This window comes from Vicia villosa, unplaced genomic scaffold (assembly GCF_029867415.1).
Source record: "Vicia villosa cultivar HV-30 ecotype Madison, WI unplaced genomic scaffold, Vvil1.0 ctg.000004F_1_1_1, whole genome shotgun sequence".
Lineage (NCBI taxonomy): Eukaryota > Viridiplantae > Streptophyta > Magnoliopsida > Fabales > Fabaceae > Vicia > Vicia villosa.
This window is the reverse complement of record NW_026704934.1, coordinates 1,239,571-1,311,659: the sequence shown is the minus strand read 5'-3', so window position 1 is coordinate 1,311,659 and position 72,089 is coordinate 1,239,571. Positions and strand designations below refer to the sequence as shown.

General features: G+C 30.5%; 5 protein-coding genes and 1 long non-coding RNA gene across 6 annotated transcripts; 3 read left to right on the top strand and 3 right to left on the bottom strand.

Moving 5' to 3' along the window:
- Window positions 1-1,429: 1,429 nt before the first annotated feature.
- LOC131621435 (protein GAMETOPHYTE DEFECTIVE 1) lies at window positions 1,430-6,141 on the bottom strand. Its single transcript, XM_058892481.1, has 5 exons — window positions 5,609-6,141; window positions 5,358-5,516; window positions 3,332-3,486; window positions 1,803-3,244; window positions 1,430-1,582 (listed from the first exon to the last, which is right to left on the bottom strand). The coding sequence occupies exons 1-5, from the start codon at window positions 6,035-6,037 to the stop codon at window positions 1,446-1,448; spliced, it is 2,322 nt and encodes a 773-aa protein (XP_058748464.1). The 5' UTR covers window positions 6,038-6,141; the 3' UTR covers window positions 1,430-1,445.
- A 15,028-nt stretch (window positions 6,142-21,169) lies between these two features.
- On the top strand, window positions 21,170-25,245 carry LOC131621341 (uncharacterized). The gene is made up of 4 exons (XM_058892383.1): window positions 21,170-21,396; window positions 21,569-23,449; window positions 23,567-24,048; window positions 24,121-25,245. The coding sequence occupies exons 2-4, from the start codon at window positions 21,581-21,583 to the stop codon at window positions 24,962-24,964; spliced, it is 3,195 nt and encodes a 1,064-aa protein (XP_058748366.1). The 5' UTR covers window positions 21,170-21,396; window positions 21,569-21,580; the 3' UTR covers window positions 24,965-25,245.
- Window positions 25,246-25,464: 219 nt separating this feature from the next.
- On the bottom strand, window positions 25,465-26,434 carry LOC131621342 (uncharacterized). Its single transcript, XM_058892384.1, has 2 exons — window positions 25,945-26,434; window positions 25,465-25,860 (listed from the first exon to the last, which is right to left on the bottom strand). The coding sequence occupies exons 1-2, from the start codon at window positions 26,125-26,127 to the stop codon at window positions 25,588-25,590; spliced, it is 456 nt and encodes a 151-aa protein (XP_058748367.1). The 5' UTR covers window positions 26,128-26,434; the 3' UTR covers window positions 25,465-25,587.
- A 9,427-nt stretch (window positions 26,435-35,861) lies between these two features.
- On the top strand, window positions 35,862-37,019 carry LOC131621340 (uncharacterized). The gene is made up of 4 exons (XR_009289554.1): window positions 35,862-36,152; window positions 36,367-36,503; window positions 36,748-36,847; window positions 36,921-37,019. It is a non-coding gene; the product is annotated as an uncharacterized LOC131621340 (long non-coding RNA).
- Window positions 37,020-45,156: 8,137 nt separating this feature from the next.
- LOC131621434 (histone H4) lies at window positions 45,157-45,948 on the top strand. The gene is made up of 2 exons (XM_058892480.1): window positions 45,157-45,293; window positions 45,389-45,948. Exon 2 carries the CDS (start codon window positions 45,411-45,413, stop codon window positions 45,720-45,722), a length of 312 nt encoding a protein of 103 aa, XP_058748463.1. The 5' UTR covers window positions 45,157-45,293; window positions 45,389-45,410; the 3' UTR covers window positions 45,723-45,948.
- Window positions 45,949-54,454: 8,506 nt separating this feature from the next.
- On the bottom strand, window positions 54,455-58,127 carry LOC131621432 (receptor-like protein kinase HERK 1). Its single transcript, XM_058892479.1, has 2 exons — window positions 57,746-58,127; window positions 54,455-57,646 (listed from the first exon to the last, which is right to left on the bottom strand). Exon 2 carries the CDS (start codon window positions 57,579-57,581, stop codon window positions 55,053-55,055), a length of 2,529 nt encoding a protein of 842 aa, XP_058748462.1. The 5' UTR covers window positions 57,582-57,646; window positions 57,746-58,127; the 3' UTR covers window positions 54,455-55,052.
- Window positions 58,128-72,089: the final 13,962 nt, after the last annotated feature.

The window sequence follows — 72,089 nt, the reverse complement described above, 5'->3', positions numbered from 1 at the left end:
AACATTGAAATGCTGAAAACACACTTCTCTAGTAAAATCTTCATCCTCCACTAATCAAATCAAACACGACATAAATGCTTAGTGCACACGATATACAGATGATGGAGGTCATTATAATGAGATATGAATGTTGTAAAAGACTTTACTATGATGATGACTCGAGTTGATTAAGTAAAAAGTTCATGTGGGGGGGCCATTCCAAACCAAAACTTATTCAACATCTTTAACACACAAGTCTTGCAGAAGAACAAAAGAGGTATGAAAGATATATAATATAGTAAAACAAAAAATATATATTAATAGCACATGGCAAGCAATATCGGTTTGTTTGTGCACTATGGCCTAGGCTGAAGAACCATTAGTAGGAAACTTTCTAGATCCTACCCATCTTGTAACTTGATCTATATATGTGATTTTGATCCCACTAGTTTTTCTCAAGCAATTTAATAAATGATTCATTCTTTGAAATTTATAAAGTATGATCCTACCTTTAATGCCATTGCCCGTGTTGATAGGACTTAAGAAATTTCTATTTACGCTTGAAGGATTTAAGAAATTTCTATTTACACTTGAAGGATTGTGTACATGTGTTTGAGAGGTTGTGTTTCATGGTTGGACTTAGAAAGCATTTCACCCTTGCACGGTTCATTCTTGAGGAGTTGTATACATGTCAGATTTCCTGGGTTGAGTCCTAAAACGGACAGGAGCGAACTCAGACACAATAGAGCTCACCCCAATTAAACGGTCCACCCAGAAGAGCGTGGTCAAGTTGAAATAGCTAATGGGGCTAGATTGGCTATGCCGATCCAAATCTGATACAGGACAAAATCTAACTGAAATATGATTGGGGGTGCATTTATGACTGATTGAAGGGTGTCATAATCAGGGATTAGAGACAATCAAGTCTGATTCTCAATCAACATTAAGAAGTTATAACAATCAAAATCAATCATATTATATAGCTTTTAATAGACCTTCATGTAAGGCAGATCATAATATAAGGAGGAGAGCACAAAAGAAAATATTCATTCCCTATTCACTAGGTATTTCGAATGCGACTTTACTGATCTTCATCGATCTCTCATCAATAGAGTTATCATTGGTGTATTTTTACAAATTCAACCATTAAGCTATCATTTCATTTAAAAATAATAGTACTTCTTAATAAGATACACTTTAGCTCAGAAAAATCTGAAATATAAATATTCAACATATAAATATTTGGTCACCCTGCTATCCACTATTCTGCTGCTACCATCCAAGACAGATAACTTATAGTCGCTGTGTTTGAGTGTGTTTCACCAATTTAGGACTGGAAAACTAAATCTCTATTCATCGGGTTTTCAGGGCCGAGGAAACCCGTATAAAAAAATTGATAGCCGCGATGGAGAATAATAAGCTCACGGCTGTGCAAGTAACAATAATCACCTGGAAAGAAAAACTACTTATTCTGGATTAGATTTCCTCTTGAGCTTTTTACATCTCTTCTTAAAAGACACTGTATTCAACAATCGCTTCAATGGAAATAAAAATGGAGGTGTCCTTTGCAGTGGAGGTGTCCTTCGCTTTACACGCAATCGACCTGGATATAATGCAAAATACACAATTATTATACTGATGTTAAAATACTAAAATGGAAGTAGATAACATGCTTCTATAGGGAAATTGTGAACTAGTGCAATCAAGTTATCGAACCTATCTGTTAATTATTGCGATGGAAGGGATTGAAACTATTAAAACGTGGAAACAAATAACATAGCTTTCAAAAACGAGATGAAGATGTTAGTGTATAGGTGGAAAACCTGAAACAGACGGAACAGAGGCTAATTGATCAGAATCAGTGTTCACTTCATCAAACTTTGTATCTTCCATCATAACTTCTGGTGATGAATGTATTGCAACTGTGGAATCATCTTCCGTATTCATTTTATCAGACAGTGTTTGGTGTGGCATCTCACCGACTTCAACTGCATCAGTTTGCAGTCTGTTAAATTGTCCATCCCCCACTGTTGTTTCAGAAGTAGATGTGTTCATATCCAGAACTGTGTTCTCTGCAGTTTCAAAATCTTCCTTTGGCAAATTTTCGTGCACTGTTGCAAAATGTGCATTTAAATTGACAGCAGTGTTATTTTCGTTGTCTTTTTCATGCACTTCTAATTTCTCGTCAATATTGTTAGGATCATCTGAAGATATGATTAGTTTCTCATTCTCGTGTGGTTTTACGGTATCCAACATATTACTTGAGATGCACAAGTCTGACTGTGAATCGCGTGCTTTTGCTTCAAATGGGGCGCAGTCAACAGATGAATCAATAAAATTTAGAAGTCCTGTCTTTGTGTCATTTGTCTGAGTGTCAATCTCTGCCTTGGAATTGAAAACTTCAATAGTTCTGTTATGTATATTTTTCTCAAAAACATCGTCACAGCCCACATTGTGATGTGCTTTTACAGTATCAAACAATGACCTTTCATCTTGCTCAGGAGAAACCTCAAGCCTGTCGGGCTGCTCGGTTGAGTTGTTAACTATAGGTTTTGACTGATCAACATTTTCAGCAACTGGAAGTAAATTTCCATTATTATAGCTGTCGACGGTTGCTTTTGCTATTGTTGACGCTTTACAAGGGGTTATAAGTGATTTTTCCATGTCATCCATATGTACATCTGAATTAATAGAATTTTGTAGTTCCAACTTTGCGCCATTTGTCTCGGTCTCTATCACTTCGGAACGACAAGCTTCAGTAGTTCCACTGTGTATATTTTCCTCAAAAATATTGCCACATCTCACAATCTGATGTTTTGTTATATCATTCAATGATGAGCTTTGGTCTTGCTTGGGAAAAACATCAGGCCTATTGGGCTCTTTGGTTGAGTTGTTAGGTACATGTGTTGACCGATTTACATTTTCGGCAACGGACACGAAGTTTGCCTTATTAGTTGAGAAGAGCGAGAAAGTATCATTTGCAGGTATGAAATCCTGGACTTTATAACCTGGAGACGGAAGGCTGTCTAGTATTGAAACAAAGTCAATGGCTTTTGGAGTCTTGGGTGCTTTAGAGGAGATTGAACGAGAATTTTCCATGTCATCCAACAAGATATCACCATCACCGCTGGAGAGCGGGTCCCACTTTAGTAACTCTTGATGTCGAGCTTCCTTAGATTGAGATGCTAAGTCGGATGATAAAACTTCTACTCTTATTGCCTCTTTGTGAAATCGCTTTCTCCTTAGAGCATTGGCTAAAAGAACCCTGAAAGCCATCCAAAATTATATTCATGATATGTTATACACTGGTCCGTAGAACCGAACATTATAAAGGATTTGAGCAAATTATTACCTACAGTTGTTAGATATAGATGCTTTGGCTTGCTCCTTGGAGAGCCCAAATAATAACAACAAATTTGCAACATCACAAGGCCCTCTAAGTTCATTCACTGAAGGAGCAGCGCTTGAAAATACAACGTCTCGTCCCCGAGTCCAGTCAATCAACAGCTACATGTTTAAACAGTATGCAAGATTGTAAATGTCGTAATAACTAGATAATAGCACGCATGTGTTGCTCGGGTGGAACTAAATATAAGTAAGCATGTGTATGCAATTTAATATGAATTCGAATAAGTTAATGAATTTTAATATGAACTCGAATATGTTAATGAAATTTAAAGTATTTATTTGAATCATTAGAACAAAGTATATAAAAACATTATTTTTTGGGTTACTGCATTAGTACAGTGGGAAGTAAAATACCAGACCTTTGGACTGAATACAGTCAAGGGAATGTTCAACGAGAAGTGACACTATGGAGAAGACTTCTTAATTCTGGATTCATAACAATGACAAATTGTCAATTACTATGAGAAGTGACACTATGGAGAAGACTTCTTAATTCTGGATTCATAACAATGACAAACTGTCAATTACTATCATAATTTAAAACATTACTCCCTCCACGGCTCCACCTTTTTATTTCTCAAATTATACCAATTGGTGTCTTTACACAGCTTACTGTGACACATCATAATTATGTTTGATGCGGCAAAATTTGAGCTATTTGGCAGAAAGGTAGATGAGGTGTCATGCTAATGATTTCATCTCAAATTTAATATATTATAGATTTGATATATTATAATAGATGTAACTGCAATTACATACAAGGTTGTCAAGAGCATAGATCCTATAAGGTCTAACTTGATTCCTCTTTTTCCTCTTTTATTTGTTTGGTTTTACATTCAATATATTTTTTATAGATTATTCATATAATTAGTCTAAAAAATAGCCAAATAGTGGTTATCCCTCTATTCACTATCCCATTTTTGGGGTCGGCCGCTCTGATCCGCTATGTGGGATTGATAACTCTGGATGGTGCTCCTGTTAAATCCAGAGAAACAGAGTAATGGAAACAATAGACAAATGGAAAACAAAAACAGTTTTTTGTGATGTCTCTTGTAACTTCACATTTTTTATATCATATAAAAAAACTTTCTACAGAAACTAGATAGTTTGTTCCAGTCCAAAAGGAATCTCTTTACCACCAAGATTATGCATACGAATAGCTTTAACACAACCAACTATAGATGTAAACAAAATGATGGCTCAGCAAAGCACATACCTAGCACCGGTTTGATAGATCCACTCTCATGCTTACAAAAATATCAATCAGCCTATAATCCATGCTTATAAACACAGAGGGTAGATCCTGTGCACGTCTACTTCTTTGGCCAGCATTCTTTAAAGTAGTCACTATTAGGAATAGAGATTGGGCTTTCCCTTGTTATAAATTATCTTACTTTCCTTTACCCATAGTTCTGTTAGGAGTTGGTTACTCCAACTGCCTACTTATTCTACAGTGCAAAGATTCCTAATTATACATTCTATGAGATTAAGATTAAACAGAATACTCTCTTTTTCTCTTTCTCAATCATGTTTTCATTCAATGCTTCCCTAACTCTAATACTCATCATCAATTCAAAATCCAACCTTTCTTAGTGATTAAAACACATAGGTAGTGTTAATTAAAATAACAAAGAAATATGTGCTAAAACTCGACATTTTTATTTCATCCAGTGCACTGTTATGCGAGCTTACTATACAATACACCATATGGGTTTGTAAATGAAACGAGTCATTGTTTTAAAATTTAACTTGCTTAACAAACAACTTATGGTTGAGTATAAAAGCAAGTCTGCGAAACTCATGCACTCAAACTCTAACAAAAACAAAAATCCATAAACAACATAGGAGTTCGCAGCAAAACAAAATAAAAGAGCTTCATTACGAGATTTGTAAAGTTAACAATCAAGCAACAAAAAATCTTCAATGTGAATTCATTTGATTATAAACTTATATAGAGAAGCAGCTATTACCTTGGCACCGGAAATCAACTGTCTCCTTAACTGTACATCAGCAATAAGACCAGCGTACGAAACTTCAAAAACAACACCACGCTGCGTAGCCATTTTAACCATAGACTGCTTCAACCTAAATGGCAACTTAGCCGAAAAATCAATCGAAATAATATCCACCTGCAACAACATTAACCAATTTTCAAAACATCAACATTTTGGAACAAACATATACAAACTTTTGATCATGATTAAACATTCAAACTACTAACCGCCATTCTCTCGCACGCAATATCAAAAGCAGTCTGATTCAACGGCTTAACAGCAACCAAATCATAAGTTTTCAAAATAGGATTCCCATCATTAAGAGCATTACCCTGCAACGGATTCTCAACACAAACCGTTAGCCGCGTGTACTGCCGAAACGGGGTGGAAGACTGAACACCAAGAAGATCACGGTGAAGCTTCGCCGACGAGGATAGAAAGGGAACGATGTTGAGGAGAGTTGTGAGGGAGAGTGGGGAGATGGAGCAACGGTGCTTATCGGACATTACGCCTTTCATTGTGCGGTTGTAAGCTATTCCTGTGTAACCTAGCTCCATGGCTTTCACGGCGAGTCTGGTTCGGGTGTTTTCGACGGTGGATTTCTCGGATTTGGTGGAGGTTTCTGGGTAGGGGATGTTGAGGTCGAAGAAACCCATGGTTGACGGCGGTGAAGGAGGTTTTTGGCGTTTGTTCCACCAGGTTTAAGGTTAACAGGTGAGGGTTTATGCTGGTCGGGTCTTTGGTTGTTACGTGGGTGAAAACAAAATTATGTCTACTTATTAAATAAAAATTTAATGTGTATATATATATATATATATATATATATATATATATATATATATATATATATATATATATATATATATATATATATATATATATATATGAGGAGGGATCAAATTACACCCGAAGAGTTACACCACGAGTTACACTCGTTCAATAACTATATCTCGAATTAATATTTTTTAAATTCAACCGTTGGATTGAAACATAATATCATATAGATCATACCTATAAAGTTTGAGCTTAATCTATAATGATTTACTATGTCATTGAATTACATCAAAATTAACGTTATATAAAAGCTCATTTTAACGTTAATCTTTGGATATCTTGATGATATAGTAAATCATTATAGATTAAACTCAAACTTTATAGGTATGATCTATATGATATTATGTTTCAATCCAACGGTTGAATTTAAAAAATATTAATTTGAGATGTAGTTATTAAACGAGTGTAACTCGTGGTGTAACTCTTCGGGTGTAATTTGATCCCTCCTCTATATATATATATATATATATATATATATATATATATATATATATATATATATATATATATATATATATATATATATATATATATATATATATATATATATATATATTGAAATTCAATAATTTTAACAAGAATAATTATTTTAAATAAATAATAAATTATTTTTGTGTTTGTCTATATTATATTGAAAATGTTTTTTCAAAAAAAAAATTAACAATAAAAAAAATTATAGAGAAAATAATCAAAAACAACTTTTAATTTGAATCAATTTTAGAAAGTTATCAATAAACTGTGAAGGTTTCGGTTTAAGGTTTAATTGATCTCAACCGATTAAATATACGATTGAATCGTTTATTAAATAAATAAATAATTTAAAATTAATTTTTTTAAGATATGTCACACATAATCATATATTCACAATTTAATAAAATAAATATTTCAAAAATTTATTACAAACTTAATATAACAATATGAATAGGACATATAATAATACAACATAATTGCATATTTCTTTTCAACCTTTATTTAAAAAAATACAATAAAATAAGTTAAACTAATTCAAATCAAAAGTAAAATAATAGAATATAATAATTAAAATAAATTTTAAATAATTAAGAGTATCTAAATTAAAAGATAGAATATAAAAAATAAACAATATAATATATTTAATTAAACAACAAAAATAAATTCGAGTTGAATTATGACATATATAAGATACTCCCTCCGTTTTTTATTATAAGTTGTTTTAGACTTTTCACACAGATTAAAAAAAATAATTGATGCATGAAAATGAGAAATTATGAAGGTTTTTACAAAATTATTCTTCATTAATGACATGTGAAAGATAAATTTATATAATTGAAAGGAGAGAGCATAATAAATATTTAAGGATATAATAGAAAAAATAGCATTAATTATTCATTGGAATTGTAAAGCGACTTATATTTAAATACATTTTTTTTTCAAAACGACTTATAATAAAAAACGGAGAGATAGAATGTGTAGCTGAAAGAAAAAATATAAAAAATTGGAGTGTTACGGTGCCTTAAATGCAACAAAATTCAACATAATGATGATGTTAAAGGACAAAATATGTATGGCCCTTCTCATTTTTAAATAAACAAAAAGTTAAATAATATAAAAAATAATAAGATTTTAAATATAATATATATATATATATATATATATATATATATATATATATATATAGGGAGCATATCAAGTGAGAGCATTTTATAATGAGAGATGAGAGGAATAAATAACTACCATTGGATTCATCAAGAGAGAGAATGTTAATGCATTAATGTGGCTATTAATTTCTCTCTCTTGATAAATCCAATGGTTGATATTTGTTTCTCTCATCTCTCATTATAAAATGCTCTCACTTGATATGCTCCCTATATATATATATATATATATATATATATATATATATATATATATATATATATATATATATATATATATATATATATATATATATATATATATATATTACAGATGGTTCTGAGATAGTTATTTATATTAAGAAGTTTTATTTAAAAAATAATCATTTTAATATTTTACTTATTTTACTGTTTATTTTGAACATAGTCTTGAACTTTGATTTTCTTTAAGGATATTTGCCGGTTGTGTGTAGTTTACGTCTTAATTCTAATAAGAGTGATAGTAAAATCGTTGGTTTAACACACTGTAGTGTCATTGAGAAAACAAACAATGAGGAGGAGGAGAGAGATAGAGAGTGAGTAAGAAAATTAAGAAATAATCAGTTTATGTAGAAACCGTTTAGTAATCATGTCTCAATTCATCAAAGCTTTGAGTGAGTTATAATAGTTTGTGTCTTAATATTAGTAACTGAACCTTAGTTTCTGCTACCTTAAATAATGATAAATTTGAATTAGATCAAGATGCTTTTCAAATTCCGGAATTAGATATTCAAAAAATGGAAAATAGATTAGTTAATTGGTATATGCCAGAAATGACATTGAAAGAAATTTATAAAATTATCACATTTGATTCTAAAAGTAAAAAAAAAAATTATTCATACTACAGAATTTGCTACATCTATATGTAATAAACATAAACTATTAATTTGTTAATCAGAAAGTTGTTAGAAAATTATGTTAGGGAAGTATATTGTGATATCCATTTAGGATTAATCCAAAAAGTTATAAAGCCTTTGCATAAACTACGACTAAACACTCCTACCTTCTAGTCATCGTATTAGGGCTGTTTGCGGTGTGGTCTGGGTGGTTTTGATGCTAAAAGTCATCTGAACCGCAAGAGAAAAAGAAGTGCAATTTGGTTTGATTCGGTTGGCTTTTAGAGAAAAAACCAAACCAAACCAATGCGGTTTGGTCTGGTTCGGTTCGGTAGGTTAGGTTTTTTACAAATATTTTATTGAGTCATGCATACACATATAGATGACAACGTAACTTTATATTTAGTCATTCATATACTACCAAATAATAACAAAACTCATCATATTTGGACAACAACTTCTCATTTAATATGTATAAATTAGATTACACAAAAGTGAGATAATAAACATAAAATAATAGCATAAAACAGTATCAAAAATATTATAATTAAACAAAAAAATGGATGAGATGAGAGATTAGCGAAGATGAAAAAGAAAAAACATAAGAGATGAGAGATTATAGAAGAAGATGTGCGGTAAAAACGAAATTGAAAGAGGGAACATTTGCATAAAAATGAAAAGGTGAAAAAGAAGGAATATAAGATGGTAAACATTAGAGAAGAAGAGGTAAGATGGCGCGATAATTCTAGGAGAGATTTGAGAAGACTAAAATTAAAACCATAAGTGTAAGGATGATAACGTTATTTGTAATCATAAGGCTAATGTATAATAGGTTTAGGTTTGGCTTGAATGTGAGTTAAGTAAAATTTAGGTTGTAACATAATACAGTTTGATTCGGTTTGGTTCCGTTTGCAAAATATAAACTGTAAACTGAACCATGTGGTTTTGTTAAAAGATGACTCAAACAAATCCGAACCAAATGTGGTTTTTTGCGATTTAGTTTGCGGTTTTCTATTGAGTTGGGTTGGTTTTGAACACCCCTAATTCGTAATACTCGTATTAAAGATTTTCATAGCTTAACTATTGTTATAGTTGAATCTAACATTAATGATGGTCCTGTTTATTTTAAATGCTATCCAGATTACTTTATGAGTTTATCTGGTGAATTCACTAAAAACTCATTAACTGGAAGCAATATAATTATGGTGCGTCTCTATGTTGATGACATATTTCTAACAAGGAGTTGTTTAGATGAAATAGTCAAGTTCAAGAAGGAGCTAATGAATGAGTATGAGATGACTGATATAGGAAACATGGTATATTTTTTAGTGATGGAGATTACGTACTTTGAGAAGGGCATAATTTCACATCATCTGAAGTATGAGAATGAGCTTCTGAAGATATTTGAGTTAACAAATTGCAAGTCTGCAATCACACATGTTGAAATAAATTACAAGTTGGATTCTGATGTTGAGGGTGATGACGTAGATGCTACAATTTTTAAATAATTGATTGCCACATTAAAATATCTCAGTAACACCAAACCCGATACCTGCCATGCAGTTGGAATGGTGAATAGGTTTATGAACAAATCAAAGTGGTCACATTATCAAGCTATTGTGAATATACTGAGGTATATTAAGGAGACTTTGAGGTATGAAATTTTATTCCCTTTTGATGCTAAATTTGATTCATAACTTATATGCTATACAAACTCTAATTGGTGTAGAGACAGAGTTGACAAAAGAAGTACTTCTGGATATTTCTTCAACTGTCTTGGAAGTCCCATTTCTTGGTGCTTCAAGAAGCAACATGTAAGTTAAGTACATTGTAGGTGCTTTGTTTGCGTGTCTGTTATACCCCAATTTTGACGCTAAGATTCCACTTCATTTGCATTGAATCTAAAAGAGAGTGTGATCATCATTATCATCATTCACTTCATATAAAATCATCCATACATCATTTGCTAACCTCAAATATATAAAAAATGTGTTTGATTATTTCACAAGATAGATGATTGATCAAGAAAGCTCAAGCAATTAGGGTTTTATGACTCACAGAGGACTCAAGATTCTCACGTGCTCAAGTGATTCCCATCATCAATATTCAAGCTCAAGAATGCTTCAAATCAAGATCATTAACTTTCAAATTCATTTGGTACACCTATTAGGATTTTGACCTAATTCTTTGGGAAAGTTGACTATTTGTCAAAGCATGGTCTTATGGCTCAAAACATGATTCAAGTATCTCAAATACTTCATTGTATCCCACTCTTAACATTCATTTGGATAGAAGAACTTGGTTCAATTGGTATTAGAGAAAATGCAATTCAATTAGCAAAAATCAACTATGCAGTGATCAACTTTGACTTTTGGTATTTTTGGTCAACTATGGACTTTTGAGGTCAAGGATCATGAAAATATATTTGATATAACAATCTGATCAATAAAAATTAAGAAGATTTAGGTTACGTTCAAAAGGGGCAAAAGTGAAGAAGTTGGAAAATTCACCAAGTCCACAAAATTTCATGTTCAAATGCTCAACTATGGAAAATTGTAACTTCTTCAGCAAGTCACCATTTTTTATGCTTTAAAGATCATATTGAAGATCTCATTTTATACAACAACTTTGTCCTTGAGGATGAATTCCCAAAAGATGCAAGAATTTTGATTTATAAGACCATGAAGTTGATGTCTCAAACAAAAAACACTTAGAGAAACTTTCAAGGCAGATTTGTTCCTAAAATGTGCATGACTTTGAAGTAATTTTCAACAATGATCTCTTATGAATTCAAGAAAATACCAAACATGAAAATTGTAGAGGATGTTTTAGGCTTTCCAAAAAGTACGAGAACTCATTCATAGCATGTGTGAGCTGGGATATTCGAATTTAAGAAGAAGGCACCATGAAAGTTGTTCTTAAGGTCATTTTCATGTTCTTACCAAGTTGCAAATCAAACCAGAGCCGCATAATCTTTGTTTACAGGTCCTATAACTTGCAAATTCTTCCTTAATAATAAGTTTACACAAGAATTTGATGCATTGTCCTAGTGTTTTGATCATTAACCAAAGAATCATTCCATATTGCACTAAAGGCTTGACTTCCATTCTTGTAAAGTAAATTTAATCATAAAACTTTAACCTTGAGTCTATACCTTGTTGATTATGAACATTAAGCTCCACAAAACCAACAAGCAACCATCTAAAGATCAAAAGAGCCACCTTATTGTCTTAATTGAAGCTTGCCAAGTTCATGAGAACCATAACTTTCAAGTTTGCTTCACCATGAAGCAAATCAAATTAACTTGAGCTTGAAAGCTTCAATTGATATGATTCCTTCACTCACAAACCATAAATTGTGCCTATAAATAGAGGTTCTTGCCTTTGAACTTAAACACACAGAAATTCTCAAAATCACTCTCTCACTCAAAAGCTCCAAAAAGATCGTGGGGACAAATAGCACATCAAAATCGGGTTCGTAAAATACGTCTTGCAGTAGTGAAAAAGTTGATGTACTATTGTACCATATTGCTTCTAGTGCACGTTATGTGATCATTCTTCTTTGAGATATACTTCTATTATGAGATAGAGAAAGCATGAAAGCAAAAGCTTATTTGAGCTTGAAATCTTGATTTATGATCATGAAGAGTAGCTTAGCGTTAGAAAAACATTTATAAATCCGTTATCTGATGAGTCATTTAACATTCTTTAAAACTGTTGATGTTGCTTCAGAAATGGACGAATAATTCATCTGATGTGTGTTACGCTGATTCTGATGATTTTTTAGACAGTAATCCTTAATGAATCAAAATAGTAAATTTGCACACTTAAGAACCTATTAGAGTACAAAATTGTTACATATTAAATATATGTATTGTTATCATCAAAATTAAAGATTGAATGCAGAACCAACTCTTGTTCTAACAAGATTAACCGATTAAATTATCAATCAAACATTCTAATGGAATCACCTAAATAACTGATTTCCAATGAATTCAATAGAAAAACTTAATGTATCAATTTATTGAACACTTGGCGTGCGATCATTTTTCCCCATATTTTCCTTTTGAGTTTGTTGATATCAAAATCCTTTTATAGTCTATTAGATTGCAAGACAATAAAAAAATCAATAATACTTTTAACAATTAATGAAAATCGTTACGAATCAATCTCTCAATCAATGTGTTTAAAAATTTGATAATGAAAATTTAAATGCAAGAGATAAATAAATAGAGAGAGAGAGAGAGGACACTAGGAGTTATTTAGGCAGTTCACTTATCGTCCTCGTTACGACTACGTTTGCCCCCAATTCCAATTTGAAATTGAGATATCAATCTTACTATGCAAAAAATATTTATAAGAGATATCAATCTTATGTTATATCTAACCTAAATTGAACGTTATCAACCAAGTTTAGATATCACCCAAACAATGAATGATTATGTGTATGTTGTTTGCGTGTATGCATAGATGCAAGGTTGAAGATGATGAGCAATATTAGTATGTGTTTATAGTTTCATCAAATTGCAAATGATGCATGTATGATGTATTTATAGTGCAAGTTGGAGGTAAAATGGAAACTTAAAATGTGAAAAAGGATGCAATTTTTTAGGAAAACGGCAACATGTGTTAACATATGTTAATGCATGTGTCGACTTGTATTAATTCATATGTCGACACATTCAAACAGGAGCTACATGCTTTAAAACTATAACACATGCGTCGACTTGAAAATCGTATGTGTCGACATATAGAAGCAATTTCTTCAGTATGTGTCAACCTAAGATGATGTATCTGTCGACACATTCAAACAAAATTTACAAGCTTTATTATTGCAGTACATGTGTCGATACATACACTTGCATTTTGAGCAAAACGTGATTTTTAAAGTTTGCAACTGATTTTTAATGCTATGTTATTCATTTTTTAAGCATGATACCTTTTCCAAACATCTTATAAGTGCATTCTAAGATCCCTAATACTAAGGTGCACATGATGACTCAGAGATACCGTTCAATGAACATAAATGCTAATATTTTTTTAGTTTGGACATCGTTCAGAATATCTAATGGGCAAGTGCACTCACACCAAAGTTATTTCATTAAGGAATGGTAAAAGGTATGAAGAGCCGAGACATTAAGGGAGGAAAGCTAAATAATTTTTTGGCGCGTGCGTCTCTCGCCTTACAGTTTATGTAAAATATCATTCAATTTAGCATGCCACAACTCGCCTCTAGTTGGTTGAAGACTACAAGGAGTAAGGTGACACTTTTAGGTTTAAACTTTTTTTTCTGGTTGTTTAGCTTGAAATATTGTATCGGTGTATTTTTTCAAACTCACTATGAACTAAAATGTGAAGTTTAATGAAAAGTAACTTATTTGTATCATGTAATGTAATTTTAGTGATTCATTTTTTTTCATAAATTTTAATTATATATGTTTATTAATTTGCCTAATCATCTTAATCTTAGTAATAGGCAAAAGTTAATCAATATTGCAACACTTGTTTTAACGTATTATAAATCACTCAAAAGACATGTATCTATCGACTACTAATATATTTATAAAATAATTATTAAATTATTAACAATTTGGATACAAGATAATCATGATAATAATTCAATAGATTGGTTAATCAAATTTTATTTTTACAAAGAATTAGGACTCAATTGATTTATTGTTTTATGTAAGTGTCTGAAATGACTTAGTGTGATTCAATTACAACCATTTGAACATAGTCACAATCTATATCTCAAGTTTCATAGCCTACAAATATTAATTAAGTCTCATATTTTTCCACAAAGTCACATGTGCATTGATAAAAAATAAAATATAATAGAATAATCATCCATGTATTCTAGTTTAATAAATTGAGACGTACATAGTGCGGAGATTAGGCATATGTTTTCTACATAATGGTAAAAAAGAATCACGAGAAAATTATTGTTTTTAATAGAAAAAAAGATAGAAAATACTTTATTTCTTATTTAAGCATTAATACTCCATTATATTACTTTTATCAATACTTTTATCACCTAATATCCATATTCAATAAATCAAAATTACTTGATCCATTGAACAATTTTCTATATGGTTGAACATTCTCTCATTTTAAATTAACTAAACCACCCCCTTTAAATATTGATAGGCTCTCTATTAATTTTATAAATTCAAAGAAATGAAAGTTAGTCAGACTACAAATTATGTTGTCAATCCTTTATAATTACTATTAAAAAATGCAAGCAATTGTCTTATTATAAATATTTTAATAATCTTTTAATTATTTATAAATAACCCTTTCATATCATTCGTAAATGTGAAATTTGAAAATTTATTTATGATAGAATTAAAGTAAATATATAAGAAAAATTTAATCGAAAACTGGGTGAACAATACTTAAAGCCAAAGGTGACATTGATGAATCACGAAAATAAGTATGTCACAAAAAAGTTATTTCAATGAAGAATTGTTAATATAAAATGTATAATTAAAATCATGTGTCACTCTTTTGGCTTTTACTTGTATATTATTAGCATCTCGATAATGTGACTATGTCTTCCATAATAAAAAACTTATAACTTTGCAAGCTCACCGTAAAAAAATCATTTAGATGATTCAATGCTAAAACGTATAACTTTGCAAGTTCACACTATAATAATTCGATACATTGATTGCTCAAATTTTATTTCTACAATGAATTATGACTCAATTGATTTATTGTTTTATATAAGTATCTCAAATGGCTTAGTTTGATTCAATTTCAACCATTTAAATATAGTCACAATCTATATCTTAATTTTCCTAGCCATCAAATATTAATAAAGTTTTATCTTTTTCCACGAGTTCCATGTACATTTATAAAAACAAAACAAAATATAATAGTACAATCATCCATGTATTCTAGTTTACTAAATCGAGATGCACATAGTGCAAAGTTTAGGCATGTGTTTTCTATCATAATAGTAAAAAAGAATCACGAGAAATTTATTGCTTTTTATGAAAAAAGGACAAGAAATACTTTATTTCCTATAGAAGCTTTAATACATTATTATATTACTTTAAAATATTTTTATCACCTAATCTTCATATTCGGTAAATCAAAATGACTTGATTCATTGAATAATTTTCTATATGGTTGAACATTCTCTCATTTTAAATTAACTAAACCACCACTTAAAATATTGATGGGCTCTCTGTTAATTTTATAAATTCAAAGAAATGAAAGTAAACCAGACTATAAATTATGCTGTTAATCCTTTTTAATTATTATTAAAAAATGCAAGTAATTATTTTATTATAAATATTTTAATTATTTATAAATAAGCTTAACTTTTATATGATTCTTAAATGTGAAATTTGAAATTTTATTTACGATAAAATTAAAGTAATTATACCAAAAAAAAGTTAAGAGAAAACTCGGTGAACAATATTTAAAGCCAAAGGTCATGTTGATGTGACACGAAAATAAGTTTATCCTAAAAAAGTTATTTCAATGAAGATTTGTTAATATAAGAAGTGTATAATTAAAATCATGTGTCACTCTTTTGGCTTTTACTTCTATAATATTAGCATCTCAATAATGTGTTATGTGAATATGTCTTCGGTAATAAAAAACTTATAACTTTGTAAGCTCACTTGAAAAAAAAACATTTGCATGATTTAATGCAAAAACGTATAACTTTACAAGTTTACTAGATAATAATTTGATAGATTGATTGATCAAATTTTGTTTCTACAAAGAATTATGACTCAATTGATTTATTGTTTTATGCAGGTGTCTCAAATGTCTTAGTTTGATTAAATTTCAACTATTTGAATATAGTCACAATCTATATCTCAGTTTTTCTAGCCATCAAATATTAATAAAGTCTAATCTTTTTCCACAACGTCTCATGTGCACTTATAAAAAAACAAAATATAATAATACAATAATCTATGTATTCTAGTTTAATAAATTGAGATGTACATAATGCAGAAGTTAGACGTATATTTTTTTTTATCATAATGGTAAAAAAGAATCACGAAAAAATTATCTGTTTTAAAGAAAAAAGGATAGTAAATACTTTATTTTCTATAGACGCTTTAATACACCATTATATTACTTTATAAATATTTTTATCACCTAATCTTCATATTCGGTAAATCATAATGACTTGATCCATTGAACAGTTTTCGATATGGTTGAACGTTCTCTCATTTTAAATTAACTAAACCATCATTTCAAATATTGATAGGTTCTCCATTAATTTTATAAATTCAAAGAAATGAAAGTTAACCAGACTACAAATTATATTGTTAATCCTTTATAATTACTATTAAAAAATGCAAGTAATTGTCTTATTATAAATATTTAAATAATCTTTTAATTATTTATAAATAAGCTTAACTTTCATATCATTTGTAAATGAGAAATTTGAAATTTTATTTATGATATAATTAAAGTAAATATATAAGAAAATGTTAATGGAAAACTGGGTGAACAATAATTAAAGCCAAAGGTGACGTTGATGATACACCAAAATAAGTCTGTCCCAAAAAAGTTATTTCAATGAAGATTTGTTAATATAAGAAATGTATAATTAAATTCACGTGTCACCCTTTTGGCTTTTACTTGTATAATATTAGCATCTCAATAATGTGATTATGTATTCGATAATAAAAAAACTTATAACTTTTAATGCTCACTGTAAAAGAAATCATTTACATGATTCAATGCAAAAACGTATAACTTTGCAAGTTCACTCTATAATAATTTGATAGATTAATTGATCAAATTTTATTTCTACAATGAATTAATACTCAATTGATTTATTATTTTAAGTAAGTGTCTCAAATGTCTTAGTTTGATTCAATTTCAACCATTTGAATATAGTTGTAACACCCCTTTTTACCCCAAAGAAATTATATTATATAAAACAGAGTAAGATAGCATGCATACCACAAAGGGTACCATATGTCGTTTCCAACACAATGAAAACCAATAAAACAGAATAATATACCCCCGATCATTATCATAACACATATTCAAACTTCATGTTTTAATAATTATGCATAACACAACAAAATGATTCTTTCTCAAAACATTTTCAATTTATATCTCATACTATAATCACCTACCAATTCATGATAACAATATCATATAATAAATAAGTCATAAGAATTCAAAACATCAAGCACAAAGGCCACTCAACAAATTATCTCCAAATACAATACCAAATAAGAGAATATAACAATATCTCATAAAACATAAGCATACAGAATCCTAATTCAAATAATCAAAAAACGCAAAATTTCAGAACAGGCCGCGTTACGCGCCCATTCCCGCGCTACGCGCACTCTTACAATCTCGTCCGCGATACGTGCCTTGTTTTTGCACGATGCGCCCTATGCCATTTTGGGAAAAATTCCCTTTTTGACTGCACTTCCAAAATCTCATTTTTAACCACAAAAACACATTCAAACAGTCATTAATCATACATAGATAAGTTCTTAATCATGGGTTATCAATAGGACAATAAAAACATGATTATTCATTCAATTCCATGGATTTTTACATAAACCCTAACATACAAAGTTATGGAAATTTGAAATTAAGAACACCTAACATGTATTCTACCCATTTTGTATCATAGACATCCATAATAACATAGATTCCCACTCTTACCTTAGGTTGAATCTTCTAGTTCTTCCTCTTCCTTCACTTTCTCCCTTCCTCATGTTCTCTTGGGTTCTTTCTCTTCTCTTTCATAAAATGAGATACTAACCTAATCTCTTCTCTTACTATCTCTAATTATTAGCCCAATAGCTTATTCTATCATTAATTCACCTAATAACTCAAATATCATAATTAACACATAATCACACAATTAAATTAATCATCACACCACATAATAATTAAATAAATAAACAACTAATAAAATAACTATTTAAATAAAAATCAGGATGTTACAATAGTCACAATCTATATCCCAATTTTTCTAGCCATCAAATATTAATAAAGTCTCATCTTTTTCCACAAAGTCCCATGTGTTTTTATAATTAAAAAAACAAAATATAGTAGTACAATCATACATGTATTCTAGTTTAATAAATTGAGATGTACACAGTGCAAAGGTTATGCATATGTTTTCTATCATAATGGTAAAAAAAAATCACGAAAATATTATTATTTTTAATGAAAAAAAAGAAGACAGGAAATACTTTATTTCCTATTGAAGCTTTAATACTCCATTATATTACTTTTATCAATATTTTTACAACCTAATCTTTATCTTCAATAAATCAAAATCACTTGATCCATTGAACAATTTTTTATATGGTTGAACATTCTCTCGTTTTAAATTAACTAAACCATCCATTCAAATATTGATATGCTCTCTATTAATTTTATAAATTCAAAGAAATGAAAGTTGAACATCCTTTATAATTATTATTAAAAAATGCAAGTAATTGTCTTATTATAAATATTTTAATAATAATTTAATATTTATAAATAAGCTTAACTTTCATATCATTCATAAATGTGAAATTTGACATTTTATTTACGATAGAATTAAAGTAAATATATAAGAAAAAATTAATGGAAAACGGGGTGAACAATAAAGCCAAAGGTGACATTGATGGTACACCAAAATAAGTCTATACTAAAAAAGTTATTTCAATGAAGATTTGTTAATATAAGAAATGTATAATTAAAATCATGTGTCACTCATCTAGCTTTTACTTGTATAATATTAGCATCTCAGTAATGTGACCATGTCTTCGGTAATAAAAAACTAATAACTTTGCAAGCTCACTGTAACCGATTTTAGGATAGAATTAAAGTAAATATATAAGAAAAAGTTAATGAAAAACTGGGTGAACAACACTTACAGTCAAGGGTGACGTTGATGATACACCAAAATAAGTTTGTCTCAAAAAAGTTATCTCAATGAAGATTTGTGAATATAAGAAATGTATAACTAAAATCATGTGTCACTCTTTTGACTTTTACTTGTATAATATTAGCATCTAAATAGTGTGACTATATCTTTGCTTTTGGTAATAAAAAAAACTTATAACTTTGCAAAGCTCATTGTAAAAAAAAATCATTTACATGATTCAATGCAAAAACAAATAACTTTGCAAGCTCACTTTATAAATACAAATTTTCCACTTTATTCCTCGCCATCCATATTACAACCACCCGACAACATTACCAAAACTTTATCAAAAAATGAAGAACATCGCTAAAGTTATGTTTGTTGTACTCACTCTTTCAGTGATCTTTGCTTCTCTTCAGGCTGAAGAGATTCATGGAGCAGCCAATAAAGGCAGTTGCAGTGGAAACTGTGGTTGCTCACATCCACCGACGGAATTGCCACTGCTCCTTCCACCGGAATCACCACCGCTGCTTCCACTACTCCTCCCACCGGAATCGCTATTGCTCCTCCCACTAATTAATTAATGTAATGAATGAACTATATACTAGTAATAAACTCGTGCATACGCACGCGCATTTGTATACATAATAAATTTATTTTAAATAGAAGATTAAAAAATATATTTAGAACAATAATTGATTTTTTTTTCAAATATAAAAATATTTAAATCAATAATAGATTTTTTTTCCGTATACCATTTTTTAATCATAAATATTTGGATCATAAATATCATTTTTCGTATATAAAAATATTTAGATCAATAATAGATTTTTCCCGTATACAAATATTATTTATGTTTATGTATCATTTACAAAAATATTTGGATCAATAGTATATTTTCGTTTATAAAAATATTTAGATCAATAATAGATCTTTTTTCACGTATACCATTTTTGAATCAAAAGTTTTTGAATCATGAATACAATTTTTCATATATAAAAATATTTAGATCCATAATAGATTTTTTCCTATATACAAATATTATTTATGTTTAGGTATCATTTATAAATATATATGGATCAATAGTAAATTTTCGTATATAAAAATATTTAAATTAATAATATATTTTTCCCCGTATATCATTTTTTAATAAAAAATGTTCGGATCATAAATATCGTTTTTCGTATAGAAAAATATTTAGATTAATAATAGATTTTTTTCCGTATATAAATATTATTTTTGTTTAGGTATCATTTATAAAAATATCTGGATCAATAGTAAATTTTCATAGATAAAAATATTTAGATCAATAATAAATATTTTCCCGTATACCACTTTTGAATAAATTTTTTGGGATCATAAATAGCATTTTTCGTATATAAAAATATTTATTTCAGCTAATTTAAGTCAATAACATAATTTATTTAAAATAAAATAAGTATAACAACCTTTAAATCTTTAAATTAAGGCTAAATTACCTCTAGGGTCCTTTAACTTATTTAAATGTAACAACGTGGTCCTTTATGTTATTTTTGCTCCACAATAGTCCTTTAAGTTACCTAACGTCCTCAACGTTGGACTTGGTCAAATGTCATGTTAAAAAAAGATGATGTGTCCATTAAGTTGTTGATGTGTCCAGTCCTATGTGTCCACTATTCTTTTATGTTTAAAATTAATTTTTTTACGTTGTAACTCTAAAATAGAAGGAAGGTGAAGATATTAGAAGGTCACGCAGAAGGTGAAGAAAGTAGAAGGTCAAGCAGAAGGCGAAGGTGCTCGTAGACGACGACGGAGCTGAAGGCGAAGGTGCTCGTACACAAGAGCATTGCTGAGGTATGTATCACATATTCTAAACTGATTGTTGCTGAATGTGTGTTTGTCGTTGATAATAACAATGTTAGGGTTTGATACTCATTAGGTTGTTGGGTGTGTGTGTTGTTGACGTTAGCAATGTTAGGGTTTGATAATCATTAGGTTGTTGGGTTTGTGTTGTTGATGTTCTTAGGTCAATCTGGACATGGATGAGTTTTATGTTGATTTCCATCATGGGGGATTTTTCGCCGGTGATAAGTATGAACAAGGGGAAGTGTCGAACTGGAAATGTGATGCTGATAAATGGAGTTACTTTGAGATTTTGGGGGTTGTTAATGAGATGGGATATCCAGGGGTGCTTGAAATTTGGTACGACTTTGCTGGGACATTGAAAGCGTTAGAAGATGACTATGGTGCTATAGAAGCACTGAACTGGTCTAAGACAAATGGAAAAGTTGATATATACATTGTTCACCCTATATCCCAACCTGACATAGTGGCCCAACCTGAAACAACTGAGGTCCCACCTGAAACTGAGGTCCCAGCTGAAACTGAGGTCCCACCTGAAACAACTGAGGTCCCACCTGAAACTGAGGTCCCACCTGAAACAACTGAGGTCCCACTTGAAACAACTGAGGCCCAACCTGAAACAAATGAGGCCCAATCTGAATCAAAAGAGGCCCAACCTGAAACAAATGAGGCCCACTCTGAAACTGAAGTAGGTGAAGTAACTGACAGGGACATAATAGAAGGGTTTTATGACTCAGCTGATGAGATTTTAAATGATGGATTTGGAGAATTGTTAGTTGGAGAAGGGTTCATAGCTGGCCAAAATGATCAACCTCTTGATGAACTACTGCCAGAGGAGACATCTAAAAAAAGGAAGAGGACTAATGGAAGACCAAAGAAAAAAAAAAGTGGTAGTGGAACTCCAAAAAAGGCAAGTTCAGGAAGCTTAAATAAGGGAAAAAAGGGAAGACCAAAGAAAAAACAAGTGGATGAAGGATTAAATGCAGATGGTGTAGAAACATCAAGTGAGGAAGATGTTCTTGATTTTGGATTTAAAAAAAGGAGCATAGGTAGGAAGGTATGTCATGGGTTGTCTGACTCTGACTATCAAACTGAAGAGCTAATAAGTGAGGATGACATGAGTAGTGATTATTCAGATGAGAGTGAGAAGGTAAAGTATCCATCATTTGTTCCTCCTAAGAAGTTCAATGACTATAAGTGGGTGTTAGGAAGCTTGTTTTCAACAAGGGAAGAGTTCAAGGAAGCTGTAGCAAGTTATGCTGTTCACAATGGTAGGGATTTAAGATACCTGAAGAATGATAAGACTAGAGTCAGAGTGGGTTGCAAGGAAGGTTGTGGATGGGTGGCTTTGTGTTCTAAATTGCCACATGAGGATACTTGGCAGTTAAGAACATTAAATGATAATCACACTTGTAGTAGAGAGTATAATGTTAGGATGTTTAATACAAACTGGCTAGGGAAGAAGTTGTATTCAACAGTTAGAATTAACCCCAGTGTCAAACTGACTGCTATTTGTGACAAAGTACATGAAAAATGGAATGCTGGAATGAATAGGATGAAAGCTTACAGGGCAAGAAAGGCAGCATTAGATATGGTTGAAGGGTCTTTCAAGGAACAATATAGAAGACTTTATGACTATACACATGAGCTACTAAGATCTAACCCAAACAGCACCATTAAGATCAATGTCCAAGCAACTGATGTGAATCCTACTGAATTTGAACAACAACCAGAAGATTATGTTAGCAGGCCATTACTACCAAGCTTCCATAGACTTTATATGTGCCTTGAAGCTTGCAAGAAAAGTTTCCAAGTTTGTAGACCAATAATAGGAATAGATGGATGTTTTCTCAAGGGCAACTATGGTGGGCAGATTCTTGCAGCAGTTGGGAGAGACCCAAATGATCAAATGTTGCCCATTGCAATGGCTGTAGTTGAAGCTGAGACAAAAGATTCTTGGGCATGGTTTTTTGACCTGCTAGTTAGAGACTTGGGAGGACCAGAAGTATGTAAGAAATTCACTTTCATTTCAGATCAGCAGAAGGTAACATTATTGTCTTAACTTTTTTTGTTTTGTAACAATTCAATCCTTTGTCTTTTAAAAATGTAACAAATTAAATCCTATCTACTATGTAACACTGTTTGTTCATTACATGATTAGGGACTGTTACCTGCAATAGAGGAGTTATTGCCTGGAGTTGACCAGAGATTCTGTGTTAGACATCTATATAGCAACTTTAGAAAAAGGTTTCCAGGCAAGCAATTGAAGGAATTAATGTGGAGGGCAGCAAAGGCAACCTATCCCCAAGCATGGGAAAGGGAAATGAGGGAGATGAGAAAGGTTAATGAGGAAGCATACAAGCATTTGTTGAAGATTCCTCCTAGATTTTGGAGTAAATCACAATTCAAATATGCAACAAAAAGTGATGTTTTGGTTAACAATATGTCTGAAACTTTTAATAGTGTTATTATTGGACCAAGACAAAAGCCAATTGTAACAATGATGGAGGAGATCAGAGGGTACCTCATGGATAGATGGGCAACTAATAGAGCCAAAATTGAAGAGTATGATGAGTCTGTACTACCAAGAATTAAGAAAGTTCTAGAAAGAAGGCAGGAATTCTCAAGGTTTTTTATAGCAAGGTAATTCAAATGACACATCATAAATGACATTAATTCTGAAACACTATACTCATATAATCCTCTTTTTTCCAGGTTATCAGGCAACATGATTTATGAAGTGAGGCATACTAGTGTGACTGGGGAAAAATTCACAGTTGACCTCAATAAGTTTGAGTGCTCTTGTAGGAGTTGGATGCTGACTGGGATTCCATGCCACCATGCATTGTCTTGTATCCTCAATAGATCTGAAGATCCTACTGAGTACATTCCTTCCTGGTTTAGGAAGGAGACATACCAAGCTTGCTATGCACCTCTGATATATCCAACAAATGGGGAGAACTTGTGGGAATTGACACCATATCCTGACATTCTTCCTCCCCCATCTAGAAGGGCACCTGGGAGGCCAAAAAAGAGAAGAAATAGAGATGCTGATGAAAAGAGGAAGGATAGTACTACTGTTTCCAGAAAGGGCTTGCCAAATAAATGCTCAGCATGTGGTCTATCTGGACATAACAAATCATCATGTCCATCTGCACCAAGACAGTCCAGCAATGCAACCACTGCACAATCTCAAAGTACCACCACTGTCCCCACCCAAACTCCCACAACTGCCCAATCTCAAACACCCACAACTGCCCAATCTCAAAGTACCACCACTGTCCCCACCCAAACTCCCACAACTGCCCAGTCTCAACCTACAAATAGAGTTCAAAAAAAGCAGTCTCAAAATGTTACCATCCAAAGCCAACCAACAAGTAGAGTTCAAACAAGGCAATCAGCAGTGACCCAAAAACAAGGAGTTCAAACACGCCACTCAATCACAGTTGCTCAACTACTTGCCATGAGGAGGGCTAGACAAGGACAAGGACCAACAGCAGCATTTCAGCCACCAACAAGTCAGAGACCCAAGATGCCTTATAAAAGAAAATCCAAATAGGATGTAACCTTGTTTGGTGCTTTTAGGGATCTAATGTTTTGATTATTTTGGGATCTAATGTTTTGACTGGTTTTTCTGTTATGAAGTGTTTAATACCAGCTATCTAGTTAAGTACTATCCTATCTACTATGTAACCTTGATGTAAACTGGTTGAATTTCTTTTTGGGATCTAGTTAAGTACTCAGCTATCTACTATGTAATTCTGTTATGAAGTGTTTAATACCAACTGACAATGTTTTGGTTGATTGAATATGCAATGTTTTGGTTATTTATTGATTTACTATCTAATTCTGGTTTGTGTATAACATTGTTATAAACTGGTTTCTGTGTAACAATGTATATCAGTCATGTGTTAAATTGTAACAAACTGATCATTTATGATTTTAAATTGTAACAAACAGATCCTTTAAGTTTTTAAATTGTAACAACTATGTCTTACTGATTCTTATATTGTAACAACCAGATCTTCATTTGTACATTGCACTAAGTAGTAAATTGCAGTATCAAAACTGGAATATGCAACACAGATCAAGAAGATAGCATTAAACTCCAATTGTCATAAAATATTACATCAAGGGGCCAAAAACTACTTGTTACAACCATAACATTAACATTAACTATGATCACCACTCCTTAAACAACATACAAATCAACACTACAACAATCAAAACTAAACAGATTATGACATAAAATAGCATCTTCATCATCTTCAAAATGTTCTTCATGATATCCTTGTTGTAGTTGTCATCCCTCCTAAGCATCTTGAGTTGTAAATCCTTTTCGTCACATTTAAAACACCTTGATAATGCAGCGTGTTGTATCTCTTGTTTGCTTTCATCACTGTGTTGATTTTCATACCACAGAAAAAAATTGCAACCAGGATTATCATCTTCACTCTGTTAACAAAATCAACAAGATTAAACCCAACTCAGACACATAAGAATTAAATATCATATCCAACCTAATCACAACATACATACCTTAAAGTATCTGCATCCCCAAAATAGCTTCCCCAAGTTTCTTCCTTTCTTCTTAACTGATCTTATCGCTGCTTTGGATCCACACAAACATAACGGTTCAATTCCAGATTGAGACGCACTCGATATTAACGAAATTGAGTTCTCAGCTCTACGATTTGTTGCGCTGCTACCGAGTTGGGCCATTGACGGAGAGGAGAAAAAAATTAGGGTTCACGGTTTTGGGAATGAGATGGAATTGTAAACCCAGAAAGCTTAGGGTTCACGATTTGTAGGAATTTTTTCCCCAAATTAAATAAACAATATGATATATTCACAGTCAGCATAACTTAACGGACAGCTCAGCACCGTTAGTGACAAATCATCATTTTTGGGACGGAACCTTTGACCAAGGGCAACGTTGATAGTGTTAGGTAACTTAAAGGACTATTGTGGAGCAAAAATAACATAAAGGACCAAGTTGTTACATTTAAATAAGTTAAAGTACCCTAGAGGTAATTTAGCCTTAAATTAAAGATAAAAAAACAGAAAAAATTTGAAATGGATTCATAAATTTCCATAAAAAAAGGAAATATGAAAGTTATTAAAATGTGAAAAATAAAATGAAACGAAAGACAACATTGTTTAAACAAAAAATATATATTATTTTTAATAGAAAAATGTATTTTTATTTATATTTTATCTTATATTTAAATATTATTTTTATTTTGACATGATATATAAAAATATTTGGATCAATAATAAACTTGTTCCTGTTTAAAAAAATTAAGATTCACTCGTTGATTGAAAAATATTTTAAACTAATTTATTAAAGGGTATAATGTGAAAAAAGGTATAATGTCATTTCTACATAGGGCATAATAAAACATTGGGAAGAAAAAAATGATAGGATATTGCAGGTTGATTTGACAAAAAGTTACTTTTAAACCAAATTTTTTGAACCAAAATATATTTTGTACTATAGTTTACACATGAAGTACTTTGTGCAAGTAGCGAATAATTTGCTTAGTACAAGAAAGTTGAATTTGTTGGAAAAAACATTAATTAGACATGACATACCCCAAAATCAAGATGTGTTAAAATTGTAAGCAGGGGTAGAGATGGTATTTCCAAAACCATTACTTTTTTTTATATTATAGATTACCCTTTTTGAGCTAGTCAAATAAAACATTAGACACAAATAATTGTTACTAATTATTTGATTTACATGAGATTATTAGCTCAACTATCTATACCATCATTTATACCATCATTTACTCCTTTAATGACTAATTAAAACTTCACTTTTCTAATATAATATACTCCATTATATTATTTAGTTATAATATAATCAGATAGCGGATACGCTAAGAGAAGAGAATAATATATGTTACAAAAAATGTAAGAGCATCTCCAATGGTGATACTCACTCTTGGTTCTTTCTGGGACTCATTAAACCACATCAATTTAAAGCAATTCATTCGATTTTTTTACTCCAATGATACAACTCTAAAGAAACGATATTGGACCCCGCAATTTTACCTTATATATTAATATCATATCATACTGGTAAGATATATGTGCGTCAGCACGGGTAAATTTGTTTGATATTGGATAAAATATATTTAAATGTAAATTTAAAATGAATTTTTTAATTGTAAAATAAACAATAATTCTATAAACTCAATTCTATTAAGAAGATACAAAAAGAAAAAGAGACTCTTAAGATAGCAAAAGAAAAAAAAATATTTAAAATTAAGAATTTTATCTCTCAACTAAAGACAATTATTAATAAAAAATAAGTATTGTGCTCATAGTGACCCGTGACATATAACAATTGGCATCTCCAACAAACTTGTCTAATTACACGAAATCCACATATCAAAAGTTAGTATCAATGTCTTAAATTACCATATATTCCAACTGCGAACAAAAATTATAGGAGTAATAGAATGTGTAATGGTAGTAATACTTGCATAAATGTATCACAATTATGTTATTATTGACATATTTAAAACATACAATATTTAAAACATACAATGTGTGGTTATATGATGAATTTTTATTTTGACAAAAGTTACATGATGATTTGAATGCCAACAAATTATGTTTATTGTATGCGAACTATATGTAACTTGCATTCGATTATAAAAAATGTGTGGTTATATGATGAATTTATCTAAACTTTCATTAGATTATGAAAAATGATTATGACACTCTCATTGAATTACAGTAGCAACTATTGTAACTGTCATTTTATGTTCTGTTGCAAAATATTCCAGCATAGTCATGAAACACATGCTTCCAATAACACTTAATCATTACATCGTATATGGATGTAAACAAAATCATAACATTGGTTAAGATCAACATTCTCTTCAATTATACAGTAAAAGAAAATGAGTGCATGAAAACAGTTGGGTAAAGAGAGATGGCAGAAAATGTACTCATTCTTATTTTCTAATTTCAATTACATCTCAAAGAATTAACAATTTATTTAGGCAAACTACCGTGTCAATTAGACAAATAGAAGTGTAATATATGTGACCTAATAACAATGAGGTCCATCTTAGAAAATTAACTATGCAACCTCTATAAATGGATTTGTTGTAGCCAAAGCACTGTCAAGAAAACATATTGTTTCATTCATTTCTCTTCTTTGAAATGTTCTATAAACCTAACTTCCAACTGAAAAGTGTGTTTAGTATAGAGACAAACATACAATGATATACAACATGGCAAAGCAAAAAATAATGAAAGTTTTAGTCTATAATAAAGACATTCTCAACCTGGATAGATGTGTCCCATAGACCTGTTTGTGGATGCTTATAAAAAAATCCTCCATGTGTTGTATGGCACATTAAATCAAATCAGTCTCTATTGTATTACAAAATCAACTCTCAGCATATCTATATGAAATTCAATATAGGGATGCTTTAATTACTATGTCAGTGTAAAATATCACATTCAAGTCTTAAACTTTTCGAACTTCATGTTTCAAACTGTTATTAATAGGTTAACAGCAGATTCTATGTTTGGCGGTACTTTCTACATTACCTAAAAATTAAGTTTTTTTGTTAAAAAGTTTACTTATATTCTAAAATTATTCAAACCATCTTTGACCAAATACTCTTTGTTAGTAGAAAAACATATGCAATTTATGTTACACTGCTATTTGTTGTATGACATTTGAATCATAATTTGATCATATAATTCACAAATGTATAAGTTGTAGATTCCACAGTTCTTCTGTCATATATCATTGTGTTTTCATAACAAGGCAGCAAAGAGTCTTTTTCTATACACATAACAAAGCTCAAACATATGCTTAAATAAATACTACAAGTTTAATTATTCCTTGATCTTCTGCTTCCTCCTAAGGTTGTGCACCAGCTATTGCACCTTAATCTTGTTTTGCCATTACTTATCCCATATATGGCATTCTATATATCCGAACATCCACTATCAACTACTGAGAGCTCAAGTCTTTTTTTAACTTCCCCAAATATAATGTAGATCTAAGACTTTGGACTCTTGAATACACTGGGTTTTGAGATGAAAAAAAAGAATTTGAGGAAGAAAATAGTTTTGTTAGAAGCCTAAAATTATATAAATCACCAGAGCAATATATGTAATAACTAACATTTTTTTGTTCTCTTGATTGTGACTCAACTAACACCAGTTACGGGTTTCAATCTGAGCATCAAAATTGCTTTTTTGACTATTTTTCTTGCTTATGCTTTGCTTTGAACCCTCAACACCACCTGTATCTCAAAGTCCAACAAAATAGATTATGAAATATATCAAGATATAACATGTCAATGCGAAACAAATTAAATACAACATAAATAGTAAACTGATTTTTTGTAATAATTATCATGACACGACACCGATATTAAAACTACTATAGTGCACATTGTTATTTTGGGAAAAATAAGGTTTAACAATCAAAATGTCATATATAATATCTATGACATTTCAACTACTCTAACAAATACCCTTGGATTTCTCTAAAATGACACTCACTAACTAATAAGCATATAGTATTAATAGGATTTGAAAATCTTAGATATACAATTCATATTTACAACTGGTCCTTCTCAAAATTTAAACTACAACTTTTCAAGCATCTCATGATTTGTTTTAAGTACTCCTATTTGTAAGATCATTGATTTCCTCCTTGCAACAATAACATCCTGAAAATTGTTCAATTATTAGAGTGAAACCAAATATGACAAGCATAAGAAGCAACAATTTCCTCGTGCATTAAAAAATAACACATATCAAGTTTTTTTTTTGTAAGCAAGAAACATATTAAAGAGAGTACTGGGAGTACCCTAAAAACCCTATTACAAAATCCAGACGAAAGTCAAAACAAAGAGAAATTACATACCAAATGAGACCTAACTTAAGTATTGCAACGACAATTGACAAAACTCAAAGTCAGGAAATTTGACAACTCCACCTTTAATTTGCTTTAAGTTATTGTCTTTCAAATTGTTCCACTACTTATATGTTCCAAACCCGTATTGAGAAACAAACAAAAGATAAAAATTAAAAATCCAAAACAAATTAGAAAAAATAAAACTATTTTTTTCCAACAATTGCATTTCTCTGAATGTGACTTGTCCGTTCTTGTCTTAGTTCATTTCTCTTGTGATAAAAATAAAACCAGAAGAAAAGAAAATTCGAAAAAGGTAGTATTGAGAAAACATGTGGTTAAGTTAATGAGAAAAATTCCTACTTCTTTATGTAAGCTCAATGTATAAGAAAAAACACCTACCTGGTAAATTATATTGGATGAAATTTGTTGATTTTGAATCAAGAGACCTTCCCCAATATAAGATTCAGAACCCTTGATAGAACATAATCAAAATAAATTTAATGAAAAAACACAGAAAGGTATATTATATGTTTTTAGTGAAAAGACCAAATAGAAAGGCGAAGGAGAAACGACAATTGTTCCCTACGAACCAGTCAGAGATGTAGAAATGGTTGTCGACATTGAGGTTGCTAAAAACAAAATTCCAACCGGTTCATTAGAAAGACAGTGAAATGAGGAGTATAAATATGACTTTGGTTTTTTCTTTGGAGTTGATGATGGTCGTAGATAGGGTGGTGAAAGGGAAATAATAGAAGAAGAAATAATTATCATTATAGTGACGGTTATATAACATTGAATGCAACAATAATAATCTTTTCAAATATGCATTGGATTGTGTTGTTGTCAAAGAAAATGAATAGTTTATTTTAAAAAGTTGCATTGGACTCTGTTATCTAAAAAATAAGTTTTTTAAAACATAATCAACATTAATGAGCCGTACACCAACTATAATTATAGAAAATGCATTTTTTGTTTGGAAAACATTTTTGTGGACTTGTTTTGCCTCAATATTAGGGAGAACGACCAATTAGAAAAAAACTTAAACAATCTAAAAATAATATTATAAATATTAAAAAATATATTGTTAATTATAGAAATCTTTTCACTAATAGCAAACATAAAAATAGCATGGACTCTATATGAATGACAAATGACAAACTTGTCAAAACACTCCTTTTGCTTTATTATATTTTATGATTCAATTATAATATTTCACTCATATTCAATTTTATCTCATACTGGGTCCCACAATATATATATATATATATATATATATATATATATATATATATATATATATATATATATATTAAGGTTAAATGATTCAATGCAACGTTGCTTGATGAAACAACAGTTCACGAGCTGGCAAGACTTTTTCCGTTTTCCAATGCTAAATCCACACTCCATGTCGGCGAACAATGTGAAAGAACCACATCTGGAGATGGTCTAAGTAATTGTCTGATTATAATTCAATTGAGTCGCGTTTTAGTTGCCCAATATATGAAAATTGACTGAACAATTACTATTATACACCAAAATGAAATCTGTCTCCAAAAGTTTAGCTCAACGTAGATTGGTTAAAATAGGAAATGAAAACATGTGACACGGCTGTACTCCATGAAAAATGCATAATATTATTTTGATTTTGCTTTAATGGTTGTTCTGGCACATTTGAAATCAATTATCAAGCTATTAACAAAAGATGCAACCATTCTACCAAAAGTGTCATTCACTTTTAAAACAATTATAAAGCAAAAAGGGCTAATTTGTCTCTTTAGAATCCAAACATTATATTCAACTTCCAAACAAACCAACATGCAACACGTGTATAAATTTTATCAACCTTTCAGTTCTCTCCCTCTGTTCTTCTTTATCTTTTTCTTTCTCTTACATTTCTCTCTCCCGTTTCGCCTCTCTCACCCCAAAACCCTAGATCGCCGCCATTTCCTTTCTCCATACTATCTACGGACATCACCACCTCCATTGGAGAAATTAAATCCATTTTCTTGCTCATCTCCTCATGCTCTATTTAGAGAACCAAGCATTCTTTAGATCAGAGAAATGTTATTGGAAAACCCTTTCTTATCTCCATCTCCGACCATTCAAATATGAAAGGTATCTCCTTTGATTTGTGGATTCTATGTTGCTCTATGACTTTATGATGATCTACTGCTCTTGATTTCTCATGTTTTGTTCACTTTTTTTCTTTTCATGTTTTCATGTCGATGAAAAGTCAAATACCTTCTCCTCTTGGCGAAAATCAAAGACCTGTTCATCTTCACTTTTTTTTCTGTTCTCAATTTTCTCTATGCTTGAAAAAACAAGGTCCAAAAGCTTTTCTGATACTGGGATTTGTTTATTAATGTTTTCCTAAGTTGTATATTCACATAATGTAGAAAATGTAAGTTTCTTTGCCTAATATGTTTAACATTCGTACATCATCAAACATCATTTTGTTGTGAGTTTTTGTTTGTAGTAGTCAAATTGACATTAAGTATGTTAATTTAACATGTGAATTTATTTTCTTAAAACACTATATAATCCTCAATCTTATATGCAAAACCAACTTAAAGCTTCCTTTGAGACCTCTTTGCTATTGATGGAAGAATTTCCTATGAATTGAATAAAGATTTTCAATATCATGATCATCCTTCAATTTAGACATACAACCATATTTTCTTTTTCTCTCTGATTCAGTGCTAGAGATGTACGACGTATTATCTACAGAAAGAGTGCAATGAGGTATGTATTTTCTTCGATTTGTTCTTCGATTTCAATTTTAATTTTTACTAAAAATAACTGGCTATGCAGTATATATACTAGACTTGTATTTACATGTATTGTATGACTTAATGGTGCTTGGCATTTGAACTGATTTTAGCTTTAAAAAACGATACCAACTCAATCAAATCCATGTTGTCGGCATCCTGAACTTTCTCTTTCCAATGATGGATTATATCAAATTTATACTCGATCATTGTATAATATCATAACAATGTTACTCTCTTCATAACAATTTTACTTTCTTATTTCTTTATGATTTCATGATTCACTTTCAAAATATTTGGTGACTTTGCTTTCCATTGTTTTGCTTTTTACATTGTTCAAAGACAACAAATTTCATACCATGGTTGGATTTATACAATTGCACCATACATTTCACTTAAGTTGTTAACTAAGTTTTTCCAATTATTCTGTTTAAAGTCTTTAAGTTTCAAAATTTTATACAAACCTGTAGCCCCTAATGTTAATGCAACATTGAGTCACATTCCTATATTGCTAATGAAAACTACAAGCTATGCCTATTGATTTTTTGAGATTTTACTAACCATTCCTCTTTCTTCATAATACATGCAACACTATGCCACACTTCTGTCTATGAAATAGTGCAGTTCAACCTTAGAATTAATACAATAATATTAGATTTCATTCTTAGAGGTTTTATAGTCATGCACTATGCCACACTTTCACTTTTATCTAACAAAATCAAATACAATACTTTCTCAGTGGTGAGAGATTATACTACTCCTTTTAGGTTCAAAATAGTTGTGTATTTTTCAAATAATGCTCATTAATTTGAAAGCATCACTAGGACTTTATGTCCATCTCTTTGAATTAGAAACTTATATGTTTATTCATTTTTATTAAAATTTGGCTAACTTAAAATTTGTTAAAGTAAGCTTATATGAACTGTAAACCAATCAGTAGAAATTATGTATGGGAAATTGATGCAAGTTGTTTAAAATATGAGAAAAAATGGCATCTGGACCAATCAGTGATTTATGAGTATTATCATTTAATCTCTTTGATATTTTTTGAACCAATACATATTGAGTTACTGCTTGATTGACTCTGGTATATAAAGGAATTTATATTAACCAAGATGTGGCTATCAAAGTCTTGAATAATGGAAGTCTGAATGAAAATACACAAAAGGAGTTTTCTCAAGATTTATCCTAAGGTTTGAATTTTAGGATAATGTACCAATGCCACAATTAGTCCACTATCACATACTATGTCAAATTTTTTTCATACTTAATCGTATTTAATGATATATTCCTCATTAGTTCCAATATTGAATTTTAAGATAACTGATAGATTTTGAATAAACGAGACAGATCTAGAATAGTACATAAAACTTGAAATATGTGTTACATTTACATAAAGCTTGCCTCAACATAGACAACGGCAATAATGCATAAAATTCATTCTTCAGAGTTGAAGTTTGGCAGGAGCATTCAAATCAAGATGAAGAAGCATAACCTTACATTATACAGTTAATATACTCTACTGATTCTTTCAATATTTTTATTGAATTCAAATTATTTGAGATCTATTTGTCTAGGTTATATTAAATTCAAGTCAAATTTTATTTTCTAAAGTGGTTGTTAACAACAGTCTGAGTTAGCATGATTAGTGCTTTGACTTCAATTTACAAAAATAATTCCCTACTATTTAAATGGCTGAATTATTTTTGCTTGATTTATAAAATTAAGTAGACTTACTCATAATTTGTTAGTGACGAAAATAATTTAATAAAAAAAAGTAAGTTCAACCTATTTTTTTTTTTTTGAAAGTAATGTGTTAATGTTATGCATTTTACATGATTGTCAATGAATTCTAATTTGTGTAGTACTTTTTTGATAATTTAAAAAATGTAATTGAAATGCTTCATAAAACGATATGTGACACAAACAATTAAATCCAAGTAAAAAAACATGTATAAATAATATTCTCAATATGCATATTTGAGTACTCATAAAATAACACGGGACATAAACAATTAGATCCAAGTAAAAAAAAGTGAAATAAATAATATGTTCAATATGCATTTGAGCATATTGCAGAAAATTAAAATAAACTATCTACATAATTTCTTACCATTTTAGCATTGAATTGATAATTTGCAAATAATTAATTTCTTAATTATATTAATATAATTATGTCTTTTTGTATATTTATATTTTAATATATTCTGATTTAAATTAAAAGTCTCTATCATTGAAAATCTTCTCTTTGTTATAAATAAAACAACTAAATTTTAAAAAACAAGTGAGTCAAAATATGTATCTCTTAAAAAGTTCAATCTATATCCTACATATAAAAAAAAGAGTTTTATAATAATAAAAGCTAAAAATTAAAAATATAATTAACATCAAATTCCGAATCCATCTTTCGATGATCAACAAATCTACAATATAAGAAAGTTATATGCTCTGGAAAAGACCGAATTACCCCTTTTGTTCTACAGGCTGCCACGTGGGTACCTTGAATGCTCTTCTTTCTTTCTTGCTAACTATGCACGTATGCCAATCTACCAACTAAAAGCTATTCCAATAAATCCAAGTAAAAGCTTTTCCAATAATATATTTTGTAAATCTTTCTTGAAAACACAACTTTATCAATTCCCACACTCCAACTAAAGTTAACTCACGGGTTGTTTCCTTTTTCTCTTTGTTGTCTCTCTCTCTCTCTCTCTTCCATCTCTCCGATTTCTCAAACCCATCTTCCACCTTTCTCTGTTTTTGCAATGTCTTCTCTCTCTTGCTACATCATCTCTTTCTATTTCTCTTCTTTCATATTGTTTCAATCTTTCTATTTCTCTTTCTCTCTCTTCTCTTTCTATCCGACGATTGAGTCTTCTTCCTCTTCTAACTCTTTTGTGGTTTGTTTTTCAGGTTATAGACTGGATCGAGTTTTGCCGGTGAATTTTGAAGCTAAAAAGGTATGGGTTTTGTTTGGTTTTCTTATAAACTTAGGGTTTTGATTCTGTAGATAGGATTTTTGTGGTTGATTTGATGATTTTGTGGTTTATTTTCCAGGTTATAGGCTGGATCTGGTTTTACCGGTGAATTCTGAAACTAACAATGTATGGGTTCTATTTGGTTTTCTTACAAACCAAGCCATAACACACACTCAACCTGTATTCTCTCTCATCAATACCAACACTTTCTATTCCTCTCTCTCTCTTTGCATTCCTGACTCTTCATTCCATCTCTTTATCTCATCTTTCTTCAATATCTCCTCTCTGTACCTAACCGCATTTTCATCGAAACCGACAGATCTGAAGTGTAAACCGGCAATGGTGATATGGTCCTGCATGTGGATTCACTTTGACTTTGCGATGATGATGGGGTTGCGCAATTGAAGATGGTGGAGCAACTTTCATGATTGGAAAGGAAACCAAATAACAATAGTGGTGTGAGATTCAGTTTGCGATTCTGTGTGTTTTTGTTTTTTCCTTCACATATCTTCTATGGCATTTAACTTGCTTCAAAATTTTGATTCTCTTCATGAAATCTGGTTTATATGTTTTTTCTAAATTTATGGTATTTGTTTCTTTCACTTTCCTGCTCATCCTTTTTACTTTATGTTCTGTTTTTGTTTATTAATTCCTATTAATTTATATTTTTATTCATCGTCTCTTCTCTTTATTGTGACAGAGAAAATATCACATGAGACATTTTATGTTTTGGAGTTTTTATGGGAATGATGGCTTTCTATGCTTCAACAAAAAATTTGAGTTTGCATCTAAGCTAAGATGTAAGCTTTCAAATTCATAATTTATCTAACTTTTTATGTTGTGTGTATGTGAGTTTAGCTTTTCATGTTTCAGGTAGAACATACCCACTTGATGATTGGGATTTGGTGATTTGCAACATAACTATAATGCAGATTTATGTATTCATTGCCATATGCTACAACTCTCTCACCCTCTAATCTTCTATAGAATCAATAGTTATAAAATTATGTACATATTATGTTTAACTGGTCAAAAGTGCTATAATTTTTGCTCTTAATATTGAATTAAGGAATCAATATGAAGTGTCTTGATAAAATTATTTCAAATATTAGAATTGTTATAAAGTTATGGAAAATAAATATGATTTAAATTTTAAACTCTATAAAAGATAGTATAATATTTTTAATCAAGTTATACTTTTTGAAATTTTTTTTTTAATACCTGCACCTATGAACTTCACTATTTCTTTATCTTTTCATAATTGGATTAATAATATTAATTTTAAATCTTTTCCTTCTCTATTTAAAGTGTATTTTTTTAAAAGAATTTCAATGCATTGATTTTGTTTTTCATGACAATTTATCTTCTCTATTTTTGTAGGTATAAAGTACGAGTACTAAATACTTGGAATTAGTGAAAAAAAGATTTGAGGAAGTTCTAAACAATTAAAGATACTCAAATATTCCTAAAGATTCTCGAATATCCCTAAAACAGGTGAGCAAAAATTTTTGTTACAGGCTTAAATTTTTTTATTCCTTAAGAAATTGTTGTACATACATTAACATGATATGCATGTGATAAACCATTTTGAAATTTAATTTAAATTATTATATAGGTTAAGACAAATGTTTAAGTTAAGTCAGAAAAATGGATAGAAATAAAAAATAGTTATGTTTCCAAGGAGAGAGACGTGATGTTTTGGTTTTCCTATAACCAGGTTCAAAGCATTTATTTTTAGTAAATCATGTAAATATTATAATATAGTAGGTATTATCATTACCAGCTATGTGTTTTTGACTGACAAGAGTGACAACTATATTCTTATCACAATTTTACTCACTTTTCAAATCACAGTCTCACTCACAGCAAAATTTTTTGTTACAGGCTTAATTTTTTTTATTCCTTAAGCAATTGTTGTACATACATTAACATGGTATGCATGTGATAAACCATTTTGAAATTTAATTTAAATTATTATATAGGTTAAGACAAATGTTTAAGTTAAGTCAGAAAAATGGATAGAAATAAAAAATAGTTATGTATCTAAGGAGAGAGACGTGATGTTTTGGTTTTTCTATAACCAGATTCAAAGCATTTATTTTTAGTAAATCATGTAAATATTATAATATAGTAGGTATTATGATTACCAACTATGTGCTTTTGACTGACAAGAGCGACAACTATATTCTTATCACAATTTTACTCACTTTTCAAATCACAGTCTCACTCACATAAGTACTCCTCACATAAGTATTCTTATCACAATTTTACTAACTTTTCAAATCATAATTTTTTTAATAATTTTTGTATGCAGGTCTGTAGTGGAGTGTTGTCATCTTCTAAGGGGTCAAATCCCTAACATTTAAAGTCTCTTTTGCATTAAGTTTTGCATTAAGAAGAAGTTGAAAAGAGAGAAAGAGATAAGAAGATGAAAAAAGATAAATAGATGAGAAATATAGAGAATTGTAGTATTGTTCACAACAAAGAAGTTGATGAAAAATAGAAAAGAGATAAGTAGAATGATCAAATATTTTTGTTTTATTTTTTATTTTAAATAATTTTTGCCCAATTCTCTTTTTAAAACTTTTTTCGATTTATTGTGATTTTATTATTCAAACATTTTTATTTATAGTTTATCATCGAGAAAAAAATATTTTTTCATCTTATTATTAATAATAGTAATCATACTCCATGATATTTATTACTCTTTCACATTTCTATTAATATATATAGGAGAAAACTTTTACTTTTGATATTTTTAAAATGAGAACAAGGGGTATTGGTGGAAGCGAATAATAAGTGTGCGTCTCGATTCTATTTCCTCTCAGACAAGAGAAAAATTATAAGATGTGGTGGATCCCACACTATTTAAGTCTCTCTGCTCTATTTCTCTACACACCTATTAAAGGAATTCTAACATTTTTCTTATATTTCTCTCTTTCCAACTTCACTCTTCACAATTTCAGTTAAAACACAACATATCATTAATAAAATTGTTTCAAATATATTGTAATCTTAAGTGCATCATGTTAAATAAGTATAAAAATACTATTTAATTTGAAATTTATTTTTATCAACTTAATACGATTTTAATGATCTATATATTTTTATATATGAAAAATGGTATTTATGGTCCAAATATTTTTTATTAAAAAATGATATACGAGAAATCTATTATTGATTCAAATATTTTTTTATTCTTTTCTTGGAAAGACAAATATAATCTAAAATATTAAAAATCTTCCATCTTAAAAAGACAAATATTTAGTTTCTATTTGCTTAATATTTGCTTTCTTTTATTTTTTTATTACATTTCTTTAGCTTCTATTATTAACATATTTTATAATAAAATTATATTTTGTATTAAAAAAGTTATATTGATCTAAATGTTTTTACGGGCACCAGACATTTTTCTATATATTTAATTATTATTTTTTTACCGGTATCGGACATTTTTCTATATATTTATATTATTATTTTTTTACGAGTACCCGAATTTTTTTAAACACTCAATTATTATTTTTTTCACGGGTGCCGAACATTTTTCTATATATTCAATTATTATTTTTTCACGGGTACCAGACATTTTTCTAAACATTTAATTATTATTTTTTTCACGGGTATCAGACATTTTTCTATACATTCAATTATTATTTTTTCACGGGTACCAGACATTTTTGTAAACATTCATTTATTATTTATTAACGGGTACAAGACATTTTTCTAAACATTCAATTATTATTTTTTTCACAGGTACCAAATTTTTTTCTATGCATTCAATTATTATTTTTTTCACAGGTACCCGACATTTTTCTATACATTCAATTATTATTTTTCACAGATACCAGATATTTTTCTAAAAAAATATACATCTGAAACAAATGCGCATGCGCGTCCCGTACCAGAACCCGTGCGAACGCACAGGTTTATTACTAGTTGATTTTTAAACGATTAACTCGAAATTGGTACAAAAACAACAAAACTCAACAACAAAAAAAAATTTGCAAAATCTAATTTTAGTAAAAAGTATGTTTCCAAATTATATCAAATTAAATTTCAGTGGATATTAAATTTCAAAAAAACTTTATTTGACTAACACAATTCTCTCAAGTTTATGTACTTGTTTTTAATGGAATGGATGATTTAAACCCTGATTGATAAAAATAACGGTTGACTGATAAATTAACTGATAATTTATAGCTTATGAGTGATAGTTGATGACTAATAGCTTATATCTTATAGTTGATGACTGATAACTTACAATGTATAAGCTAATTGAAGTGTTTGATAAAATTAAAGGTTCAATTAGTTGATAAATTAAAATGACATAAAAGATATTTAATATGTAAATATTTTATTTTAAATTAAAATAATTTTTAAAGAATATTAATGAATTTTATTTAAAATAATAAAAGTCATAAAAATAACAAAAAAATATAAGCTATAAACTAAAATACTAATTAAAATAACGTCGGAAAAATAAACTATAAGGTAGTTCAATAAACTTATAAACTATAAACTTAAAAAATGACTTAGAGTCTAAATATTTTAAATCCTAATTTTTTTAAAAAATATTTATTTACTAAATTGCTAAGTTTAACTAGTCAGAGACCTGTGCTGCCGCACGGGTGAATTTTTTTTTTTGGTGAAGTATTTTTTGAATGATATGAATAATATAAATAAGGGAAATGCTAACCAGTGCCCTTGGGGCACTCTTTAAGTGATTAAAGTGGTAAATTTTTTTAAAAATGCGTGCATTCAGAGCATTAAAAATACATTGGAAATTGAAATATTAACTTTTTTAACGAATATTTTCTTTATTTAGTATGCTTAAAGATGTCCTGAGGGCACTAGTTAGCAAGACCCTATAAATAAAAGGAACTATGAGCAATGGACATAATCAAAAGGAATCATTTTACTCAAATAGACGTTAAGATTTTCACCGATTGCTCTGTTATACTCTCAATTCTTTGAAAACCGAATATCATTAGGAATCGTTTTGAAAGTTGAAAATAAAGACTTTAGTTTTCAAATAAAAGTCATTGTTGATTAAAATAAAATAGGCATTGTAATGAAAGTGGCCCGTAAATTTAAACATTTTTTTATTGTATTCATGTGCTAATTTTGTGTGTAATAAGTAGTTTGGTCAATTGAATAATAATTGCTTGATAATAAATAATTATAAAAACTCAATGTGTTAAAGAATCATATAAAAAAAAGGACATGTGCATTGGAGGAAAAAAATAAAATTTTAACAAATGCAAATGTAAAATTTTAAATATAAATATAAAATATAAAATAATTTACTTAATTGTAAATTGAACAATAATCACATAGATTTAAGTGTAATTAAATAATATTATCAAAATATAATCTATTTGAATGGTTTAATTTAATTTAGATTTAATTTTTTAAAATTAATTTAATCGTTTTGAATTAATATATAAATTATTAATTTAATATTTAAAATTAATATTTATATAGAAAAGTAAGAATGTGTCTAGAGATTTTTTTGTTTGTTTTTGTTAGAGGAGTGCTTTAATTTGGGTCAAAAGAGAAAACAATATAGTAAGTAATGTAGTTAGTATATTAATCTTATGTTCCTTTTTAAAAAAATATTGAATAGAGCAATTAAAAATATATAAATCTGTCTTATATATCCACACTTTATTTTTGAAAATTTTGATCATGTGATGGGAAGTAGTAGCTCTAGGTGGAGAAGGCAAGAGATTCTAGCAAACAAATCATTGAATAGAGAAATTATATATTTTTTAGTTCGATGACCTTTTTAAAAATATTCAAACAGCTCAGAGTGTTATAGAGCAATTAAACCTAAAAAGTACTCTTACTCAAAAACGACATTACAATATTCTTGCTGCTGACTCTCTATTCTTTATTGAATAGCCCTTTGATATAAGTAGATCTAAATCTTGCTGCTGACTCTCTATTCTTAATCAACTAAAAGCATGTCTTTTATTGAATAGCCCTTCCTTGCTTTTGGAGAAGCTATATCTTTAGCTTCTGACCCTGATTCAGAAGTAGATGTATGGCTTCCTTTTACCTATTAGGTGGGAGTAGCACAAGTGAGAGTGATAATATGATAAATAGAACGTTGAGAAAAAAGTGTAAAGCACCAAATTGGCTCTACTTGATCAAGCTATAACAATCAGCCATGCAAAGAGTTACCAAATTGGCTCCACTTCGGATCTTCAAAATACATAGCATCACTATTTCCACCGCTGGATAATCTGATGAATCAACACAGAATTCCATTAGAAATTAAGAACAATATAATGGACATTTGCAACAAGGTATTGTTGGATTCAACTTGTAGCTTGCTGCTTATTTGATTCAGTCGACACATCTATCAAAGTCTTCACCGGTAAGGTGCTGGCACTGACAAACGTGTGCTGCCCTTCGTGTAGAGATGAGTCAAATTTTCAATGAAAAATTATTACAGCATAAGAGACAGAAACAGAAAATACATAGAAAATGGATGGTAGACAAAGTTAAATAGAGAAAGAAATCATACTATTGGCACTTAATGTCCTGCATCTCTCACTATAACAAATGTTAGGCCTCCCTTCTATACTTCAGTATAGCCACCAACATCTCCATAGGCTAACCAAGGGTGCCAAACAGATTTAACCGGAAGGTTCATCTTCTTAATCGAATACTTAATCGAAGTAACATGAACCCTTCCATCTGTATGACCGCTGTATAATATAAACAAAAAGTAACCGGTATTAATTTGATGAGGTTGATTTTTGTATCAAATAATGAAAAGAAAAGTGAGAATGAAAATTTAACATGAAAATCCAAACTCTGAGGCCATTATTGAGAAACTCATGTAAAAGAGGAAGGATTGTTGGAGCGCTATCAACCCATTTTCTAATGAGACCACTGCATGGACTCCATTCATATTTGAGTTTTGTGACATTAACATGAATAGCCTCTTGAACATCTGGTCTATTAAGATAAGCAGACACATAATTTTCACTGCATGTCTCACTGACAATATACAAAAACAAATTAAGCCACATTAAATCTCTATTTATCAGGATTAAAAACATAAACAATATTGAAATTTGAAGCTTATAATGTTATTTTTGTGCTTGGAAGTGAGATTCTCATTTTTGCATAATGGAGCATAAATGTTATACAAATCAATGAATGCAATTGCTTGATAATACCATTAAAACGTTATAGAAATCATACACTATTTGTAAACATCTTCAACTGATATATAGTTGAAGTCATCTATTCAATACATGATGATGGATGAATGTAAACAACTTCAAGTCATATATAATAGAAGTCATGCTCGTTCTCTGAAATATAAAAGATTTTGAAACTCTTTAACAATTAGAATCCATGAACTGGTATGAGTTGAAGAAATCTGAATACTGCAGCCAATGAAACAATGGTATAGACGTATTTAAATACATATTATAATATGAAAACTGCAGCCAATGACCATATCATAATCCCATAAATAAAACCTATCACAAGGTGTTATATCTAAAAGTAGTATATACTTAGAAACAATGACAAAGAATCAAACCTTCACAATTGCAAATAATACCGGTCATGCATTCAGTGACTACCGGTTCAAATAAAGGCACACAACAACTCTTCGCAGAAAAATTTATTACATGCTGGCATACATATCAGAACAATTGCTGCATTCGTAACAGTCTAGGAAACTAACTTGTCCCAATACTAATATTTTTCACACGCAATATTAGATTAGTATAACATGCCATATGGAGATTACAATTATGAGATTGAAGTAAAAAAGATGGCTTAAGGCTGTGAATCAGTATAGAAAGCACAAGTTACATGTATTACTAACCCAAAAAGAATACAAATGGGCAACAAAATAATTCAAAGAATCCTGGGAGCCATCTTACCTGCCGAATGTGTTCCATCTTAACTGACTGTTGTAGGAATATGCCGCATATGATATGGGAGCAGGCAGAACATCTTGGGGTATCCACTACAGCAAAAGCATTTATGAGTATATTTCAATTCTAATTTCATTAACAACCAGCAATTCTCTACGAATATGGAGAGAAAAATCTTACCTGCCGAATGCGTTCCATCTTTGAGGCGTCATATATTGCCAAATTTGAAAATAACTACACATGAAATACATCAAAATATGTTAAAAATTACAAATAATTACCAACACCATTTGACCTGTAAATCATTTCTACCATCCCTAACAACTCCTCACACAAAACACATCCAATCAAATTCAAAACCAGAAAATCCAACAGCATCCTTTGGAAAACAAAAAGAAATCAAAAACAAAAAAGAAAAAAAGGAGAAGCCATTGTAACTGTCGGGATCGCATCGTTCATGTTAAACGAAAAAACCTTAAACCGTGTAATGAGTTAAATTGGAAAAACAAAAAATCAACATTAACAGTTCTACGAAAAAAGCTTAAACCGACGCACCACATCAGATTAGTCCTCACGATTTCGAATTTGGATCTATATCTTCATCTCCGGCATCGACGACCATAAAATCAATGTCAGCAAGGCCTATAACTGGTGGATTGTCGCGTTTGAAAATCAAAATCAAAACACAAAAACTCAATCAACTAATAGAAACGGAAATCAATCAAAACCCCAAATTGAATCACAATAAAAGCAACTTACTTGTTGATGAATGTGGACGCATTTGATCATAACAAAAACACCTCCAAAGCCAGTATTGCTCGAAACAAAAAAATATAAACTATAAACTAAAATACTAATTAAAATAACGTCGGAAAAATTAACTATAAGGTTGTTCAATAAACTTATAAACTATAAACTTAAAAAATGACTTAGAGCCTAAATATTTTAAATCCTAATTTTTTTTAAAAATATTTATTTACTAAATTGCTAAGTTTAATGGGAAGTATCCAAACCTCCCAAAAAAAACTCGCGCGATGAAACCCGCCGATCCCAAAAATCACATTTCTCTTCTTCAAATCAAACTCCAAACAAAATCACTATTGGACACCTACCACGTCATCGATCCATGCGAATTCTCACATTCAATCTAAACCGTCGATAAAAATAAATCAACCGTCCAAAACACCCTTCAAAACCCATCAAACACATGTGCTTTTCCAAAACAAAAACAAAAAAACACATCACCCCGTAAATTCCACTACCTATATAAACCATACCCATAACCATAACCACCATAACTTCATCTCTCTCTTTCAACAACTCAATCTTCATCTCTCAGGTAAATCAATTTCACCAATTTCAATTAATTTTTTCATCTTTTTATTTAATTATTTAATAATTTGCATCTAATTATGATTTATTTTTTTTTTGTAGATTTTTGTTGTGAAGAATCAAGATGTCTGGACGTGGAAAGGGAGGAAAAGGATTGGGAAAGGGAGGAGCAAAACGACACCGTAAGGTGCTCCGTGATAATATCCAAGGAATTACGAAACCTGCCATTCGTCGTTTGGCTCGACGAGGTGGAGTGAAGCGTATCAGTGGATTAATCTATGAAGAGACAAGAGGAGTTTTGAAGATCTTTTTGGAGAATGTGATTCGTGATGCTGTTACTTACACTGAACACGCTAGGAGGAAGACTGTTACTGCTATGGATGTTGTTTATGCTTTGAAGAGGCAGGGAAGGACTCTTTATGGATTTGGGGGTTAGGGTTTTGGTGCTGGGGTTTGTTGTTGGTGGTTGTGGGGTTGGAAATGGAAAAGTCTTGCTGTCAAGAAAGTTTGGCATGGGATTTTGGTTGGATTGTAGGTGGTGTTTTTTAGGGTAAGATTAGAAGTATTGTCTTTTGTGTATTATGTGATAGGTAGTTTACTTTTCATGATGGTTATGTGATGTAACTGCTTGTTTGAATGAAGAAGAGATTATGTTTCAGCTATATCTTCTCCTTAATTGCTTCGTTCTAATGTTTCTATATGAGTAAGTTAACCAACTCTTGATTTGAAAGTTTCTTTATCATGATTCATTGACCTTGGTTTCATATGGAGTACCCTTAATGTTATGATAACTCATGTTTGTGATGAGTGTTGATATTGTCTTTTATGAGCTCATACGTTGGTGAATAAAATTGAAATTGTTAAGTTGTATTTAAAATCTTTACTGAGTGTTGTGATAGAGCTTATTCACAATGTTTCAGATGCTTATAAATATGAATATTATGGCTCTTTTTTACTCAATTGGGTAGACATGTACCCATTCTATGAATTTGATGCGGTGGTAATATACATGGCTTATATTTACATGGTTTAGAGCATCCACATCCATTATACACATTTGAGTTCTTTAAATGGGTCCCACTTAATTTTTTTCATTATTTTTTAATTTTAAATTGTTTAAACAACCCAACTGCATTCTTTAAATATCCATACAACTTATTAAAAACTCTAACATAGGTCCCACCAGACCCAACAATATACTCCACATTTCACTCTAAAAAAAAGAAACAACGCTCTTTACTGTGAGAGCGCTTGCAAATTAAAGAACGTTTTTGCTATTCAATTATCCATCCATTTCTGACACAGTCACTTTGGTAATAGTGTAGGAACGGTATATTTCAACCGATAATTATGCTCTTATAATTCTGGAAGAATCTTGCTTAAGTGTAGTTTACTGCAGCTTGTTTCAAGGAAGGTTTACTGATTGGTGGATGGGTAATCATGGTTCATGTGGCTATTTTTGTGGTGTTTCTGTATGTATGCGGGATGGTTAATTATTGATTAAGAGCTTTTTTGTGTAATTCTCTAATGGCAAAATGGTTGGAAGTTTTTGTTGATTATATTCCATCTTATGATTTGGTCCTGAGATGCTGGCTTCAACTAGCTGAGGAGTTGAATATGAAGAGGAGACTGGTGCACTCGGATACATCTGTTGTGGTGGACTATATGATTAAAATCTTGTGATTTAAATCCATTCACCTTGTTATTACGGGATGCTAAGATACCATGCAACATGGGGATGTTCTCAAGGTAAATATAAGCTGAACAATAAGGTTCATTGTCTGCTAGGAGTTGCTAAAATTGTAGGATTTTGAGCTTCTGTTTTCTGCTCACTATCCCTGTTTACCTTTTGGTTTTGTTTTGATATGCTTTGAGTAATCTTATTCCTTTGATTCATGTGTACTTACAAATATTCTGACTCTTCATTTTGCATTATGCTGGGAGACTGCTTGATTTTTCAATTCAACAAATTATCTAGAAAATTCATGGACATGAATACGATAAAAATATTTATGTGATAAGTAGTTTACTTTTCATGATGAATCTGTGATGTAACTTTCTGTTTCAATGAAGAAGAGATTATTAATCAGCTATATAGTTTTTCCTATTCTTTGTATTTCACGGCTTTTTAACTTGCATTTTATTTTAAATTTTCTGTCATCATTATTCACTGACCTTGGTTTCCTATGTATTCAAACCCCCAAATGTTAGGGTAGTTCATGAGTGTAATTAGTTCTTGATTGTATCTTGAATAAGTTCCTACATTGGCAATAAAGCTTGCTGAAGCTGGAAAGCTGTACTGAATTTCTTGCACAAAATATAATGAACTGTTCTACATTTTACCTACTTATATCTGATAAAAAGAATGGTTAACTGTTAATGGTTTTGATAGCTGTTCTCATCTGGTTTTCTGCTCAATTGGGTATTTATGTAGCACAATCAATGAACTTGATGCAGTGGTTACATGCACGGCTTAGTTGTGTTTGTGTAGACATTTTGAGTTCTGTGTATGCATGGTGTTTCAATGACGGTTTTACTGATTGGGAGATGGGTAATTATCTATCAACAGGCTGTTGTTCTTCAAGAAGTATAGCCTGCATTGGGATTTGGTGTTGGTGGTTTGGGTTGGGAAATGGAAAATGGAAGAGTCTTGCTGTAAAGAAAGTTTGGCATGGTATTTGGGTTATATTGTAGGTGGTGTTTTTCAGGGTATGATTAGAAGTATTGTTGTATTTTGTTTATTATGTGATAGGTAGTTTACTTTTCATGATGGTTATGTGATGTAACTACTTGTTTCAATGAAGATGAGTTTATTGTTAAGCTATATTTTGTATCTAATTTTACATGTTTGCTATTGATTCTGTTATATGTTCATAGATTATGGTATGTTTGTTGTAAACTGTCATCAACATTCATCGACCCTGGTTATTTGGATTTAAACACTTATTTACGACTATGCATTGTTATGGTCGTTGACTCGTTGCTTGAGTTTATTTAAGCTTGTTCTACATTGTAGAATAAAGGTGAAAATGTAAAGCTGCAAAAAAATTCTGATACCATTCATGGTTTGTAAATTTTACTTTCACCACAATTCATGGTAGTGTCTTATTTTATCCATCTGTGAAACTGTCTATTTTACGGAAGATGTTTATCTATCAAGATTTTTTTTTTTTTTTTGAGAACTTTGTATTCATAATGCTGGAACAACTTTGCTTTAAAATAGATTAGTGCAGATTGGTCTTGGTAATTCCATGTCCGTTTTGAATTCTGTTTTTGTGGAGGAAGCAGGGTTTAATGGCTCAGTGTTACTGATTGGGTGATGGTTAATCATCTTTCCATAGGTTATTGTTGTTATACTTTCAGCTTGCAAAATTATTTGAAGTTTTTGTTGATTATGTTTGTCTTGAGATTTGTCCATGAGATGATGACTTCAAATTGCTATAGAGCTGAATATGCAGAGATTATCGTGTGCACTCTTCTGATTCTGTTGTTGTATTACATGATTCAAATAAGATACCATGCAACATTCTGGAAATTTCCAAATGAAACATAAGATTACCAACGAGGCTCATTATTTGCTTGAAGTAGCTAAAAGGTAGAATTTTGAGCTTGGAATGCCTTTGTTTTTTGCTCAATCACTTTTTACGTTTTGAGGTGCTACTTGTAATCTTTTAATCAAATTAATTGTTAAAATTTGAGCTACCTGCAATCCATTAAACTCAAATCTCTTGAGCTGCTTGTAATCTTTAGACATGCTACATGCAAAATGATGGGGAAAAATCAAGACGAAAAAAATTATTGTGAATTAGTTCTCACAGTACAAGAGTGAGTGAGAATTATGTGACTATTTGATAAGTTAACTTGGAATTCTCGACCACAACCTAAGAACTTGATGCAGTGGTTAAATACATGGTTTAGTTGTGTAGACTATAATATTCCATGTTTATCCCTATGGGAAATATGGCTCTCTGAAATAAGATGTTTCTCTTACAAACCATTGGAGCCCACTGTAGCTGATGGAGCAACCCGAGTTTTTGTTCAAGAATTTAATATTTATTATTCTTGAAGAACGTTGCTTGAGAACAGTTTACTGCAGCTTGTTTTTGGAAACTCCCTTGTCCATTTTGAATTCTGTTTTTGTGGGTGCAGGGTGTTTCAGTGACAGTTTTATCAAATGGGGAAGGGTAGTCATTGATCAACAGACTATTTTTGTGGTGTTACTGAATGGGGATGGGTAATCCTTGATCAAGAGGTTATTGTTGTAATACTCTCAGCTAGCTAAATGATTGGATGTTTTTTTGCTGAATATATTCCATCTTATGTTTTGGTCATGAGATGGTGGCTTCAAGTAGCTAAGGAGCTGAATATGCCGAGTAGATTGTGGTGCACTCAGATACATCTCTTGCGGTGGACTACATGATTAAAATCCTGTGTTTTGCTGCAGCCATTTGCTTAGTCATTAAGGGCTTGTAAGTATAAGCTGAACAATGATGCTCATTGTCAGCTAGGAGTAGCTAAAATGGTAGGATTTTGAGCTTCTGTTTTCTGCTCAATCACCCTGTATCGGTTATTGTTGTAATACTCCATGTTCATTTTGAATTCTGTTCTTGTGGATGCAAGATGTTTCAAGGAAGGGTTACTGATTGGTGGATGGGTAATCATGGTTCATGTGGCTATTTTTGCTGTGTTACTGTATCGGGGATGGTTAATAATTGATTAAGGGCTTTTGGTGTAATACTCTGCTGGCAAAATGGTTGTAAGTTTTTGTTGATTATATTCCATCTTATGATTTGGTCCTGTGATGCTGGCTTCAACTAGCTGAGGAGTTGAATATGAAGAGGAGACTGGTGCACTCGGATACATCTGTTGTGGTGGACTGTATGATTAAAATATCTTGTTTTAAAGCCATTCACCTTGTCATTAAGGGATGCTAAGATACCATGCAACATGGGGATGTTCTCAAGGTAAATATAAGCTGAACAATGAGGCTCATTGTCTGCTAGGAGTAGCTAAATTGGTAGGATTTTGATATGCTTTGAATAATCTTATTCCTTTGATTCATGTCTACTTACATATATTCTGACTCTTTCATTTTGCATTATGCTGGGACTGGGAGACTGCTCGATTTTTCAATTCAACAAATTATCTAGAAAATTCATGGACATAAATATGAAAAAAATATTTATGTGATAAGTAGTTTACTTTTCATGATGATTCTGAGATGTAACCTTTTGTTTCAATGAAGAAGAGATTATTAATCAGCTATATAGTTTTTCCTATTGTTTGTATTACACGGCTTTTTAACTTGCATTTTATATAAAATTATCTGCCATCATTATTCACTGACCTTGGTTACCTATGTATTCAAACCCCTAAATGTTAGGATAGTTCATGAGTGTGATTAGTTCTTGATTGTATCTTGAATAAGTTCCTACATTGGAGATAAAGCTTGTTGAAGCACGAAAGCTGTGCTAAAATCCTTGAACCAAATATAATGATAATGAACTGTTCTACATTGTTTTACCTACTTATATCTGATAAAGAGAATGGTTAACTGTTAATGGTTTTGATAGCTGTTCTCATCTGGCTTTCCGCTTAATTGGGTATTCATGTACCACAAATCGATGCAGTGGTTACTTGCATGGCTTAGTTGTGTTTGTGTAGACATATCATCCAATGTTTATACATATGGTCTCAGATAAAACAATGGAGCCTACTGTAGCAGCAGGAGCAACACAATTTTGTTAAATTTTTTTAGTATTTATACTTCTTGAAGAACTTTGCTTGAGAATTGTATGCTGCAGAGTGTTTCAATGAAACTCCTTGTCCATTTTGAGTTCTGTGTATGCAGGGTGTTTCAGTGATGGTTTTACTGATTGGGAGATGTGTAATTATATATTAACAGGCTATTTTTGTGGTGTAACTGGATGGGGGACTGTTAATCATTGATCAAAAGGTTACTGTTGTAATGCTTTCAGCTTGCAAAGTGATTGGATGTTAATTGTTGATTATATTTCATCTTATGATTTGGTCACGGGATGGTGTCTTCACAAGCTAAGGAGCTGAATATGCAGAGGATATTGTGGTGCACTCCAATACATCTGTTTAGATGGACTACATGATTAAAACCCTGTGTCTTGCAGCCATTCTCCTTGCCATTATAGGCTGCCAAGATACCATGCAACACGGGGATGTTTTCAAGGTAAAAGTAAGCTGAACAATGAAGCTCGTTGTTTTCTTGGGGTAGCTAAATAAAATGGTTGGAGTTTGAGCTTCTGTTTTCTGCTAAATCACCCTGTATACTTTCTGGTTTTGTTTTGATAAGTTTCTTATAATCTTAATTCTTTGATTCGTCTGTACTCATAGATAATTAGATATCCTCACTTTGCATTTTGCCCATCTGACAACTAGCTTCCTCAATTAAACTAAGGTCATCAGCTCAGAAGATTCTGAGTTTGTGGATGCCACTTGAGGAAGATGAAAGCTTGGATAACTCTGAAGATAATCTAAATAATAAAAACAATGACTTTCCTGCCAACTCTTGCTAACCAAGAAACTCCCGAGGACTTTTCTGAGGATGCTAGAGATTTAGATCCTGATGCTCTTGGTTTCCAATTATCCTTTTCAAAATCCCAAAAAAAGAAAATTAGACAAAGGTCGAAATCTTCAAGAGGTTATGCAAGGGGCCTGACTTCTGCTTTTTGGCTGAACCTTGGACTGAATTCAATAAGCTCCCCTTCAGATTCTTTGATAACTTAGGTCTGAAGCTCTTTTTCCACACTTCTAGACCAGGGTTTCGGTTGGATTGTAGGTGGTGTCTTTTAGGGTAAGAATAGAAGTAATGTCGTCTTTTGTGTATTATGTGATAGGTAGTTTACTTTTCACGATGATTCTGTGATGTAACGACTTGGTTCAATGAAGAAGTGATTGTGATTCAGCTAAAGTTTTTTCCAATTTTTTTAGTTATTGTTTGTATTTCATTAATCTTTAGTTAAATTTGATTTTGAATTTTCTGTCATCTCTTTTCATTAACTCTGGTTTCAAATGGATAGAACCCTTCATGTTAGGATAATTCATGGCTGTGATTAGTTTTGAGATTGTCTTGAAGCTGAAAAGATGTACTAAATTTATTAAACAAAATACTATGACATTGAGCTTCTCCACAATGTTTACTTGCTTATAGCTATGAGAGACAAAATTGTCAAATTGTGATGCTTGATGGCTCATCTGACTCTCTGCTCAATTGGGCATTCATGTACCACTATCTATGAACTTGATGTAGTGCTTACATACATGGCTGAATTTTGTAGACTCTATTATTCCATATTATACTTCACAATGTTTTACTTGCTTATAGTTATGAAAAAGAATGATCAACTGTTCGTATTTTTGATAGTCGATCTCTTCAGACTTTTTACAAAATTGAGTATTCATGTACCACAATCTATGAACATGATGCAGTGGTTGGTTACATCCATGGTTTAGTTGTGTAGACTCTATTATGAACCCAAGTTTTTGCTCAACAATTTAGTAGTTATTATTCTGGAAGAACATTGCTTAAGAGTAGTATACTGCAGCTTGCTTTTATAAGCTCCATGTCAATTTTAAATTCTGTTTTTGTGGATGCAGGGTGTTTCAATGGGGGGTTTTACTGATTATAAAATGGGTAATCATTGATCAACAGGCTATTTTTGCAGTGTTACTGTATGGGGGATGGTTAATCATTGATCAAGAGGTTATTGTTGTACTCTCAGTTTGCAAAATGATCAGAAGTTTTTGTTGATTTTGTTCCATCTTATGATTTGATCAAGATGGTGTCTTCTAATAATCTTATTACTTTGATTCCTCTGTACTCAGATATTTTCACTCTTTCACTTTGCATCATGCCCTGTGATAACTCCATTATTATTAATTATATAAACTGTCTAGCGTGTAGTTCATACAAAGTCTTGCTTGAGATGAATGACTTGTTTTCCTTAAACTAACATTATCTTTATTTGTTAGTATATAAGCTGCAAGAAAGATAGGACTCCTCAGTATTAAACGTTCATTTCAAAGGACACCTTAGCATGGCATATTCATAATCGATTTTATAGGTCATCAAATTTATTAAAAAAATTATTATGTCACATCCTGTCACTTTATAAATATTATTTCTCTGATCACTAAGATTTGAATTATATAAAAGCCTCACATTAGAGTATTGAGCTCTAGAATTGGAATCCTTAACCCAAATTCCATGGATTCTGATTGCATATCAGTTTGTGTCAATAGCAAAAGTATCCCCATCAGGCCAACCTTCGCAAACCTCTACAAATGGCCGGAATCAGAAGTTGAATTCGTGAAAGCTATAAACTGTAACGGTTATCGCGACAGAGCTGAAGTTGACAGTCTCTCTTGCAGGCAAGTGTATTTGCGAAGCTACAAATTCTCAAGGAAGAAACTGAGTGTCACTGGGAAGACAATTAAATGTTTCAGCAGTGTGAAGGATAGTGTAATTTGTGCAAGCAATAGATTGAACTATAATATTAAGAGTAATTGTAAGATTCTAGGGAGGGCTAAGTATGTTACTCATGCTTCTGTTTCAATCTTTCATAGGATGCTTTCTCGATTTAGTAAGGTTCATCTCACTCGTTATGGTTACTAATGCTGCGTGCTTGTTTGTTTTTGCGGGGAATCAGTGTCCAACGCTCGTCAAGTTCAAAGCTACTGTATCTAGTTTCTGTAAACAACCTAGTCAATAGACATCTCCTTTGCTCAATTACTGGTTTTACATGTACAAGTAATTGCACTTATATCCCCTTTAGTATGTGTGTAAGTTGGGTATTTTTATGGTATTAATATTTATTTTTCTTTCCAAAATTAGCATTTATTTATACACAAGGAATCCCTAGTGGTATTGTGATTGTGTTGCTTTGCCAGTGATCTTGGAGGATGAAAAGGGATAGTAGAAAGATAGTGGAAGTGGTGATGGTGTGCTTAAATTGGCCATAAGCATTTTCCTCACTCCAACCTAGTCATGGACAACTAACTTCAAAAAGAGAAAACACTAGTAGTATTTTCCATGATAGGGATGTGCACTAGATCTAAACCACTACCTATTCAAAATAGTCCAAAACAGAATGTCAAATACAGCCAAAATGCTTATCATAGTTCACAAGCTTGCTCTCTGAAAAATTTGAATCAATTATAGACCAAATCATACAGGAAAATGCTAAATTCTGCAAACACAAGACAGGATTCAACTCATTAACAGTAACAGCAAGTCAGTAAAAAACATATAATAACAAAATGAAAGTACAGCAAGCCTTAATCTTTCATATGGTACAAAAATACAAGACTGAGTTCTAATAAGCTCGACAACATTGCCAATTTTTAGATGTAGGTATTTCTCTGGTTGATAATAAAGTACATCTAAATAGTTGCAGAACTTGCACTCAACCATGGTGCAAACCTTTGAATACCATTAAGAAAGTGTGTTTGAGTAACTCCATCTTTCTTTACAAATCTAATAAGTGCCTCGATCACTATGAAGAACCGACTCTAGCACAACACACCGGTAATAATTTGAGAAGGTTGAATAAATGAATGTAACAACATGTCAGTGTTGTGTCAATGCCGACACTGACACGTGTTGGACACCAGACACACTTTCAATGTGAAGTGTCGTTGCCACATAGGTGATAGAGAGCTATATTGATTTGAAGACAAACAGTAAAAATGATAAAAGAAGAATACTGTAATACATGATTTAGAAAAAGGGGCCTCATCTACCCTCGGACTTCACCAGCTGTGAGAATACCCTACTCATAGAAACGCCAGAAAGATCATCTACAGTTGAAGTTTCAAACTGTACAGCAGAAGCAGAAGCAGAAACATTTGCGTCTTGGTGGAAGTTGTTGACCTGTGGAGAGAGTTCGCCGATCATGTTTGTACTATTTTCTTCAGGATCACCTTGAACCTCAGCTTCTTGAAGTTGAAGAGCGTACTCTAAATTCCACAAGACATCTCCCATTGAAGGTCTATCAACACCATAGTCAGCCAAGCATTTTTCAGCAGTTTCTCCAAACTTCCTAAGAGATTCTGGTTTGATTTTCCCTGCAAGTGCTGTATCGATGATTTGTTGAAGCTGTCCTTTTTTAAGAAATTTCATCGCCCATTCTGCCAAGTTTACCTTTTCCCTAGGAAGAGATGGATCGATAACAGGCCTTGCACAAAGAACTTCGAACAAAACTACCCCAAAGGAATACACATCGGACTTTTCGGTCAGTTGCTGCCTCCTGAAATATTCTGGATCAAGGTACCCGAAACTCCCCTTGACGGCCGTGCTCACGTGTGTTTGATCAAGTTCAGGACCGGTCTTTGACAATCCAAAGTCAGCCACCTTAGCCATCAGGTTCTCATCAAGTAAGATATTTGCCGACTTTACATCACGGTGAATGACTGCTTTAGCATAGCCGGTGTGAAGGTAATGAAGTCCTCTAGCAGATCCAATGCATATCTCAAGTCTCTGCTTCCAACTTAAGCTCGGGAGCCCGGAACCATATAAATGACTCTTGAGAGTTCCATTTTCCATGTATTCATATATCAAGATCATTTCATTATTTTCATCACAATAACCAATCAAAGACACCAAATGGCGATGACGAAATTGCGACAGCATTTCAATTTCCGTCCTAAATTCAGCAATCCCCTGCTGTGACAGTGGATTCCCCCTCTTCACCGCCACTTTCCTGCCATCCCTTAACTCTCCCTTGTAGACTTTCCCAAAGCCACCTACCCCAATAACCCAACTCTCATCAAAATTGTTTGTACCCTCCTTAACTTCCGCAAAAGGAACACGGTACTCAAAGTTTGAAGCAGCGCTAATTGTTGTGCCGTTGGAATATTTACTTCCCATCGTATGTGTATCGTTGACGGACAAAGGAATCCATGTCTTCGACTGCCTTTGTCTTGCCAACCTCCTTCGTTTCCTACACACCATGCAGCAAACTCCGGCCAAGACCAATGCACTCACTACCCCAACACTCACACCAGCTATCAGACCAATATGACTAGAACTCGAACCAGAGGAATCACCTCCAGCACCAGACGCCGCATTTGCACTGAGACTGCCAATAGAATTGTTCATTTTCATGATCTCCAGCCCATTCAAAATAGCATTAGGGTCGTCCTTATTCAAAGTGGAAGGGCCAATACTTATATTTAGTTTATTGCTGTCAGCTACCGGCATAACCAAATCCATAAAATATGGAGCACCCAAAACATTATTTCCTTTAGTACTAAGATCAAGATCCTTAGCAGCTGCCATTGAGTCAATATAAACATTGAAGTAAAGTAAATTGAGAGCTTTACTGACTATATCACAAAAGTGAGCTCGAACAAGGTATTGAAATCCCGGCTCCACATCAAATTGCCATGTCACATTGAAATTAAGATTAGTATCACCGGTCGTGTTCGTGTTCATCTCCGCGGCAGTACCATAAACATTAGACGGAGCAGTATTTTCTGTTGCTCCTCCAGAAGCATACTTAACGCCAGGAATATTCGAAACATCAGTGGCAAGGTTCGATGTTAGAAGAAACTTTTTATCAGAAACCCAAGTTCTCTGAAGAGGATCCACTCCTGATGCAACAACAGGACCACCCATGTTAACCCTCCAAACAGTCTCCAAAGCCTGAGTCCCCAAACCCGAATACGACGTCGACGGATTCAAGTTAAGAGCATCATCAGTAATAAGATCATCAGGAACAGAAACAACCTCAATTGCATTCACAAATGCAACCGAACTATCCAAAGGCCTAAAGGTAATCTCAAGAACATCAGTGGTAACATTGATAGAATACTCCTTCATAAAAGGATTCTTCTGCATGGTCAAACCACTAATAAGCACAATGGTTTGCGTCGATACATCGAATTTCGCAGCATTCAAATTGTATCTATCATAAATAAAAGGAAAAAAATAAAACCGGATCCAGTGTCTTCCCTTTTGGTTAATAGGAAAAGTGTACTTTGAAGATCCAGTGAAAACTCTTGCAGTTTTATAAAGTGGTGATTCATCATCTTTGGAAGAAACTGAATTTGCAGAAGTACTAGCAAGAATCTCTTGCTGAGTTGTAAGTAACTTCTTAGATAAAGTATCAGAAGTGAAATTGCGGCTACCAACTGAAGTAGTTGAAGTTGATCCACAATCTATAAGGTAATTATCAGCTGGAACAAAAGTTGCACAAAAACATACCAAAGGTAAGAGATTCAAAGCACATAAAATCAAACCAAGTTTTCTCCAATCCATCATAATGGGTTTTCTGTTTTGCTTCCAAAAAAACTATCTTTTTGAAGCAATTTGAATCCTAGGAAGATCTGTGGTAGAACCAAAAAAAGTAACAAATTAGGGTTTTTTTTAGAACTTAATAAGCAAAAAAGCAGAAAAAGTCAAAGAAAGAGAGAAAAAAATGGTACCTTTTAACACTGTTGAAGTAGTTCAAGTAGAATGAAGGTAGAGAGAGAGAGAGAGGAGAAGACAAGTTTGAAAGGATCTGTTTTTTGTTGTTGTTATTTTGGGAGAGAGATTTGAATGGAAGAAGAAGAAGAAAGACAAGTTGAGAGAATATAGCTAAGCATAAGCTGGAATAATGTTTGTGACAACCTAAAGTTTTGACATATTCATAGATTCTTAATATTTTGTCTAGTTTAATATAGAGAGAGAAAGTGGAAACGGTGGAAGTTTGGTCAAAAATACATGAAGGGTAGGTGCTGGATATTTGAGTGAAACTTGAAAACGTGTGTGGTGTAAATAGTGATTTAAAAAATTGAGATAGGTGAGGAAATTGAGGTTAGTGTGTGTAGGTTGTTTGATTAAGAGTAGTATAAATGGAGAATGAATAGAAACAAAAAAGGAAGAAAAAGTGAGAGTAATGAAATGCACTTCTTTTCTCTCCTTGCATTTTTCTCCTTCTCTCTTTTCTATTTTTCTTATAATTTCACTTTTTCTTCATTATAAAATTATTTTTGTTTTAGAAAGATAATAAAATTAAAAGAGAGAAAGAGAGGAAAGAGAGATGGACAGAAAGTTAGGAAGAGAGGTCCAAAATGGTAATGGAATTGTTAGACTTAGTTTTAACTTATTTATAACACATTCAATATAACTTTTTAAGAAAATTCAACTAACCCTAGTTTGGAAAAATTTTAATTTTTATAATTTTAATGTGAACTAACATTGAGATGCAAGAAAGTTAGGGTAATAAAACGGATTCTGTCTGATGAGTATAATAAATTTATTCTTATTTTAGTGCGGAGCATATCTTCTAATGTGACTGTTCCGTGTTATCCTATTTTTTTACGAGCGAAAGCATTAATATAAATTTTATATTTTTAGGCTTAAAAAATACAGTGTCCGCGGGCCTGCACCACTCCATACTCACTTTTTTGCGGGGCGAGTCAATGTTTTAGGTCTGCACTGTCAATTATGTTTGTCTTGTTTTTTGCGGATTTTTGTAGGATGTGTTTAAAGGAGGCGAACATATGCCTCTTTGCCACCTCTACAATAAAAGACTAGATCCTTAATCCAAACTATATGTTAAGTATGTATTTGGAGAGCCGTTCAATATAACAAAAATTGATGACAAACAAGCATATGACCGGCTCTGTTTCGTAAAAATAGTTGATAGTTGGTAGTTAATAACTAATAGCTGGTAGTTGGTAGCAGATAACTGGTAGTTTATAACTGATGATATATATCTGATAAGTTAATTTGAGTGTTTGGTAAATTAGCGGTCACACCAGCTGATAAATAAAAAATGACATAAAAGAACATTCTTAATTAAGAAATTGATAGTCTTTATATTTTTATATTATATTATTAAATTAATTTTTATTCGATAATTAAAATAAAATAAATAAATAAGTTTTGACGCTTTTCTTTTTGAGGAAGACGTAGAGGGTGATCATGCAGTCAATTTTGTGCTTGCACCCTCTATAACTTTAGGAGATATGGTCTCTCCTGCTTTCATTGACTTCGAGATGAAAGTCGCTATTTTGAATTAGGAAAGAAGCCTGAAAGTTCATTAAAACTTACCACGCTGCATATGGGTGGAGTCCGAGTGATGCTGGCGTTAAGGATCATCTGGCGTGGTCAGGGTGGAAAAATGGGTCCGACCTATTGTGCATGCCCATTTTACTCACACTTTAGTGCGGGACAGAACAAGGATTTAGACTCTCACTCTCTAATGAGCCCGCCCCGCCCCATCTTTTTTTTTTCTTTGGGTTTTTATGGACATAGATATTAACATGATTTTATGCATCTTTAGCCTTAAAAATGCAGTACCCGTGCCCTATCCTCTTAACTATACCTGCCCCTTCATGCCCCATTTTTGCGGGCTTTTGCAGGACAGGTCTAAACGGGACGGACTTGTCCGTTTGCCACCCTTCGGCGTGGGGATATCGGACCGAGGGTGTTAGTTGGTTCAAACCTTTGAGATATTTCGGGCTGATGAGATACCTCTTAAAGGAGTCATGTTAGTGGAATCGGCTAACGCGAACAAATATAGCTGAATAAACTCTGAGATATTGGAAACCCCTTATACTTTAAGTGATCTAGCGACTATGAGTGCAACTAATATCGTAGGCAGACACCCCACTGAATGTTGGGTTCACCTTGTAGAACTAGGCAAAAGGATATGTAGCAGTTTTAAGGAGTGCTTCATTCCTTTTTATGAGTGTTTGTTTACCCAGATAAATATGTGGTTGTCCTTTTATGAGTTTGAGGTGGAGGTGTTGAGGTTTTTGAAGGTTGCTTAATCGCAGATTCATCTTAGTGCTTGGAATTTTATAAAGACGTTCGAATTCTTGCCAAGTATCGGTCCTGAAAACCCTCCTTCTGGTTGTTCTTCCATCTTTGTTCTATGATACACACCTCTTGGTATAATGTATGGGATCAATGGCTTATCGTGCTACGCTAGAAGGTTCCCATGTTTAGTCCTTTTTCCTAGAGCTGAAGAAATTTGCGGGAGCTTTTTGTGTTGCGAAAAATATTACACGCTAAACTAATTACAAAGTCAAAGCAAATATTACTAAAAGTCTCATAAACATAAAGTTTTCTAGTAATAATTTATTGCAACTTTTTTTTCAAGTGGATTGTGTAAGGAACACAGTGTAATTACCATATTCGTCCAAAGAGATATGATGATCAGTTGAAAATATTCACTGAATGAACACAAGCATATATAATTAGTATTTTTTAAAATATGGAAACTAATATACTCCCTCCGTCTCAAAATATAAGAGAAAAAAATGCATTTTCTTGTCCCAAAATATAAGAGAAAAAAATCATCTTTCATTTCTTTCAAGGTAAAATTAAATGCAAATTGCATTTAACTTACATTCTCTCTCATTATTTCTATAACCAACAACCAATTAGAATTTTTTTAAACTTTCCAAAGCAATTTATTTCAAGAAAACTATAAGTCAAATGTTTGTGTTTTTATTTTTCTTAATAAACGTGATTTTGTTTTTCTCTCTTACAATTTGGGACGAAGGGAGTATATAATAGAGAAACCAGAATTTTAAAATTACTCACTTATTAAGAAATGGTGCTGAGTAATAGTCTTTTTCTCCCATATAATCGTGATGTTATATATGTTTCAATATGTTTTGCATAATTACTTGTAAATCAAATACTAACGGAATTCAAGAATCCATAAATATCCAATTTATTTAATTCTATACAAACATGGCGAATGTAACTTAATGGTTAAACAAAATTCAAAAAATAAGTGACATATTAGTTCTATACAAAACGATAAATGTACCATAATGAGATATTCAATTTTATATACTTATGTGCATTAAACCTACACTAACCCTATGTCCAACCACCAATTTCCAATGACCAAATCATTTATATCTGTAGGATCGACAAAGAAACACTCAAACTCTTGAACATGTTCTAGCTCAAGAGGAATTAGATTTATCTTGTCGATAATGTGACATAACATTTTGGTTAATGATTTTTTAGAAGTAGCCAATAACTCGTCATGGATCTCGTTATCGGTAGGAGCGACTGGCATAACATTTTGACATACAATCTCTTAATTTTTTTAAGTTTTAGGATTTTATGCCTCATTAATTTGAGGTATTTTTACTCACGGGTCATGTTGATTCACGATTTTTACAAACATATACAATTTTCTTTTTACCAAGAAGAATGTCTTTCTTGCCAAACTGAAAGAACTCATAGGTCTTCACACTAAGGAGGTAACATGTTACTCTTTACTACCTATTTTCAATTATTTAATGAAAACATAATCAAGTTTATGAGTGAGTTGTGTTGGGTTTCAAATATAAAAGGTTTAAAGCCCCACATCGATTAGAAGTGAAAAAATAGTGAGTTTATAATAGAAGTGATTCATACTTCTATTATCAAAGTTATAGTTTCATTTGATCTATATTGGTTTTGGTGATGTCATAAGGTGTCTATGCAAAATTTTGTGATGATCAATTTTAATTTGAATTATTGAAATCCTCTTTTTTAATTATAAAAATATATTAGCTACAGATTTATCTATGAATTATTTGATTTTATGTCCGGTTTACCTTAATGTTTACCGTGAAAGGTATTAGAAGTTTTACAAACAGTTGTGAATTTACCTACAAATATATTTTTTGCGGATTTATTTACAAATTTACTATAGGAAGAATAGAAAAAACGTAAGGAAATTTAGTTTAAATTCACAAGTAAATAAAGTAAATAAGCAGGAAAACATTTTCTAGATATTAATTTTCTCTAGCCAAAGTTATTTTGATTAATTTTTTTAGTAATTAAATTAAATCTCACAAGCTACATGTTGTATAAGTAATAAATGTTTGAATCTCTTAACTGTTTTATTTAAAACTTGATCATTAACAATAAGAGATACTCCCTCTGTCTCAAATTATAAGAGAAATTCTCTTTTTTGATTCATTAAATAATTAATGTATCTAGTCTATATACAGACTAGATACATTAATTATTCAATAAATCTAAAAAATGAATTTCTCTTATAATTTGGGACGGAGGGAGTATTTATGAAAAAACACATATATATTGAAAGATGTCAATCATTTAAATCAGATATTATTACTCTATCGTACTAATCTTCACACACGTGCCTGGAAGATACATATGGAAATAAAATTAAATCTCGCAATTTTTATCGGAATTAGATTATGTATGTATTTAGTCTAAGAAAGACATTTGGAAATGATTTTTGTTGATCTAGCCGTCCGAATAATTTGAAATTATGAAAACACATGGACAGGAAAATTGTTGGTATGAAAGCATGAATAAGTCATGTGCTTTTGTGCTATATTATGCCCTACCAAATTGTAGGAAATTGACGTGTGCATAATTAACACCGCATCAAGTGCTAAGTAATAACAATTCCTTAAAATGACAAACAACACTTTGTTACGAGTAATGTGTAAGTCACTTAGTATGCATTTTTTTTTGACAGAAAATAAATGATATTCATTCATTCAAATCGATAGAGTACATCGTTGCAATACAAATTCAAAATCGCCAAAAATAAAAAGGATGAATCTGCGAACAAATCCACAGCATCCATGTTAATAGCATAAAACGGCAAATTGCATATGCCTACAAATATTAATGTATTGACTGTATTGAGATGTCCGAAATATTCATGCTTCCGGATCTGTAGCGTTGACGGCACCAAAGTCATTGATTGAATCTGCACTAGATCGAAACTAATCTTTCAACCTGAAACAAATGAACACTGCACAAAAACAGAAAAACAAAATACCCGCACAAAGACGAGAAATCAAAATACACCACAGAAAAATGGGAAATCAAAACAAACGATGACCCACGAAATCACAAAAAAACCAAAAAAAAATGTGAAAATCACTTATTTAAGTAATAGATAAACAAAAACGATTTGGAGGGGTGATTTAGCTAAGTAGTAAGTAAGCACAAGAAAGAAATACAAAACAATATGTAATACTATAAAACAATTTTATACTCTATTGTGTTTCGTAATAATGCATAGGATTATTTTTTTCAAGTATATTTTATTTGATTGAATTAATAGGGAGAAATTATTTGATGTCAGAATTGATATCCCAAGACTATATCGTGATGAAAAACAAAAACAAAAAATAATATAATTTTTATATTTAAATATATTTGAGATAAAAAGTTGTGTTATAGTTTAGCGAGAGATAATAATTAATGTTGTTGTTTAATCTCTTATTATCTGATTTGTCCAGTTTCATGATTAGTTTATACAACAAATAAAGTATAAAAATAGTTGTTTTATCCAATATCTCGTTTTTATAGTAAATTTAGAGTGTGTTTGGATGAAAATATTTTAAAGAGTAAAAATAATTTTTTTAGAAAATTTAAAATGATTTAAAGTTAAATTTAAGAAATTTTAAATTACACCAAAAAATTAAAGAATTTGAAATTTCTCATTCACTCACTCTATATAATGTAAATTATTTATTATTATTTTCAAATTATGCATGATGGTCCTTATATTTTATAAAAGTTTCAAAATTCACCCTCCAAATTTTAAAAAAATTGTAAATAAATCCCTAAATAATTTTCAAATTTTACAAATTAATCTCTTCAAATTTTCAAAAATTACAAATTTATTCCAATTTTTTTATTTTAAATTTGGTCTAATTTTTTTTAAAATTTATGAAAATGACCTAAAAATTTAACAATAAATCATTTTAATACTTCATCCAAATAAAAGAATTTAAAAAGGAATGGATATTAATTGAATTATTTGAATTGCTTAGAATTTTGAATTTCTTAAAAAATTTCAATTACTTAAAGTGTGTTTGGATGAGTCATTTTGATGAAGTAATGTAATGTTTTAAAGGAGTTTAAAATAATTTGAACAAAATTTATTGTTTAGACAAAAAAATATGAGTTAAATATGTTTTTGGTCCCAATAAATATCTCAAAAATGACTTTTTGTCCCTATAAAAAAATATTGACTTTTAGTCCCTATAAAATTATTTTTGCACTCATTTTTAGTCCATGTAGAGGGACTAAAACTGAGTGTAAAAATAATTTTATAGAGACTAAAAGTCAATATTTTTTTTATAGGGACTAAAAGTCATTTTTGGTAATTTTATAGGGACTACAAACATATTTAACCCAAAAAATATAAAGAAATATTAAAATAATAAAAATTTATAAAATATTTTGTCCAAATTAAATTTTATGATTTTGAAATAATATCTAAAATTAAAAAAATTTCAAAATCCTCTTATAGTCCATAGAATTTAAATGTCCAATTATCTAATGCTATTATTTTAAATTTTGCAAGTTGATTGTCATATTTTTCAAACATTTAAAATTGACCCTCAAAATTTTCAAAAAATTACAAGTTATTCCTCAATAATTTTAAAATTTTACTAATTGATTCATTTATACTTAAATTTTTTAAATAAATTGTTATTTTTAAAATTTAAATTTCGCCCTAAAAATTTAAAGTTTATAAAAATAACCCCAAAAATCTAATAATGATTGGTCATGATATTATATCTAAACAAATAATTTTTTTAAAAAATAAATAAATTTTAGTTGAATCATCTAAATCTAAATTTAAAATTTAAAATTCTTTAAAAATTTTCAATTACTTCATTCAAACACATTCTTACATATTTTTAATTTAACGAACATTTTGATTTTGATTAATGATATTGTTAATTGATAGATTTTTAAATGTAATTTGATATTTTATTTTGATCAAAATAAATTATTATCATTTAATGGAGAATTGTTATCAATTGTTTGAAAGAGACATTAAAATGGTTGGGAATATCGACTAACTATTTGAGGGGAGTATGATCACCTCAGAATGTTTAAAGAATTATTGATAAAGTGAAGGAAGGCGAAGGAGCAGCTGTCCAGCTGATAGCAGTTTGACTTTTAATCATTTATATCATTTAAAGAGCTAGAAATAATATTGTGTTGCAGTTGCTCAACAAAACACATGGAGAGTTGTACTCATATGGAAACATTGACAATGAAATATTTACAATTATAAGGGAAACAAAAGTCGTAGAGAAAATAAATATTTGTGTGAGGCTATTAAATTTCAAAATTGATTGCAAGTTAGTACTTTGAAAGCTCCAAAATTTGAATCAATTTTGGACATTAGAATGGATATGTTTAATGCAATCCAAACAACTTTTTAAAAAAACTCACGTTTGTAGCATGAAACACAGAGGCCATTCCAAAGCAGATGCACACATACCAAATGATGCAGGCGTTACATAAATTTAGCTGGACCCATTTTAATTTCAATCAAAGTAGTATGTTTTGGTAGCATAATTATTCTTTAGGATGGTATGGATTTTGTAACTCGTTACTAAATAACGATTGTTATTTTCTATGCTATGCAATTTGAGAAATGTTTATTACAAATATAAATGTTTTTCTAGACGCTAGAAATTAAGTTAATTACCTCACTCAATTGATAGATGTAAGGACATTTGTTTGCAATGGTACAGACTTGAATTCTCAACATTTTACTTCCTAATTTTTAAGTGAAATTCTAATCATTAAAATATAAAATTAAAAAAAAAAATTGATGTTAAGTAATGTTTGAGTATGATTCATATAAAGATAAAGAGATAGCCACAATAAAGACAAAAAAAGTTTAAGAAACTTCAAACGTGTCTTAAGTCTAATTATTTATTGATAATTATTGTGGGCTAATAAGTGATATTTTTATGTTGGAAATTTTCTTAATTAATTAGAATTTTATTAACCCATACTTAATTCAAGATGAAATAGAAAGCGGAAGCGTATCTTTAGGATCCATGAAAATTTTAATGAGAAGATGATGATCTTGATAGAGTAATGACCTTCCAATTGTAGATTTTGTTTCTCTTCCAATGAGATAAAGAGAATAAATATTTTATGATATTTTCTAGTAATGTCTACAGTTGGGGACCATAACCCCTTATTTATATGAATTACATGCCCTTTCATGAAGAGTCATGTTTATTCAAGTTTAGAATCTCATGCCCTTCCATGAAGGGTCATGATTATTCAAGGTTTCTTATTCCAATTTTACCCATTACAAATAATAGAAATAAGATTTTTGGTATCTACACAATATTTTTCATGACAATTACATCCTTAGCCATAAACTTTACATTAAATAGATCATTTTAATTTGGCTAATTAAATAATGGTCCTAACACATTAATTTATTACATGTATGACCCCAAAAAATTCTAACATTTTATTCTTTTAATGGTTATCTTTATCGTTTATTCTAGTATTTTGGTTCTATTTTTCCTTCTAATTTACTCCCGTTTTGTGTTTATAAAAAAGTTAGTAGTGCGTCCACACACTTATCATGGGCTTTTTATTTCACATATAAAAAAAAGGTTAAAGTAATTTGTTGATGTAATTAGAGCTTTTGAAAGCATGAAATGTTGAGAAAAAAACGTGAGTTGTTACTCTCGCATTGTTTGAAAAAATAGAGGTTAAACAGTTTATAAGTGAGAAGATCCATATACCTACCAGTTGTTTGAATGTGCTTTATCATATATATATATATATATATATATATATATATATATATATATATATATATATATATATATATATATATATATATATATATGGACATTAAATACATCTAATTTGTCTGTTAAAAAATAAAACTCTAAAAAATTGTTTAAATCTCTTAACTATTTTATCTAAGATTCGACCTTTGACCGGCATTTATAAAAGAATTTATATTGCAATATGTCAACACTTTAAACTTATACCAATTGACTAATATTTGCCGTTGTGCGTTACATTTGAAAATAAAATAAAATATGAAGCTATGAACGAGCCAAAACATATGGACTGGAAAATTGTTCCAGGTGGTGTGAAAGCATGAATAGCCATGTTATGTGCTGTCTTGGATGAAATTGACTTGCATAATTGACATCGGATCAATGTGCTGTATTTTTGTTTTTGGATACTAGTATCAACCGTTGTCTTAAATAATCACATATAAAAACGAAGTGTCACCAACTTTACTAAAAATAAATTATTTCATGAGTCATTGACAACTTCTACATCACTCACAATGATTCTAAAATATTGGTTAAATTACAGTTTTGGTCTTTCTATTTTAGGTTTTTCACGATTTTGGTTCCCCTATTTTCTTTTTAAACAGTTTTGGTCCCCATCCCAAATTTGTCCATGAACAGTGCATGAACAGTACATGTCCGTACATGAACAGTGCATGAACAGTTGCATCAAAATTGGGATTGGGACCAAAAGTGTTTAAAAAGAAAATAGGGGACCAAAATCGTGGAAAACCCAAAACAGAGGGATCAAAACTGTAATTTAGCCTAAAATATTTCATATATTCTTTGGAGAAGACGTGTTATCGTTTGTGAAGATAAAATCTTCTCAATCATGATTGCTAAACTTTTAGATAATATTTTTAGTTTGAGAATTTCTTTACCCACCTCCTAACCTTCTTACCCACCTCTGGCGAAATTACCAAAATACCCCTTATTTCGGAAATACATTTCCGAAAACGTACTTTTATTGAAAAAAAAATATTTTCGGAAATGTACTTCCGAAAACACGAAAAAAATGTGTTTTCGGAGATGCATTTCCGAAAACACCCCTTTTTTGAGTTTTCGGAGATGCATTTCCGAAAACACCCCTTTTTGGGAGAGGGAGGTGTTTTCGGAGATGCATATCCGAAATATTCCAAGACCAAATTGGTCTTGGAATGTTTCGGATATACACTTCCGAAATAATTCAATAATTATTAAAAAATTAAAATCAAGGTGAATCAATATAATTAATAGGTATAAAATGAAAGTGAATCAATAAAATGAAGGTAAATCAATAAAATTAAGGTGAATCAAAATTTCCTAAACAATTTTAAAGTTAAAAATTATTTTATTAACTTATATAAATCAAGATTCTTACTTAAAATAATTTTCTCAAGATTCTTACTTAAAATAATTTTCTCCTATTTTTAATAATAAATAATTTCCTCTCTAATAAATCATAATTCCCTATTCTCATACATAAAATAGATTTTTCACATTTTTGTATAACTATCTAATTATACTTCATATAAAAAAATCATAATGCTAAATATTTTTATTTTTATTTTAATTTTATTTAAATTTAATCATATTGAATTCACTTAATATAAATAATAAAGTTGTTTCATTTTTAAATATAATATATACAAATTCACAAAGTGTCTATAAAAAATATACAAAAACTAAATAATAATTAGCATAATAATTTTATTGTGAAAAAAATATATAATTGTATTTTAAATAATTGTGAAATTTGTTTCAAATAATGAATACACGTTTTTTTAATTAAAAAATCACATTTTTTCTTAATAAATAATAAAAATAATGTATTATAATTAATAATAATAATAATCACGTAATTTATATTAATTTTTCTTAAATAAACTTATATTATATATACTTTATATACACTATAAAAATTGTTATATTTTTAAATAGTGCGTTAAAATATAAAAACTATATAAACAGTAAATATAAAAACAAACAAGGATTAATGATTAATCCAAAAATATTATATTGAACAATGAAATTGATAATATTTTGTTATCATTTTTAAACATTTTAAAAAATATTATATATTTTTTTTATTTTTACATATTTGTGTGCTTATTATTCATTATTTATGCACATTTTGAGCATTATTTTTATTCTATTTAAAATTGAAACAATTTTATTATTTACTTTAATTAATTGAATATGATTTTTTTAAAGAAAATAAAAACGTGAGTTTTGTTTTAAAATAAGAATATTTTACTTTTTTATAAAGATTAACAATTATTATAAATATATAAATAAAAAATTATAACTTATTTTGTAAGTAAAATTATTTTAATTTTTTTAATAAAAATTATTTTAAATTTTAAAATTTGAATTAGGATAGAAATATATAATAACTATTATTCATAACTCATAAATTATATCAAAATATATAATTATTATTATTTATTACTCATAAATTATATCAAATTTATGATATGTGAATTAATTAATATCCTAAAATTAATTTTTGGGATTTTTTAAGATTTTTTTTTTTGTTGTTTCGGAGATGCATCTCCGAATTAGTCAAAATCCCAATTTTTGGGATTTTTTCGGAAATGCACTTCCGAAGTCTGAAAAAATTTTGAAAAAAAAATTATTTCGGAAATGCATTTCCGAAGCGGGGTAAAATGAGTTTTTCGCTGGGGGTGACCTCCATAGGGAGGTGGGTAAAGAAATTTTCTTTAGTTTTTATGTCTCGGAGTGAACTTAGATATGTCAAGAATTTATGCTTCTAAAGATGACATTGTAGCCATTAAAGATGACTGTGAACAACTACGAATAATAGATTTATCGAATAGATTGAAAAATACATGAGATTTAAAATGAAATATGGACGCTTAGTGATAGAGGATTTCTTGAAAATATATGATAAGGTAGCTTTAAAATATGCTTTTTGAAAAAGTAGACTCTCGAACAAGCCAAACCAAATCACTTTTGTCAAAGTCGTTCTTACTTCTTTACCTACTTATAGTATGTAAATTTATTAGTTTTCTTTATATGTTTGTGAGACATTGTATAAAGATGTGAGGAATTTTATTTGATATGGTAATAATAGGGATCGAATCATGCATATGGTTGGTTGGAACAAGATTTTAAGCCTATAAAGATAAATAGTTTAAGGAGTCGTCCGGTCCAGTTACAAAACACTACTTTGTTAGACAAACTTGTTTGAAACTTAGGTAATAAGACAATAAAATTTGAATCACTACTACAAATAATATATTTTATGACGATGCTTTCTCAGTTAGAAAAAAATGAGGTATTATGTCTAGACGCGCCATGTTTTATTTTTTTATAATAATGGAAACAACATATTCCCTCAGATTTTAAGAAAGCCAATAGGAAAAATAAATCAGGACACGCTTCGAATCTCAGCTTTTGCAGTTTATATTTTTATTTGCTTATAAGTGTAAACTAAATGAACTAACCTTTCGTTTTTTTCGATATAACTGATGGATCAAATAATCATATTTCACTATAAAAACACTCATCAAACAAATTTAACCTAATCCTTACTTATATGAAGTCACCCCAAACTCGCGTGCATCATTCTTTGGAATGAATTGCTAGACAGAAAAAATCTTCAATGTTCTTCTATCTAGAACAGAACATTTTTTCTGCTCTACAATTTATCTCACATAATGGTGTTGATGTTGTTGTTGTTGTTGTTGTATTTTTGCTCATTTGATAGATTGCAAGTGCAGAAGATCAATTTGACTTCAAAGAATTATTGTACATTTCCTCTCTTCAAACAGACATACTACTAAAAAATGATGAATTTGAATAAAAAGTTCTATCATTCAAGCTTTATTCTTTTAGAAGTTGAAACTTAAACAAAGAAGGGAGATTTAAGTTACACAAAGAATGAAGCATAACCTTTAAAAAGATTTGTTGTAAACAATTTATCTTAATATTTTGTGTAAACAATATAGTATTTAAAATAAATAAAAATGAATTATTCACCTCGATTTTAATCCAAAACCGAGGTGATAATTCAAAGGAGATGATAATTTACTTCGGTTTTATAGTTAAACCGAGAGGTATAATAATTATATTTTACTATGAAAACACTCGTTAAAAATAAAAATTCTCATTGGGCCTGGAAACATATCTCTAGCATCTAAATCTTGATATCATCGAAGATTTGTTGCTTACAATGTATTTTTAACATTCTGTGAAAACAATGTAATTAATAAAAATGTGCATTCAACTGGGTGATTTGTCACGACCTATGTGATAGTTAAGCGTTTTTCTATACTATATACACCGACCTTAACAAATCTTTGTTGTCCATTTAATGATTATCAACGCCTAAGACGCTGCCATTAGATGTGATCCACATGAAACCTAAGGAACATCCATTATAAAAGCATGTTGAATATTGAAAATCTAACCTAATTAAAATATATGAAGCACTTGAAACTTAAGGACGCTTGAAAAAGTTCTCTATGATGGATTGCAAGAGCAGAAAATTTTATCGGTTCTAGGTTTGTTTTCTTAAATATTTATTCGAACCGAAAATGATTAAATTTTTTATATTAATTATCTTACCCTTTTTTTCATCAGAAACAATTGCATATGTAATATCCAACAGAAAATCTTCTCCTAGATTCAATAATTCGAAATTCTAAAGTCTAATTTTTAAAGGAATTTGATTTTTATCTAAATTCTTAGAAATTTTGATTTTTATCTTGAACTTCAGAAAATTTGGCTTTTATTTTAATTTTAATATTTTATATAAAACAATGTAATATTGAGATTTGAGAATCTAAAAGTAGTATGTTTTCAGATAACAAAAAAGATGGCGCACCTACATGAGAGTTATTTTCAAGGCTCTTGATGTATTTAATCAGCACAAAATTATTAGGGTATACATTGGATTGATATTGCGAGTTACTCTATGTTTAGACGATAGAATGAAATATGAACAATAAAAATCTTGGTCGATAAATAAATTAATCAATACAAATTCAATTTAAACAAAGTATTTAAATTTAATTTTTATTAATCAGTGAATCAATCTAATACTACAATTTACAAACTAATTTAATCGCAACTCGTAAGTAAGATAATCTAAAATTAGTTGTTTTTAACTAATAGACTTTCTATAAATGATTATATATTTAAGCGTGTAATGCTGAATCATGAGTTACCCGATGTTTTGGAAGGT

Coding starts and splice junctions, on each gene's coding strand:
- LOC131621432 (XM_058892479.1), bottom strand. CDS start 57,581: ATGATGGATTGGAGAAAACTTGGTTTGATTTTATGTGCTTTGAATCTC.
- LOC131621341 (XM_058892383.1), top strand. CDS start 21,581: ATGGATGAGTTTTATGTTGATTTCCATCATGGGGGATTTTTCGCCGGT. Junction 23,450..23,566: donor TCATTTCAGATCAGCAGAAG/GTAACATTATTG, acceptor TTACATGATTAG/GGACTGTTACCTGCAATAGA. Junction 24,049..24,120: donor TCAAGGTTTTTTATAGCAAG/GTAATTCAAATG, acceptor TCTTTTTTCCAG/GTTATCAGGCAACATGATTT.
- LOC131621435 (XM_058892481.1), bottom strand. CDS start 6,037: ATGGGTTTCTTCGACCTCAACATCCCCTACCCAGAAACCTCCACCAAA. Junction 5,517..5,608: donor TTGCGTGCGAGAGAATGGCG/GTTAGTAGTTTG, acceptor ATGTTGTTGCAG/GTGGATATTATTTCGATTGA. Junction 1,583..1,802: donor CTCTGTTCCGTCTGTTTCAG/GTTTTCCACCTA, acceptor CATTATATCCAG/GTCGATTGCGTGTAAAGCGA.
- LOC131621434 (XM_058892480.1), top strand. CDS start 45,411: ATGTCTGGACGTGGAAAGGGAGGAAAAGGATTGGGAAAGGGAGGAGCA.
- LOC131621342 (XM_058892384.1), bottom strand. CDS start 26,127: ATGGCCCAACTCGGTAGCAGCGCAACAAATCGTAGAGCTGAGAACTCA. Junction 25,861..25,944: donor GGGGATGCAGATACTTTAAG/GTATGTATGTTG, acceptor TTTTGTTAACAG/AGTGAAGATGATAATCCTGG.